This window comes from Mytilus californianus, unplaced genomic scaffold, assembly GCF_021869535.1.
Source record: "Mytilus californianus isolate M0D057914Y unplaced genomic scaffold, xbMytCali1.0.p SCAF_7, whole genome shotgun sequence".
Lineage (NCBI taxonomy): Eukaryota > Metazoa > Mollusca > Bivalvia > Mytilida > Mytilidae > Mytilus > Mytilus californianus.
Window position 1 is genome coordinate 113548518 of NW_026262723.1, and position 59370 is coordinate 113607887.

Here is a 59370-nt window from a genome sequence, read left to right on the forward strand (position 1 = left end):
ACAGAGAATATATTATTTGTCATTTATGTCTCTTACACAGAGAATGTATTATTTGTCATTTATGTCTCTTACACAGAGAATGCATCACTTGTCATTTATGTATCTTACACAGAGAATGTATTATTTGTCATTTATGTCTCTGACACAGAGAATGCATCATTAGTCATTTATGTATCTTACACAGAGAATGCATCACTTGTCATTTATGTCTCTTACACAGAGAATGTATTACTTGTCATTTATGTCTTTTACACAGAGAATGCATCACTTGTCATTTATGTCTCTTACACAGAGAATGCATCACTTGTCATTTATGTCTCTTACACAGAGAATGTATAACTTGTCATTTATGTCTCTTACACAGAGAATGCATCACTAGTCATTTATGTCTCTTACACAGAGAATGTATCACTTGTCATTTATGTCTCTTACCCAGAGAATGTATTACTTGTCATGTATGTCTCTTACACAGAGAATGTATTACTTGTCATTTATGTCTCTTACACAGAGAATGCATCACTTTTCATTTATGTCTCTTACACAGAGAATGCATCACTTGTCATTTATGTCTCTTACACAGAGAATGTATTATTTGTCATTTATGTCTCTTACACAGAGAATGCATCACTTGTCATTTATGTCTCTTACACAGAGAATGTATAATTTGTCATTTATGTCTCTTACACAGAGAATGCATCACTTGTCATTTATGTCTCTTACACAGAGAATGTATTACTTGTCATTTATGTCTCTTACACAGAGAATGTATTACTTGTCATTTATGTCTCTTACACAGAGAATGCATATAACGCGAACGCTCGTACTTAATCATGAAGAAAGGGATTATCATTATCTTACATACACTACAAAAGTCAAAAAGTCTGAAAAGACCAGTTTTTGTCTGAATTTGCATGAATTTTTACTCGACATTCTTAATTTGTCTGAATAATTTTTAAAAATTCTTGACATAGTATGAATTTGTCTAATAAGGTTCTTGATTTTTCTTGACAAGTGTCTTGACAGTATGAACATTGTCTTAAAATTTCTCGACAATTCCTGTATCATCTGATAAGAGTCTGGATTAGTCTCGACCAATTCTTGACTGTCTTAAATTTGTCTCGATCTGTCTTGACATATTCTTGACATTCTTAATAATGTCTGAATATGTCTCAACACATTCTTGACAGTCTTAAATATGTCTTGACACTATCTCAACAGTATAAAATTCGCCTGAAATATGAACAGACTTATTCTGCACTGTTTATGACATTCTATTGCTGTTGTATACTCCTTTTTATTATGGCTAAACTAAACTTTGAAGAATCAAGGATTAATTTGATATAGTAAGATACCCTTTTGGTTCAACTAAGTTGGAATACCCTGAATAATCCCCCATGTAGTTTAACTTTGATTTATTTTTATTTAACATTTAAGTAATTGTTTTCACTTGGAATATAAGTCGAAGGTATTGACAAACAGCATTTAGATTTTTGCCGTTCGCAAAACTGCCAGTCAAATTTGCTTTACTAAAATAGGTGCCTTGTATCTCTTTTGGACCCCACAATTCATCTTTTGGGTGTGTGTGGCTAAAAAAAGAGGATTTGTTCCCATCTTGATTCAAAAACCTTATTCATTTTTTAGAACAACCCAAAAACATTTTTTATTCAAATTTGAGTGTTGAATTTTATAATTTTTTATCAAAAATAAATATTTGTGATAACTCCTTCCTGAAAAAAAAAAGTTTAGATCTATATTATGCATGTCTGTTTGAGAACCATTTTATAAGACCGATGATTTCTATAGAAATCATTGATGGGACCCATTATAAATACATTTTTTTTATTATTCCTGGAGTAGATAATAATTTTCTTTTAATCTTTGGGAATTATTCAATTTGTTTTTATGTTGAAATAATTAACTTCATAATTTTGATGAAGAAAATCCATTTCAATTCAATTTTTTTCATCAAAATGATGATTTTCATTTTTATCTATAAACAAACTTTTTAAATTGTAGTGGCATGGTCGGTCAACTGATAAGTTGTATGGCTGATTACAGGTAAAGCAATAACTTCTATTTGGCAGTTGCGTGTACTCTGGGGTGTGGAATACCTTAATTTTATGGGGAACATCCTGTCCATGTGTAATACTTAATATATTCCAACAGATGACATTACACAAATTTTTCTTCTGTTAAATGAATGATTTGTATATCATCATAATTTGCTATTTATATAAACCACATTTTGGTATAATAATTAATTACCATATCAACATTGAATATTATGAATGTAGAATGAAATATGTCTACAGTATGATTGGTTTGAATCATTTAATTTATAAGATTTAGGAATCAAAATTTATAATTATTTAAAAACCCACATTGAAATTGTTTTATATCAACACACCCACATTTGAATTATTTTATACTTTAGATTTCATAGCCATATTTGCATTTGTAAAAATATGTATATACCCAAATTTTCAATTCTTTTACATGCCCAACTTTTATTTTTGTTGTAAAGAAGTGTAACTTGAAACAACAGTATATCATATAAAGAGAAATAAAGATTAAAGTTATGTCATGAATATTGGTCATGATTTGTAAAACTCAGAACTGTCAAGTAAATTTAAGACACGATTAAAAAAGTTCAGAATATGTCAAGCCATAATGAGAAAAAATAAGAATGTCGAGAATATGTCGAGAAATTTCAAGACAGTATTCAAATGTCAAGAATTTGTCAAGAAATTTTAAGACCATATTCAGAATGTCGAGTAAATTTCATACAAATTTAATATAAATGAGAATTTGTCAAGAAAAATTAAGACACAAGTCATACTTTTGGAGAATGTCGAGTAAAAGTTCATGCAAATTAAGACAAAAACTGGTCTTTTCAGACTTTTAGACTTTTATAGTGATATATATAGCACATGGATCTGTTGTTATATTGGGAACATATTTAAATTATTTTAGCATAACAATAAGTCAGCTTAACATAGTTAAGAGTTTAAAGTTTCTTTATATGATAGTACGGACTGGTCATTCGCGGTAAAAGTTTACATTGTAAATACATTTTCATATTTTGACCATTCGAAGCTCAGTCTTAGTGTAGTAAAGTTTCCCCTCCGTCCCACCCATGTGAAACTTTTTGTATTAATTTCTTAATTATTGTAAACGCATTTCGTTTTTTTCTGCAGATCTTGAAAGAACATTGTGTCACTAATGTTTTATAGATATGAACGAATTCTATTTCTTTATTTTTCTTTGTAGATATGTTTGTATGACATGTATGCTGCAGCGGTTTAGTGTGTTTGCAAAGTGATATGAGGACAGTTGTTTTTGTTAGAATAAATAAAACTTTGCTGCACTCGTCTAGGCGAGCTGTTTCCCATAGATATGGGTTTTAGTTTTTGTTCATAAATACTTTATTTGCGTTTGAGGCCACGAATAAGAAAATAACTACAATTAGTTTCAATAAAGAACGTATTACTTGAATGCCAACACATTTTCACCTGTAATTTGTCGGTAGATCAAAGAATGTAAGCATTCAAGGAATAAACTATTGTATGTTTGTACATATATGTATTAAATGTCCCTTTGGTATCTTTGGCATCTCTTTGTTATATATTTATTTCCTACTACGTCCTTTCTTATCTCGGAAGCGTATTTGGGACATAGTAAAGATAAAATTAACTTTTTTTTCAATGTCAAAATTTTCTAAAATCTTACAATTTAAACATTTACTCTTTACAATTTTAACTTTTCGAATCTCATAATTTTGACTTTAACTTGAAATTTGGACTTTTTAAAAGTCGAAATTTCATGTTTGAAAAAGTCAAAATTTAGATTTTTTTAAAAGTTAGAATTTCAAGTTGAGGTCGAAATTTTTGGTCGAAAGTCGAAATTTCGAGTTGAAAAAGGAATATTTTAATATTTTTTTAAATATTAAATTTTGAAATTTTAAAAGTCAAAACCTCAAAATTTAAAAAGTAAAAATTTCGAGTTTAAGTTGAAAATTAAAGATTTTAAATGTCAAAATTTTGATTTAAAAAAAATCAATGTCAAAATTATTCTACAATGTCCCTGATACGCTTCCGTATTCCTGTATAAAAGTAGTGGTGATTTTGCTTTTAAAATATATTTTTCTCTCATGCTCGTCCTTTAAAATAACCTTTCTCGTATGCCGCAATGTTTTGATATCTAATTTGCTAAGTATTTTTTATTCAATTACAGACCACCATTGTACTTTTATCCAAATTCGTTATTAAAGTATAAATTATTCAATCAATGTAAATGATAAAAAAAATACTTTTGCGCAAATGAGTACATGCGATGACCTAACACATATCATACAGTAATAAAAAAAGGTTCCGATTTAACATTTGAAATTCCTATATACATCATATAAAGGGAAAATTCGGTTATTTTATGCATTCGACTTAAAAGAATTTCAATTAACTAAGGAAATGCTTAGTGAAATCTAAGTTTCACGAACACTTAAGTTAATATATTTTATGCATACGGGCCCTGACTTTGAATAGCATATGAAGAATGTAGCGGGGTTAAACATATTTGTTTGCACTCAAGCTTCCCCTAATCTAGGACAGTTGTGTAACAGCACAAAATAAGAACAAACTGTTAAAATCAACTGTTCTCATCAGAATGGCACGAAACAAAAGACACAATGTACCAATCTAAGAGTATTTATTGTTTAAAGTTTGATTTTTTTTCATTATTTTTCAAACCTTAATTCATTCATTATAGATAACATTTTAATTATCCCATCGGAATTTTGATTATATACTCGAGAAAACCAGTCGATGAAAATTAATTTCTACCCAAAATGTACTTTTCATGCAATTACAAGTATTTTTTTAAAGTGTCAATAGATGTTGAGAAATGCCTTCGAATTTTGCGTTTGTATACTTATAAAAAGGCTTTATTTCATATTTTGGAAGGTAAGCATTTGTAGGGTAAAATTTATTTTCCAACTCAAATGATGTATGTTTAATAATATCTAACGTATCTTATATAGTTACTTTAAGATTCGGTTTAATGTTTTATTAGAAAAGATGCACGTTTATTTACATTTTACAAATATTCACTTGAAAAAAACCTGATCAAACACGAACCCAGTCAGACACTAAAGCTGTGCTATAAATCACTTTTAACATTAACGTCAATGGTAGGACAAACAAAATTGGTTTGATTTAATGATTTATTTATCTAAAGAGGATTGCCAACAGCAAAAACTGCGTGTGAGTCTCCGCAAAATAAATATAAAGATTGACAATTTAACAAAAACATGTTTTACCACAAGTTAAACTCAGTAATGTATAATAATAAGTAAGAAAAAAACGATTATGATTACATTCATGCCAAATGAAAACAAAATATAATATATAATGGGGTTGATTAATATTTACGAATGAGGTCTTTGTACCGATGATAAAATTTAGTAAATGTTTTAACAAGTTTGTGATATTGTAACTGGGAGACTGGCTACTTGATTGATGATGATAACGAGCAGCAACCCACGACCGGTTGCAGATATTGGCGATGCCAACGATAGACAATGACTAGGACCTAGTCACTTGCCTGAGACTAATCGTTTTAACTCCACTGGTAGAATTAGACACAAGTCCTATGCAGTAGTTAACAATTTAATGATTTCAGGATGGAATACATGTACTTTTACAAATTAGCGGATGTTGTCAGTATGAATGCCTGACTCTCACTGAAGTCAAAACTTCAGAAAGCATATTTAAATCAAGAATTTACAAGGTTACAATTTCATAATAGAAATGAGATTACCGAATGACAATGAAATAATACAATAAGCACTAAAAGGATTAACAAAAGAATATAACAAAATTCTGTCGCTTGAGTTTTAGGCTGAATAGCGCTAATTGAAATGAATAAAGGATTAACTATTCATTACGTAAGAAAACTTAAGAACTAGGTAAAGCTTTGACTTTATCTATTTACTATACTATATATAAAAATATTAATTTTCGCGAACCATTTAGGTCACGGAAATTCCATTTTTTGCCATTAGTAAGGAGAGTTGTACAAATAATGTGAATACACAGAACCCCGATCCAATTCATCTTTTGCTAAAAGTATTTATCATTTTCTGTTTTGTATCTCTTAACATCATTCCATTTTTCTCTAATTTCGATTAAAATATGCCAAAACCTGCAGTAAAAATAGATGTATGCCCTAAATAAACATTCCCCGATTGGTTGAACTACTATGGCGTCGATGTAAAGCAACGCAAGCCTCGATGTAAATTAACCCAAGCCTCGATGTAAAAGCACACGCTTCCCAAGAGTAAGGAGAGTTGTACAAATAATGTGAATACACAAACCCCCGATCCAATTTATCTTTTGCTAAAAGTGTTCATCATTTTCTGTTTTGTATCTACCAACAACATTCCATTTTTCTATAATCCCGATTTAAACATATCAAAACCTGCAGTAAAAATAGATGTATGCCCCAAGTAAACATTTCCCGATTGGTTGAAAAGCTGTGGCATCGATGTAAAGCAACGCAAGCACACGCAAAAATTTCCGTTCATATGTTGAACTTCGACCCCGGGATTCAGCCGATTCACAAGGAGATTTTCTTGCGCTCAAATGTAATTCTAAGTGAAGTATACTGGTAAAGTAAAATTATATTCTTTTACAGAAATATTTACACATTTTATCATTAATGTATTGTCATGCTTCTGCATATTTACGCTGAGCTTTAGGTAAATATAATTCTATACAAATTTTGTTACGTCAAGCATTAAGAGTAAGAATATTTCGCGCCAAAACAAGAAAATAACCTGTATCACCAAATAAGTTTATCAGCATCTTTCTGAAATTTTCCAATAGAAAATAGCGTTTAGCATAGAGAAATTTTGGTATGTATTACTTATTAATGTTAAGGTTCTCCAGAGGTGGTTCTCTAGACCTTCTTGGCGGTCAATTTAATCCCATTTATCAATTATCCACGATGACAGAATGGCAACCCAGTCGATTTGTGTCATGAGTGAAAATCTTATCTATTTGATGAAATAACTTCTTCATTAACTGTACATGCAATATTTTTGTAGTTTTTGATAACCGTGCACATTTCCATTGCATGTCCGCAAGATAAATGGGTTATGCATTTGTGAATTGTCATTATTGTGTAATAACAGTAATTGTGTAATAAGAATAATGGCGGACGATAAAAATTTGTGACGTCAGTGCGTGATCACGTGACATTATTATTTGTAAACAAACGGGCTCCACATGTAACACGTGTCGGAACTATCCATACAAGGTGCAATCAATCTTATATTTCACTATTTGATAAAATTTCTTCTGTGTCTGTTTGTAGGTTTTGCAGATCAGATGTCATAGTTTAGTTTCATAGACAAAGTATCCTCGTGTATTGTATTTTCGACCTACTTACACATTTCTCCTAATTCCCCTTTTATCTGTTTGAACCCAGACATGCCTAACTTTTGGTATTTATCAAAAATATTATCTTGAAACAAATATCTGACTTTGTGAAAATATACTGACACTTAATTGTTACTTATAACACAAAAAGCTTTATAAAGAAAATTCATAATAAAATTACTTTGACGGACAAATATTGCAAATAAAATGATTTCGATAAAATAATAATTAGTTTAACAATATAATGACATTTAATGACCGAACATTTTGTCAGTGAAAGTTAAAAAATATCAGATTTAAGAAAAATACTCTTCTCAAATAGTTCCAAATGAAGATGCACAATTTACACAAATTATCGCTATCACAATATCGAAAACCCTGGTGTTATAATTTTTCAGTAATACAGGGATTTCTTTCGTTAAAATCAAATACGTTGTTACATACACGAGCAAATCGAACAAGTTGAGATATATAAACACCATCAGATGGTGACAAGGGAACGTTGTCATTTAAAAATGGATAATTAACAATAGGAAATGAAAAATCATCTCTTTTATCGTAAATTTTGGTATTAAGCTTCCCGTTAAAGATATAGATATTAAGATCCAGGAAAGGCAGTGTTCATTGTTAGTATTAGCTTTATTTAAAGTCAGTTCAGCAGGATAAATCTCTTTAGTGTACATACTAAAGTCGTCATTATTGAGAGCCAATATATCATCCTTATATCCAAAAGTGTTATTAAATGTTTGTATCAGATGTTGTTTCGATTCGTCTTTGCTGATTTTAGTCATAAATTGTAACTCGTAACAATACAGAAACATGTCCGCAATAAGTGGTGCACAGTTAGTCCCCATTGGAATTTCGATAACTTGACGATATACGGAATCTCCATAGCGAACCAAAATGTTATCTAGTGAAAATTCATTGGAGTTATCGTATAAAAGTAGGTCCAATTGAAATAGTTCTTTTGTTTGTTGTTACTTAAAAATGACCTAAAAGAGTTTGAACATATATATTCGCATTCTGACATAATTATTATATTTAAACGTTTTGAGAGAAAATTTCATGAGACTCAAGGACACGTCACTATGTATACATTTTCTGTACAAATTATGTATTTGTAAGTGTTTTTTTTCTTTCAAAAGGATTTGTGGACAAATTTGTACGATTTGTCTGAAAATTTCGTGGCAGACTGATTTTAACATGCTTACCATTTTAACCCATGTCACTTTGGCTTTACTGCTTTAGTGTTTTGAGATATATATAAGCCATGTTCTTTTTTAGTCATGGCGGTCATGTTTCTTGGCCATAAAAGGACAATGTTTAGGGATTACTAGTGGAATAGTGTAAACAATTTTTATAAAGCTTAATATTTCAGAAGGTGGGTTCATCATACCTTGTATGCAGACGCCTTATGTTACGAAGTTTCCGTCCGTCTTATGTTCATTGTCCTTGACCTCATTTTCATTGTTCAGCGACTGCTTGAAAAAAAAAAGTTTTTTTTTTGTCATGAAAATTTCTATCTTATTCTGAGTTCTAGGAAAAACTGTATTTGTTATATGGGTTATTTACAAGGCCTACATGTCTGTCAGATAAGGTTCACCTGACCTTGACCTCATTTCATGGATCAGTGACCAAGGTTAAGTTTTCGTGGTCAAGTTCATATCTCAGATACTCTAAACAATAGGTCAACTATATTTTTGTATGAAATGATTGTAAGATGAACATGTCTGTCTGGCAGGTTTCGTTTGATATTGACCTCATTTTCATGGTTCATTGGTCAATGTTATTTTTCTTATTTAGTCTATTTGTCAGATACTATAAGGAATAAGTCAAATATATTTGGTGTATAGAATGATTGTAAGGTGTACATGTCCTTTTGGCAGGATTCATGTGACCTTGACCTTATTTTCATGGTTCATTGGTCAATGTTAAGTTTTCATTGCTTTGTCTGTTTATTATCAAATACTATAATCAATAGGTCAACTTTATTCCGTGTATGTAATGATTCCATGCATGCCAGATTCTCACCACTTAATTATATATTTTCTTGTTTGACATGTTAAGATGAATTGGATGATAGAAAGGTTAGGTTCTCATTGGTCATCCCTGTCATTTGGGAATGTTCAAATATTTCGTAAATGGTTGAGATCCCCACCCCTAACTGTACATTTTCTTGGTTGTAATATCAGGATGAATTGAATGATATATATTGGATGGGTCCCTAGGGTCATGTTACTCGGCACAAATATTTTTTATTGTTAAAAATGGTAAGATGTATAGGTGTCTGGGTAATAGAAATGAAAATTGTCAAGTTTCTTTTGTAAAATATTGAATCACTAGTATTATATTGGAAGACCTGTTATTGTGTCAGTAAAATATTTAAAAAAAAAATAGAATTTGTAAGAAAGAAAATTTTCAGGTGGCTTTAACATCTTTCTTTTTTTCCCATTTCTTGGACTAGGTGATATCGAATACACATATAATTTAATTGATAGATGGATTGATCTTAACCCAGTTACAACTAATTACAGAAGAGATCAAACAAAATGAGCGATGACCATTTAGATTATTATCAGAGTTGACTTTCTGGGTTAAATGATCTGTCGTTTGACTGCTATGATTGGACTTAACCAACAGCACACCTTGCGGACAAAGGGGGATGAGCAAGGGCCTGAAACAGTTAAAACAAACACAGTGAAATGATTTTTTCGATCTTTCTTTCTTCAAAAGCGTATGTGAAAGTCATATACAATTAATAACAATATAATAGTATATAATGCAAATAATAGAAACATATAATTCATATAATTTTCAATCATAAATGATCAATTAATATTTTAAGTATTGAACTAAACAAACTTTACGTAAATGCATGAGCATATGCATATTAAAAGACGAACACGTATGCTTATAATATTTCTAATAAATAAAAGCTTATTTAGCATTCAAATATATGAGCAAGATGCGGACTAAATATTAAACGTATGAGCATAATGCGTGACATGGTATTTGAACCTAAGAGAGCATAAAGCATGTGCTGAACAACATAAAGTGTTGAATACATAAATATCTTAACAATGAACATGTATAAACATGTTGAAATCTTTTATCTTTTGAATGATAAACATGGTAGAGCTAATATTGCGCTTGTAAAAACTTAAACTATATAAAACCTATTAACCCAAATTTAATCAATTCCGACAATGAGCATTGGTTGGAATAATCGAAATTGAGACAAACCTAGCATTACAAAACTAATCGTGAATATCCAAATTTTATGAATATGAAACAGTCATATGTGAAATGGGGAAACTAGCTTTAAAACATACATGCTTGCTTTTATCAAAAATTCATGACTCGTATTGACGATATAGGGATAAACGACAAGACTAGTTTACGATAAATAATTACTTATTAAATTAACCTACTCATGTGGAAATTACGCAAAAATCGTTTCTTAAATAATCAACATCTTACCCTTGCGGAACTGACCTTAATTCTTATTAAGTATGAACAAGCGATCAGTTAAAATTATCATTTCCAACATGCGAACGTAAAACATTGAATAAATAACGAAAGAAACACTTAAAGAAAAATGATTAAACGAAGTATATTTACTTTGAATAAATAAAATACTTGACTCACCTGAAACAGTTAAAACAAACACAGTGAAATGGTTTTTTTCGATCTTCTTTCTTCAAAAGCGCATGTGAAAGTGCCACTTTTGAGACCGAAATTCACTTATTCAATTTCACGTTACTGTTTCAGGTTCGCCCAATCAGATTCGTTAAACACCCAAACCACCTTAGTTACTCTGATATTTTGGGGTAAAAAGGGGCGTGGAAAGATCTTTGCTGGACAGAACAAAGAACCCTAATTGACCAGGTTACCTAGACATACGTGTATGTTGTTTACACAACAACTTGATGAACTTCTTATTCTAAATCTATCGGGAATATAAAAATGATTTCCGTCAACAATAATGAACGAATATAAATCAAAAACACTATTAATCATAATTGCAGCTTCGAAATAGACTTTATATAAAGACAATGAATTAAACTTATTCTTTTTTGCTGACAAAAAATATTAAACGAGGTATAAAATGACTCTATGACATTAGGTAGGGGTCACTTAGGTGTTTCAAACAACAAAAATGTGAGGAGAAAAGAAGGAAACTAGAGAAGAAATTATAATAATCTTTTAGTATAAATCATAAATGAGATACTTAAATGAACCTCAATTTATTGCTAACGAAACTACTATATAAACCTGTGCCGCCCAATGCCCAGCACTTCGGTGTTGAGGCAATAAAAATAACATCAGAAACTTCGATTCTGTTTTCAATAGATTAGTCAAATTATTTTATTTAAAGTTTTTTATTATTATTTATTCAAAAGCAAAGTTAATTCAAATCATAAAATTACTTGGTTTAAATGTTTACGCAAAGTTGTGGTAGTGTAATAAACAATAAATGCAATATTTGATTATATAGACAAGACAGAAATTGTCTTTCTATTATCAAGTTTAAATGGACAACTTATTTACATAATTAAGGATATTAACCTCATAAGGTCAACCGCGTATTTATCTTATATTATGAAAAGTTCTTCAGTTATTCTTTGACTATATTTTCTATGTTTGTATATATCATTATGTATTGTTAATTGTATTATATGACTTCGGTGTTGAAGCAAATAAAATAACATCAGAATTTTTTTTCTGTTTTTCAAGCCAAACCACGGCAAAGATTGCAGGTCCGTCTAAAGATAACGAGACAAATAAAGGTCCTGATAATTTTGGTGGAGGCCCGAAAGTCCCGAAGCAACTAATTTAACCATGACAACACCAACAAATTACAAAGGAAAGGAACCCATGAATGATTACCGGCTAAGAAGTAAGGGAACAACTTTTTCAGATATGTCAAAAATTTAAGTCATACCAGTAAGACCAGCAGTGCCACCGGTGTCAGTGGACACCACACCGGTCAATGCTGATAAAACACCGGATAACAAGTCCTTGATTGACAGGACACGACAATTGATGCAAAAGTTGACGCAACAGTTGACACAATCGCCAACACAATCATCGACACCCCTGTCAACACAACACCTACAATTTCCACCCAGACCGGAAGATTACGAAAAGCAACAACTTAAACTGCAGGTTCAAAATTTGGAACACCATCTGCAGCTTCAAAGGCAACTGCAACAGTCGCAACCCCAGATGACACAGGTGTCCAAGCCAGTACAAACTAATGGTCAACAGCAACCAGAACGTGGATCAAGACACATGGGAAACATCACTCTGAAGCCTTTTCAGGGAAGAGATGAGAATCCCATCAAATTCTGGTCTCTCTTTATCCAGAATTGCACCCTGTACAAATTTTCAGAAGCCGACATAGTCAACATCTTTTCAATGCATGCCATCAGTCAGGCATGAGGCGAATTACATTGCATTGTAATGCATTATATTACAATTACTTTGACAAAACCATGCATTAAATTACAATTACAATTACATGCATTTATCAAAGTAATGCATTAAATTACAATTACTTTTGCAAAGTAATGCATTGTAAATTTTATTATCAAGTGAAAAGAAAAATCAAACATTTTGAAAAACAACATGAAGTCACAAAAGATTCGACATGTCTCTTCAATATACGTTTGGTTTTAATGTTTCAAGGTTTACATCTCTATGTTTTCTCTAAAAAGAAATTACAGAGATAAAGTTTAATACTTATTTAACTTAATGTTAGCTTTACTTTTATATATATATATACATTTGTTTTTTTTACAGAAAAAGTCAAGGATATCATGCAAAGTGATTTGACAGATGAACAATTTCAAGAAGGAAAAGATATGATAAATTCATTTCAAGATATTTTCTCAAAAGGTGATGGTGATGTAGGACATACCGATAGGGTGCAACACCGAATAGATTTAACTGACGAAAATGAAAGACCATTCAAACAGAGATACCGCAGAATTCCAACCGCAATGTATGATGAAGTTCGTTCTCATTTACGCCAACTTCTCAACAATAGAATCATAAGACCATCTCATTCACCATATGCATCTAACGTGCTACTTGTTAAGAAAAAGGATGGATCTCTCAGACTATGCATTGATTTCCGCCAAATTAATTTAAAGACAAGAAAAGATAGTTATGCTTTGCCAAGGATAGAGGAATTATTAGATTGTTTAGCTGGCAGCAAGTTCTTTTCCGTTGTCGACATGAAGTCGGGATATTATCAAGTCGAGATCAAAGAAGAACATAAGGAAAGAACTGCGTTCACTGTAGGACCACTGGGTTTTTATGAGTATAACCGTCTTCCGTTTGGACTAACAAATTCACCAGCAACTTATCAAAGACTCATGGAGGAAATTTTAGGCGATTTGAATTTAAAGATATGTTGCATATTCATCGGCGATATCATCATTTTTGGAAAATCTTACGAAGAACATCTTCACAACATAAAATTAGTTTTTGACAAAATTAGAGAAGCAAATTTAAAATTAGCACCAGGAAAATGCGAATTCTTCAAGCGAAAGGTTAAATATGTTGGTCACATAGTATCTGAAGAAGGAATTCAAATAGATAAACAAAAGACAGAAGTAGTAACATCTTGGCCAAAACCATCTACACCAGAAGACATTCGTCGATTTTTAGGATTTGTTGGATATTACCGTCGTTTCATTCACCAGTTTAGTAAGATATCAAAACCATTAACAGAGTTAATGCCTACACCAACAAAGAAAGGACAGAAAAACAAGACTAAAACAAAGAAATTATGGAAATGGGGAAATGAACAAGAAAGAGCATTTGAACAACTGAAGGAAAAACTCATATCAGCACCTATACTTGGCTACGCAGATGGTTCTAAACCGTATGAACTTCATACAGACGCTTCTGGAGACGCTCTTGGTGCTGTTTTATATCAAGAACAGAATGGACTCAAAAGAGTGATTAGCTATGCCAGTCGCAGTTTATCTAAAGCTGAAAAGAACTATGCTACACATAAGAGGGAATTTCTGGCACTGAAATGGGCAGTATCAGATAAATTCAAGGATTACTTATACGGAACGAAATTTACCATCATGACTGACAACAATCCTCTTACTTATGTATTAACATCTGCAAAACTTGATGCAACAGGACATAGATGGTTAGCTGCATTATCAGCATTTGATTTTGATATACTCTATAGACCAGGGAAGGCTAATGCAGACGCAGATGCTCTAAGTCGTCTTCCTGCTGATACAGATTGCAACGACAGATGTAATATACCGCTTGAATCCATCAAAGCTATTTGTCGAAAAGCATTACCACCAGCTTATATTGAGAGTTTAGCTATTTCACCTGATGTAGTGATTGAGGATATAGACAACAGAGGAACCAATCTAGGAAATATTATTGACTGGGAAAAAGCACAAACTATGGATCCAGACATCAGACCATGGATTGAGTTTGTCCACCAGAATAGAAAACCTAGAATTAAAGAAATAGGACCTAGTCCATTTATGCGCCAATTTCAACATCTAAGATTGATTGATAACATCCTATACAGAGAAACAACTATAGATGGAGAAATAAGGAAACAATTAGTTCTGCCTATTACTCATGCATCAACTGTATTGGAAGCTATGCATAATGATATGGGACATCCTGGAAAAGAAAGAACACTCTCATTGTTAAAAGACAGATTCTATTGGCCAAGAATGGATAAAGATGTGGAACATTGGATTGAACAATGTGGTCGCTGTATAAGGAGAAAAACAACAACGAAACAAAGAGCGCCATTAGTAAGTATCACTACTTCAACGCCAATGGAACTTGTTGCTATAGACTATTTAACGTTGGAACCATCAAAAGGGGGATATCAGAACATACTTGTCATAACCGATCACTACACAAGATATGCACAAGATATGCACAAGCCATTCCAACTCGTAATCAGACTGCCAAAACCACCGCAGATGTTTTATTTAACAACTATATTGTACATTATGGAATTCCACAAAGACTTCATTCAGATCAAGGAGCAAATTTTGAAGGAAAAGTAATAAAAGAACTTTGTAAATTAACAGGAATGAAAAAGTCAAGAACAACAAGCTATCACCCTATCGGTAACGGTATGACAGAAAGATTCAGTAGAACTTTGTTAAACATGCTTGGATCTTTGGAAAATCACCAGAAAGTCAACTGGAAACAATACATTGGACCTTTGGTACATGCATACAACTGCACTAGACACGAGTCTACTGGTCAGTCACCTTATTTACTGATGTTTGGTCGTAATCCGAGACTTCCCATCGTCGTTGTTTTTTGGATTAAGGAAGGATGACTTTGAGCCTTCAACGAATTGCATTAAGGAATTGAAGGAGCGTTTATCAAAGGCATACCAACTTGCTGAAGAGGCTGCCAAAAAGGCCAGAGAAAAACAAAAACAGATGTATGATACCAAGGTCCGAGGAGCTAATATCAGCATTGGAGATAAAGTTTTGGTCCGAATCCTTGCATTTGATGGAAAACATAAATTGTCTGACAAATGGGAAGAAGAACCATACAAAGTCATGACTCAGCCAAACACAGATATACCAGTTTATACTGTAAGAAGGGAAAATGGAACAGGAAGAACACGAACATTACATAGAAACCTACTTTTACCCATTGGATTCATCTATGACAAGGAAAAATCACTTCATAAATCCACAAAAGATCATATTAAACACTCACTGAAGAAACAGGACAAACCAGAAGAAGGTTCAGATTCTGATACCACATCAGAAGACGAGTCTGATTCTGAAAACCATTTCATTGTCAACTCAGATGGATATTTGGACAGTGATAGAATCATCACTGAAGAGTCAATTGATCCAGATGTTGATGAAACACAGCTCGAAGATAACAACAGGGAAGCTGTAAAAACTACAGATCCGCATGGGGACGCCCATACTGCTACACAGGCTGAGCAGGAGGAATCTGTACACATAGAAAGCGCTCCAGTAGAGGAAAGTGATGGCCAACAGGATGATACACCTGAGGCAGATATTTCACTTGAGTCAGATGATTCAGATAATGTTCCTGTCAGACGCTCAACTAGATCTAGAAAACCACCCGCTTGGTATACATCAGGTGATTATGATATATCTAAGTCAGCAGTTAGCGTTCAGAGTGAGTGGAAACAGAAGATTGATTGCATTACTGATCTGGTACAGTCTGATCTTTTTGTGGATATGAAGAGTGAAGCAGCACGCACTATTTTAGATATTTTGAAGACATCTACACATACTGATAAATGACGGGACGTCATTTTTTTCCTGCAGCGGGGAGTATGTGGTAGTGTGTTAATTTGGATATTTTTACTTTTGTATTATACTTTGATATTGTGATACTATATATTTGATGAGTGTAATATTTTTAATTCTAAGTATTTAGTGAGTTAGTTTCTAGTCATGCTCCACTGGTTATGTTCATTGTATGATTTTTTACATGGCTCAGTGAGTTTTGATATATTGGTTATTTGTTTACTCTCTGGGTTTTACTAGTTTGTATTGTGAAACTTTTTCTTCTTTGTGATAATTGGCTAATTTAGTCATATGGTCATTTTGGAGGGAAATTCTATTGTTAGGTCAGAATTTACTCATACTTTGAATTGTATAGTTGTGTGTTGTTTGCTTTGATATATTTATATTTGTGGACATCTTTGATGCCATTATCAGGTCAGTTTTCTCTACTTAATATGTCACATTCATACTAAAATACTGATATGAATAGATTGTATAGATGATTTGGTATGAATGGTCAGAATGAATGATTTCAGAGTAAAAGGTGTATAAAATAGATTAAAACATATAAAAGTATATTAAATATTGTTTAAATCAGTTTAACCAAATTGACACAGTCAAACAAATCATTTTGTAAGTATTTAAGCCATAAACAGTAAAATTATATGAATTACTCAGTTTAGTGAAAAGAAGTAATAGTAAAGATATAAAATAGTAATTTGTTTGTTAAGACATATTTTAAACTATTAAATGATTTGATAATTTGATACGTAAACTATAAACACAAATAGTTATGATAATATTTTTATTACAGATATTTGAACCATACTGTTCGTATGTCATGTAGAAGATTCCATATTGTAAATACAGGACCTATGTACCTCATACATGGTAGGTTGTGTATTCTGTTTATATGTGTGTTTTTGTGTTTAACATTTGTCTTGAGCATGGCTATAATATTTGTTTTAATAAGCTTATTGTGGTATGTTACTGTACGCTTTGCTTTATGTGTACTAATTCAATGTTGTTAGTTATTTGAATGGAATGACCCATAAATGACTATCAGAAGAATATTTGGTAGAATACAATATGTTAAATGTTAAGATGTGTAATTTATGATGAGAACAATATTTCTCATGATTAACATTCTATGTAAATAGATTTGTAAGTAAATAACATGGAAAACCATAGTTGTCCAGTAGGAAGTATTTGAGTATTGTATTTTAGGTATTGTCACCTAGAATGAATAGAGTTATCTTTCTTTGTATTTATTATTTGTATTTGTATTGCAGGGTCATTTCTTATATTACACAATAAAACGAATCCATTGATCCTGAGGTGTTTATTTTATTATACGACCAAAACAACCTGGTTACAGATGGCGCCCAACGTGGGCAGAAGGAGGAAAGTCTTTGGAGGAAGTCGTCGTTACTCCATCCAAGGATAAGACATTTGGAGATTTATATCTGGACATTGAGGATTTGAAGAAGAATCCACAGAAAGGAATTGAACCACAATTAGCTGGCATGATGATTGATGTGTTGAAGGCTTCTGGACAATTAGATGAAACAACACCTGTTAAAGATGTCAAAACACCTAGTTTTAAGAAGGGGATTATATTTGGTCTACCAAAACCAATGCCACCACCTCCACCTTTGATGTCAAAGAATATATCTACATTACAACATCCATCTACTGTACAAAAGGCATCATCTATGTCTCAGCCACCAAAACTTACATGGTTTTCTGGAGAAAATGCAAAAGGAGAACTTACATTTGATTTATGGAGGTACAACATTAGATGTTTATTGAAACAACAACTTTACTCGGAAAATATGATTAAGGAAGCGATGAGAACATCATTGAGAGGAGAAGCTGGAAGAGTTGTTATGCGACTTGGTACAGACATTTCTGTCAACCAGATACTGAACAAGCTAGATAGTATCTATGGGAACATTGCTCAAAGAGAGGCATTATTGGCAGAATTTTATGGGGCTAGACAGAAAGAGGATGAGGATATAACAAGTTGGAGTTGCAGACTTGAGAATGTCATTGGTAGAGCACAGGATTTAGGAATGGTACAGGTTAATGATGTTGACAAGATGCTTCATTCCATGCTTTGGACGGGATTGCGTCAGGACTTGAAGGATATCAGCAGTCATAAGTATGACACCATTAAGGATTTTGACAGTTTACGCGTAGCCCTTCGTCAGATTGAAAGAGATCATGCAGTGTCAAAAGAGACCGATACACTAAAAACTAAGAGTAAGCAAGGAACATCTAAATCAGCGATCACTACAGAGGAACCGAAGTATGATAAATTGGTAGGAATGATAAACCAACTTACACAAAAGGTTACTTCATTGGAACAACAGAATACACCACAAAGATACTTACCTCAATTCAACAGAGGATATAGAGGTAATAATAGAGGATTTGGACGAGGTAGAAGTCAACCGTCAAGAGGTACTGGCAACTGGCAATCACCAAGAGGTACTGGCAACTGGCAATCATCAAGAGGTACTAGTAACTGGCAATCATCAAGAGGTACTGGTAACTGGCAACCACCTAATGCAGGTAATTGGAATCAGCAATCATCAGATACACCAACCTATGAAGATACCCAACATCAACCTACACAACAACCGGGATATCAACAGGAACCTAAGTGCCATAGATGTGGACTTTACGGTCACTTACAGATTGGATGCCGGGTAATTTTAGATCACCAGAGGAATTCTTTAAACTTCAGGCAGCCTATGACCAGGGGCCGGTGGTAGGCTTGAGGAAAAATGCAACACATGGTCCTAAGATTAGAAATAATTTAGTTAAAGAAATACCGCCAGGATTATTAGGAAAACCTGCAGAATCAACAGTAGAATTAGAGGGAAACAAGGTAACTACACTTTTAGATACTGGTTCAACAGTGTCAACTTTGGCATACTCTTATTACAAAGATCATCTTTCTAGCTCATTAGAACTTCAGGAATTACATAAACTTTTGGATATTGAATGTGCAGGAGGAACTCAATTACCATATTTAGTATTTATCGAAGCAAGAATAACAACTAAAAACAACATTAACAGAACTTATCCGATACTTGTTATACCAGATAGTCAATATAACCAGCATGTACCTTTACTACTTGGAACTAATATACTTGAAACCTTGATGTCAGAACTTAAACAACAGCATGGAGATAGATTTTTACAGAATGCACAGTTAACTACACCTTGGTATCTTACATTCAGGACTATATCACTACAAGAAAAACAACTTACAAAGAACAAAAACAGATTAGCTTTAGTAAGATCTGCAGAAATACAAAAGATTATAATACCTCCAAATACCGAGAAAATTATTGAAGGATATTGCGTCAAGGAAATACCGTTTAAGCCTACAGCTTGTTTACTACAAACAAAATTAGTATCTGATCATCATATACAAGATTTAGATATAGAGCCAGCAATACATCAATACAGATATAACAACAACAATATATTGAAAATTAAGATAGCAAATGTAACAACTAGTACAATAGCCATTCCACCTAAAGCTATAGTTTGCGAACTTCAACCAGTCACTATTGAAGATATACCAAAGGACGAAAACACTGATGATATACCTACATGCATTTATCAAAGTAATGCATTAAATTACAATTACTTTTGCAAAGTAATGCATTGTAAATTTTATTATCAAGTGAAAAGAAAAATCAAACATTTTGAAAAACAACATGAAGTCTCAAAAGATTCGACATGTCTCTTCAATATACGTTTGGTTTTAATGTTTCAAGGTTTACATCTCTATGTTTTCTCTAAAAAGAAATTACAGAGATAAAGTTTAATACTTATTTAACTTAATGTTAACTTTACTTTTATATATATATACATTTGTTTTTTTTTAATTTCAATCAAAATATTTACTGAGAATTTCTTTCCTAATTAAATAATAAACATAGAGCTTAATTTATGACCAAATGTCAAAATGGTGAAAAGGTTGATTGTAAAACAAACTAATTAGTGTTTTATGACAATGTTCAATTATCTGTTATTTAATCATGACAAGTTATTCATTGATCTATTGACAACAATGGAACACTTTTACAGTAATGCTTTTCAAATATCAATCTTTTTATGGAGGAAAATGTATGAAATATGGAATAAATTCAAATGATTATGTTCTAAGTTAATAAAGAAATCTTAAATTCTGCTTTAGTTAAATCTCCAATAATCTGTTAAAGATATATATTACAGAATTCCAATTTTAACTCGAACTGTACTTACTAAAATGATAAACGAACGTATTTTTACAAACCTTGGTCACAAAAACTCTTAAATGCTTAAAAAATGCAATCAATTTATTACTTTAAATAACAACTGATATATGTGCAGGTTTGTGAGCGTATCTTCCTCCAGAATATATCCCACATACGTAGTTCATTGTAGATATTATGATTTTCTGAAATAGTCATCAGTTTATGAAATTGTTTATACTGTACCGTTTGTTGCGCGTTTTCGTAACAGTACTGTGTCCTTCGTTGCTAAAGATATCGAGCAGAACATATGGAGTCGCCTTTGAAATACCAATCTTTTATTTAAAACTATTTGACATTTCTAACATTTCATATTGAACATTAAAACCCTTGAATTGTGTGTATGTGTATGTGAGATCAAGAGGCCCCCATTCATCGGGAGCACCTGCATGATTGCAATTCAGTTTCTGAGATTTCGCGAAAATATCTAGTATGTGGATCTTGAGGTCAAGGTCACACGATTGTCATGATGATATGCGACACATCTTCCTGAGTTTGCAATTCGTGTGTCAGGGATTCGAAAATATTCGGGAATCGAAAATCCATGATTGCAGCGTATTTTTATGGCGAATTTTCCTTGAAAAGTTTTAGTACTTGATTAAATAATCTTTGAAAAGTTGTCAAGCAGTATTATTATATTATATACAATTTTTTACCATTCTTATCGGCTTTGGGTTGTCAAAATGCACAACGAACAGTACAAGAATTTGCAATGAACGGTACTAAACAAAAACACTATAAAGACAACGAAACATGACGAAATTCGGAGTTTGGTCTATAAACATGTATAAATGAAATAGAACAACGAGTTTCTCATTAGTTGTGACTATTTCAAATAGAAGTGTGTATGAATTACTTGCAAGCATAGCGAAACAAAGATTCTGTGAAACACAAACCTGAGTAAATTATAAATAAAGGCATGGTATGTTTACTCGAAAACTAAATGTGCCGTGCGTTTAATGATTTTTATTGTTGTTCAAATTAATAATGGATGTTCATGTATTATAAGCAATAAACAATGCTGCCCGGAAGCAGTAAACTTTGTTTTCCTAAACATGTTATACTAACTGCTACAGCCACAAGTCTCTGAAGAAAAAATATTTGGACTTTCTATTTACCAACTTCGCTTCGCTACACAGCAACGTTCGAAATCAACTGTACGGTGGATATAGCAGTGATATAGAACCGTCAAAACTTGTAACAATAAACTGTTCTCAATATGTCATTGTAATTTCAAAATTGTGTATTTTTTTATGTCCACGATATAATACGCACTGGTGAAGTTGCATCGATACATGATGTATAGCACCTAAGATTTAAACACAAACTGAAAAACGTAACCAGTCACCCAAGCGTAAAATGTAGGTCGTTTAGTAAACGCTCTTTATTATCCAAGAACCCTAGATATAGACCAAAACCCAAAACCCAAAACTTAGCATAGTTTTCGGTGTCCGTTAATATGCTTAACTGTGCATTCAATGATAAAATGTCATGGAAATGGATAAATTTAACCCTACATATATATCCTGACGAGTTATTAGAAAAATAGAATTGAATATTTTAACTATTTTATCTAGCGTCGTAACACAGTACATGATATATAAGGCATGAAGATGGAATTGTTACAGATCAGCTGAATTATCTATTGTAAAGGATCCTACAAATTAATGTAAGATGCAGTTTCAGAAATAATTATATATATATATATATAAACAAGTCTAAATTAAAAACAACGTTCAAACCTATGGTTGCGTTGGATAAAAACCGCAATTTTTATACGTGTGCATGCAAAACAAATTTCTTGGTAAAGGGGTCTAAATACAGCATATAATATATATACACTGAAATCACTGTCACAAATTGAACAAATTTCCAAAATATAAAACGTAGTTAATGAACTTCGTTTTAAAAACACCTGCGAAACATGTAGTCAGCCAAAATAAACTATTAGTAGACTAATTAAAAGATTACTCGAGTTGTAAATATGTGCTAAATTGGAAGGTCAATGGAAAGGTACATACTATGAAATTAAGTGCTCGCGGCAAGCCCATAGTATAAATACCTTCCAACTTCTCGTCCAATCAAATTGCTAGAAATTGCCTTCTAATTTTCATAGTACATACTTTTTTCGTGTACTAAGTAACTACGCATGAATGACCACAAGGGTAAGGTTTCATTGTATCGTAATCAAGATATTAAAACAAAAATTGCCACTGGCTATTTTGAAATAAAATGCTGTGTTCCAAATTAAATTAAATAGTTGGTAATATAGTTTTCACATTGATTTTTAAATATCCTGCTATTAAAATCTTTGGATCTAAAAAATGTTTTTGACGATTGCAAGTTTCTTTCATTTGCGACGGGATTGCTTCCCTTCATTAGTAGATACTTAGTCAGCCGTAAGCGGTTGATCTAAGGAAGTACATCTTTAGCTCAGTCGGTATACGCGCTGCCTTGTAACACAGAGGTCCCAGGTTCGATTCCCGGAGGAGACAAAGGTGATTTTGTAAGAAGAATCATGCTCTCCGGTTACACATTTAAATAAAGAGTAACACATATGGTTTTTTATACCTTGATTAGAGTACATCGCCATCTTAAAATTGTGACAATTTATCATCCATGCAATTACTTTGTACACAAAAAAGTGTGTACTATGAAACCTTGTGAGGGGGAAATTAAGGCAACTTGATCTATTTCGTCATGAATTGATTGATTGATTGATTGATTGATTATTGGTTGCTTAATGTCCAGTGGCAAATATTTCATGCATGTTCAGTACGATGTCATGAATTGAAAAACCGTAATAATGTCTGAAGAGAATGTGCCACCTATATATATATATGTATATACATGTTCTGATACATCTTTTAGTTTTTACTTTGAAATAAAAAAAAACATAAACCCTAGTATCTTTGATCTATTGGTAGTTGCATGGGGACATACCAGGGGCGGATCCAGCCATTTTTAAAAGGGGTTCCAACCCAGGATAAAAAGGGGGGGTCCAACCATATGTCCCATTCAAAAGCATTGATCGTCCAAAAATGGGGGTTTTCTAACCCCCGGACCCCCTCTCCCCCCTGGATCCGCCACTGCATTCTATCACATATTTTACAATGATACTAGTGAGTAGATTTACAAATCTTCGTTAATGAGCTCCGTTTTACAAACACCTGTGATACAAGTAGTCAGCCAAAATAAACTATCAATAGATCAATTAAAAGGTTACTCGAGTTGTAAATATGTGCTAAATTGGATAGTCTATGAAAAGGTATATACTATGAAATTAAGAGCTCGGGGCAAGCTCCTCGCTCTAAATTTCATAGTATATACCTTTTCATAGACTAACCTAGACTTCCATAGACTAACCGATACATATAGTTTAGGTGTTTATTTCAAAATACAGCTCAGCCGCAGTTAGTGCGTAACAGGAGCGAAAATACATACATGTTTATAAATAGCAAACGAATCGAGTAGATCATGATTAACATATAAACATAAAACATATGCATATGAATAGATTATATTTGACATGATACTTTGACAGCGAACAGAGTGAACCCGTGCAGATCTTTGTAAACAATTCCAATAAGAATATGATCTACTTTCATTCCTCACAATTAAAACACACCAAATCCTACAATTTCATTGGTGGAGAGTGTAAACACGTGTAGATTTTCAGATGAGGAAATTTATACTAGTCTTCCCGTAAATAGTGTGAAACAGAACAAACACACAGGTATTTTTTGTTTATCTTGATTATCAATTATAAAGTTCTCAATTCGCCGTTTCAGAATCTAATGCATCATGGGTAATATTCTTTGGTGTACGCTGCGACGCCATTTTGTTTCTAAGGACGCCATACACAAGGTTCCTGACTTTACTCAAAGATGTTTGTTTTTTTCCATTATACACAATGCATCTGGAGAAAAGCACAAGGAGCGGGGATTCGGGTTCCATACAAGAAAGACAACAACATTCATCAAATAGAACGCCGTGCCGCTGTCCTTCCACTTTTACCTACTGCTGAGGTCGAAGATGTGTGGTTCAATGCCCTAATCGACATAGATCAGATTGATACTAACAGCAACTACACGCCCTTTACAGACTATGTAACAAAATACTGATGAGACCATTACACAACACAGGGACTGAGGACTACACATCATCTAGAGGGATGGCAAAGCAAGCTGATAAAACATGTCCAGCACCCACATCCAAACATCTTTAAACTCATAAAAGTACTGAAACATGAGGAAGCTAATCCCTGACCATGATCCAGTATGCAGCCGATGGGAAGAGAGTGGCCCAAAAACGAAAGTATGTCGAAATCAACAACAGATTAGAAGAGCTTATGGATAGATATTGCAACTAGGAAGTTACAACAGTACAGTTTGGTGATGCAGCCTCCCACCTTATTCGCGTTGAATAGATTATTAAACATTAATAGACTTATATACAGTGAATTTCTAATGTGTGTGCTACAATGTGTGGTTTGTTTTAGTGCTGTTAACTTGTATTGTGTGTTTCATATTATAATGCTTGCTTGAATCTACTGTTGAATTTGTGTTATAAAAGAAATAAAATAAATTTACTTATATTTGTTTCCATTTCTTTCATATTAATTTGAATTAAAAACACAGAATTTAACACATACAAAAATAACTTTTAACCTATCAAAAAAACACTTGTCAATTGAAAGTTGATTTAACAATGTGTATACAGTATAATCCTTTGTTTGCACAAGTTTTCCCCCTATTCCCACATGAAATTTTAACTTTTCTTACCAGATTTATAAAAAGTGGGAATAGGAGGAATGAACCAATACTATAAAGTATATAATCAGGAAAACAAAAATAGTCAGTTAACATTTTAAGATGTTAAGAAAAGAAGGGGGGTCCGGGAGATGGACACCTTTTTTTGACGATCATTCAATACTTATGAATGGGGACATATGGTTGGAACCCCCTTTTAAAAATGACTGGATCCGCCCCTGGATTCGGTCTTCAAATCACATGGAAATAAGGAAAACATTACGACGAAACTGCATTATTGGTTGGGTCTTCTTATATTAAGAATAATGAAAAATGGGGCTGAACACTTGTTGATGTTGCACTGGTGTGAATTTCACATCGTTATTCTATCTCAATTATTCCATGTATTTATATCTGTTTTAATTTAATTATAATGTTTCATTTTTGATTGACATAGAATTAAAGGATCATTTATGGAACCTTTCCATGAATTTCCTGAATGAACGTACATTATTAGTGTTGTCGAAATCACTTGTTGCTGCCATGAAATATTGAATATGAATCTGAATCTGTCATTATTTGTTTTTTTTTTTTTTTCGCTTTGTTTTTTTTTAAGACTTAATATCACCGACTCTGGTTAAAAACAGTTTGTACATGTATCATAAGTATAGTAAAATGCTCTGCTGAACTGTAGAATTTTAATTTTTTGTTTCATAGACTACCGGAGTACTGCAACATTCTTATCTTTACTCTTTACTATCGGGAAGTGAAACTCGAGTTTGAAATTAGAAAGATTTGAAATTGTGCACAAGTTTTATTTGATCTTTTGTGGGTTTATGTTGATCAACTTAAGGTTATTTTCGGTGCAGTGCTATGTGGGCTTTTATTTTCTTTTCATTTGTTATTTTTTCCCTCTGTTACACGACCTTGTACTTTTTGTTTTGTCCCTGGACAACTCCTGCTTCTGTTTAAACCTTTACCACTAATATCTCATCTAGTTTTAATAAGATAGTGTCTCATTCCCGGGATTTGTTATACAGGAATTCATTTTAAGATCAGTTTTTTATAAGCAAATAAACTGCTTGGGCTCTTCACACAATTTATTTTTAGGACGGAATGCATCAATAGGTACATACATGTACATAAAAGGAATTGTCGTAAAGCTGAACGCCGCATGCGGAAAACAAATTTGACCGTTCATCAGCAGATACATCGGGATGCTTGTGTACATGCGAACAAACTCCTTATCCGATGTAAAAAAGAACACTATTCGACCAAAGTTGAAGAAGCTGAACACGATCAGAAACAACTCTTTCGACTAAGTAAACGCATTATGGGAGAAAAGCAAGAAACAATTTTACCATCGCATAAAGATGAAAAAGACCTTGCTAACAAGTTCTGTCAGTTTTTCATGAACAAGATTGAAACGATTCGGGCAAATTTAAGCGCATCTAATAAAAGCTCCATCACTATGTGCGACATTATGAAATCAGACGAAAAGTTTAACGGTGAACATTTATCATCATTCAAACCAACAACCATTACGGAACTCACGAAGATCATACAATCTGCACCATCAAAACACTGTGAACTAGATCCAATGCCTACCTATTTACTAAAATCTTGTTCAAACGAACTTCTACCGGCAATGACAAACATTGTTAATTGCTCGTTGTCAGAATCACTGGTGCCATCTTCATTTAAGCAAGCTATCGTTCGACCATTGCTGAAGAAACCTAGTCTAGATCGTGATGTGTTTAAAAATTACCGTCCGGTGTCAAACCTTCCGTTTTTGTCGAAGGTCTTGGAAAAAGTTGTTTCATCTCGGCTTGAACACCACATAGAATCGAATAATCTGCACGAAAATCTGCAATCTGCATACCGAGCTCGTCATTCTACAGAAACAGCTCTTCTACGTGTTCACCACGATATAGTTTCTGCACTGGACAAAAACAGTTGTGTTGTACTCTTGATGCTCGATCTTTCGGCCGCATTTGATGTTATTGACCACAAGATTTTACTAGAACGTCTGAACTATTCTTTCGGAGTCTCTGATAGCGCCTTATCGTGGATCGAGTCTTACTTGAAAGATAAAACTCAGCGAGTTGCCATTGGCACCAAACAATCTGACGATCTACGTCTTCAATATGGTGTGCCTCAAGGCTCTGTTCTAGGACCAAAGTTATACTGCATGTACTCGAAACCTGTTGGTGAAATATGCAGGCGACATAAAATGCTATACCACTCGTATGCCGACGACACTCAGGCATATCAAGTGATTAAACCGGAAGGTGATTGGGACGATCTATCCGACCGTTTGAGAGCGTGTTTGTCAGAGATATGCGACTGGATGACTTCAAATATGCTGAAACTGAATCAGGACAAAACAGAGCTCATCGTCTTTGCTCCGAAACATCGAGTTAAACAGTTATCAAAGTATGAGCTACCCTTCGATGGCACTATTTTAAGTGATGCGAATTGTGTTAGGAATCTGGGAGTGTTCTTTGATAAGACCTTGAGTATGGAACAGCAGGTAACAGCCGTCTCAAAATCATGTTACCCCCAGATTCGAACCATCGGAAACATTAGATCATATATCACTGAAAATGCGTGTAAGACACTAGTCTGCTCTCTTGTCACCTCCAGATTAGACTATGGGAACGCTTTGTTATATAATGTAAACTCTTCCACTATAGCAAGACTGCAACGTGTTCAAAACACAGCAGCTAGACTTATCACAAGAAAAAGGAAGTTTGACTCCATAACACCTGTTCTGATGCAGCTGCATTGGCTCCCCGTGCAATACCGATCACATTTTAAACTTTTACTTTACGTTTTTAAGGCATTACACGATAAAGCACCTAAATATTTGGAAGAACTGATTGTACCATACGCTCCTATTAGAACACTTCGGTCAGAAAATGAAGGACTCATAACGAAACCAAGAGATGTCCGCACTAAAACGTACGGTGAAAGGCGATTCGACCGAGCTGGAGCTACATTGTGGAATGACCTACCAATTCATTTACGGAAAGAACAATCGCTTCCTCGTTTTAAAAAAGGTTTAAAGACACATATTTTTAGACTGGCGTACTGTGATGTGTAAGACCTGTGATATTTATTTATTATTCTAACAGTTTAAGTGATAGGGCCTTTTTATTTTTATTTTATTTAAATTTTTAATTTTTAGTTTTAAAGTTTTTATTTAAGAGACTGTTTTATTTATTTTTTCTCTGTGTTTTACTGGTTAAATTTCTAACTTATATTTTCTCTTAGCTAAGTGAATAAATCCTTTAATGCAAATTTGTATAGGTTTTACTTGTGTATATTAAATACTTATAATTTTCATCATTATTTTAGTTAATTTTGGTTGTCTGTTATATTCTAATATGTTTTTATGGTATTCATTGTGATATATAATTCCCCTTTCAATGCTTTTAATTTACATCATTATTCTATTTAATTTCTGTTTCATTCTTATGTTCATATATATATATATATTTGCTATTATTGTATGCATTGTGATAATATTTTCCTTCAGTTTTATATGTTAAGCGCTTAGAGTATTATGTTTATTAGATAGGCGCTATATAAAAGCTATGTAATAAATAAAATAAATAAATAAATAAGTCACTGATGTATAAATACACATTATGTGCTTTTGAACTCCACAAGAATTCTTAAACATACATAGATATGTAAAGAATGTTTTTGTTGTTGCGTTGTTGTCTCATTGACATATACACCACATTTCTTTTTAGTCATAGCATCTGTACCTTTTCAATGTATTGCAGAAAATATTTGCATACACATTTTTCAAAACACGAGAGGTGATTTAGTGATCACAGAATGAGGACATGTAAAACTGAAACAACACAACAGATAAATACAAACAAGCACCATTGTAAAAGGACTGAAACAAACATAGATGATGACCAATATGAACCCATAAAGACTAGCGCACAAGTAGAGTGAACATTTCTTGCTTCTTATTCAACATCTTTTGTCATTTCATGTAAACAATTAAATATGTTACTTTCCATATACATGTAGAGGAAGGAATTTGTAAAACGAAATATTTTGCTTTTTAGTACTGTCAAGTTATATATTGAAAGGGGTGTTGTGGCATAAATGAACATTTTCTTTTTTTACATTATGCTAGAAAGGTAGCATTTTCCATTTTCATGATGTACAAAGATATTATAGAGTGGCGTTCCAATGATAGTCATACATGTACATCATTGTCTCATTGGCAATCATACTACATCATCATATTGTTATACATATATGTATACTTTGCAAACTTTTTGTAAAGAAGACAAATGAAGTTGAACATAAGATATTTATTTGCATTTTTTTCCATATAGTCTCTGCACAACTGTAACTGTATCACTTCTGCTTCAAATACTGTGAAACAATAGATTGAATGCAGTCTTGTATTTGTTTTAGTTCAATGATGTCACCATCACTTGCACAAAAAGCGCATACACATGTACATCAAGTTTGGCATATGAACTACAACAATATGGTGTGTTCACAGTCAGTATAAGCACATGTAAGTTTCTCTCTCACAAAATCATGTTTACATATCATATTGATAGGAGTAGCAGCAATCGGTCCACTAAATGACTGTGTTGTCACATTCTGAAAAAAGTAATCACTAATAGTTGTTCTTGTCTGTAAGGGAGTCTTATTTTCAAACAGAAAGAATTGGGAGTCCTGCATTCAGCACATGCTATTACATCTCTTGTATGTTGCACTGTTAGGGAAATTTGATAAACATCTTTGTTCTTTTTATAACAGGATCCTGTTCAAAAAGAAAAAAAAATGCTGTCAGACACTGAATGTAAATATATATAAAATTGCATCAAAGTTGGTGAAATAATAAAAAATCAACTTATATAAACAAAACTGGTATGTCTTGGGAAAGTAATTCATGTGATAGGTACAATTATTCTCTGAAGATGGACAAGTTTATAAACCAAAACCAGGGACATGGGTCTGTCATATAAATAAACAAAATCAACTTGGCAGACAGCTACATGTATAGTACTGATTTTTAATTGTAAATTGCATCAAAGTGGGGAAATAATGAAAAATTCAACTGATATAAACAAACCGACATGCACGTCTTGGGAAAGTAATTCATGTGATAGGTACAATTATTCTCTGAAGATGGACAAGTTTATTAACCAAAACCAGGGACAGGGGTCTGTCTTTATATATAAACAAATCAACATGGCCGACAGCTAAAATACTGATTTTTTATTGTAAATTGCATCAAAGTGGGTGAAATAATGGAAAATTAAACTTGTATACACAAAACCGGTATGTCTTGGGAAAGTAATTCATGTGATAGGTACAATTATTCTCTGATTATGGACAAGTTTATAAACCAAAACCAGGGACAGGGGTCTGTCTATATAAATTAACAAAATCAACATGGCCGACAGCTATAATACTGATTTTTAATTGTAAATTGCATCAAAGTGGGCGAAATAATGGAAAATTCAACTTATATACACGAAACCGGTATCATTACTTAGGAAGCTATTTCATCTCACAAATAGTTTTATTCCTTTTAGAATGAACAGGTTTTGAGAAAAAAATATGACCGTGTTCCAAATTTTCATAACGTCCATGTTGACCAAGCCTTCCCCTTATTATTGACTGCAATAAAACGTTAATCGTCACAAAATTTTGACCTAATAATTACTACAAACTGAATAAGAGAAAGTAATTAATATAAGAAATTGAAATATATACTTACATTGTGCTGTTTTGAAATGCTTGATGTAAAATTACAATCGAAAGGCAGTTGCGAACTTGTCGTTGGTAGTTACAAAATGGCGCTCTCGTTAAAGTCTCGTCGGATGCGTGTTTTCAATTGGATTTCGCTGACCACTGTCACATTTGCCAATCTCTGTGTATATATGTCTCTGCATACACTTATATTATTTTATTTATTTTTATTTATTTTTTTTTTCTCTCATTTGACCTGATTGTACTCAAAATCGTCTTTCCATAATTATTATTTTATATTACTGAATTCAGCATGATTGTAAAGTCGTGTGCATGTGAGTAAGAATGAGCGAGTGATTGGATGGGTGTGTAGTCAAAATACATTCGTATGTCTTGTCCTGTACATATTGTCTTGTCTTGTGTTAAACATGTTTTTAAACTAAAAAAATCTTTATTAATTGTGAATCTATATATATCTATGTTGAGGAGACCCACACGTAGCCTCTGGTTCTTTTTTTTAACAACAATAGGCGTATAGTATTTTGAAGCATTCAAATGAAATCAAATTTAAGATCATTTTTACATAAAAAAACTTATTAAGCAAGTCTGCCCAAAAATGATTGATATTTCAAAGAAAGATTTTTAGTGTGTTTATAGCAAGCTTCAACCAGAATGTACATATATGTCTCTGCTTATACGTATGTGTGTATAACAGTCACAAATCACTTCTAAGCATTAAAAATCAACGATGTAACATTAATGCATTACTGTTTTATCGAAAGTGATCAAGATGCGCTAATTGCGTAATTCAAATTTTATGACACTTAATTTTTTTCAAAACACATAATAGTTATGCATCCTTTTAGCAAAGTTTTGTTTTTCTTCAACACTTTAAGACCGTATCTCGGAGGCACTGCTGAAAATAATCTATAAAAAATCTAAATTTCCATCAAATTTATTGCAATTATTTCATGATATCTTTAAAACTTGTATATTAGATAAATTTGACCAACATGACCAGAAATATTTCAATAAACATTGGTCACGCACGACATATCCCGAAGTATGACACGTGCCGATAAAAACATGTATAACGTTGTAAATATTGCTTTGATAATCCTAAAACAAACATTTCAATTAAAGAAAGAATTTTTTCAATCGAATGATATACTTTTATTCAATTATAAGTTGCTATACATTGTCAAAAAACTGTTACAATACAATGTCATTGCTAGTTTCCACACATCATCGCATACTGGTTTGTTACAGTTAGCCACGCCTACCTTAAACTAATGCCCAATCAATCGCCTTCAGAAACATAAATTAAATAAATCAAACATGGATAAGGCAGAGACATATGTATGTATTATATGTCTCTGGATAAGGTTACAGAGATTTTATTCAATATTTGAAAAAGTTTAGACTTTTTATTCAAACTTAGAAATACAATACATGACCGTAATGCAAGTTTAGCGATTTCACAATAAATTTTATACATCGACGTGTAATTCCCGGGATCGCCACATTTAAAGATTTGGCAGAGCCGAGATAATAATAACATTTTCACGGACCTAGTGCAAAAAAAACCCCAAATTTAATAAAATTTGCAAATTGGAACAATTTCGAATTGTTCTCTATTCGTACAAAAAATCACCAGCAATTATTTTAAAATTAAAAAATCAAATAGTTCTTTTACCTGTATGCAATCGCAAAAAAAAACATTTAAGTCTTTGATCTAGTTGCAAAAGACGACAATGCTCCTTTAAACTGTAACTTACCCGAAGACAGCCTAAGGGTAAAATACAAGTGTATATACTACCATAAAGTATTTAATCCTCATCCGTCCTTGTAAATGCAAAACTCTAAATTCTTTTTGATATTTACCTGGGAGATCATAAAAGACAAATCTAACAAGACTTTCAAATGTGTTTGCGAAAAATGAAATAAAATAAAAGATTTTTTGTAGACGAGTAACAAATTGAAGTAGGAAATTTCACCGACTGGATGAAATAAACTTTAAAAAAAAATCAGTGCACATCTTTCTAGGCGAAAAACACGCATATCGAGTTACGTAGATGAAAAAGAATAAGTATATTCATAATAATTATGATGTCAATTTCATAAATTCAAGGACAATAGCTAGAAAACAACCTCAAACACGATTCGTGATTTCCTATGTATATAAATTCAAACAGATTTATTAATTTTTATCTATAAATTAAATTCCGAAATACACAAGGATGGCTCTGGTCTTTGGCAGTTCAGCGAACAATATTGCATGAAATGCACGATGATATTAATCGAAAACAAAGGTGAAAGATTCAAATTGTAAAATCAGCCGCTGGACGTTAAATAGAAACCAATCAATAAACGACGTTAACGAATTTATCCCCGGTCTTAGTCTAATTTAAAATCTGGCGATTTTTAGAGAAATTCGACCACAAAGTTAAACGTGAAAGCAACGTTTTTTTCATTTTTTAAATATCTTTTATTGAAATATGGGAATTTGACATATTTTTAACGGGGTGTAGGGTACTACCTTTGGTAGAACCCTACAGGTAGACAAATAATATGAGGAAGGCGCTACCTTGAATGACAGCTTACCAAGAATATGTCCTACATATTGATTGATTGTTGGTTTGCTTAGATTGTTGGTTTGCTTAACTCCAGTGGCAAATATTTCATGCATGTTCAGGAGGAATGTCCTACATATAGTTTTTGTCTAAAATAAAATAATAAGTTCAGATGGAAAATGTTAAGGGAATGATCATTGAACTTCAAAAGGCAGGATGGAGTATGTTTTTTTTTCTTCAAAAATATTCTGATTCCCAAATTGATGAAAAAAAAATATTCTTATCAAGCAAAATAAATTTATTGGTGATTTATGTAAATGACAATGCTTAAATTCATAATCTTGTGCCATTTTCAAATCCATTTTCTTTCTTTGCAAATTTTACAAAATTTAAAACAATAAGACATTTGTTTAATTTCAAAACTATGAATACTGTTATACAATCCATAACTTTATTAAATTAATTTTTTTGTTGATTTTCATGAAAAGGTGGAGGATTTGGAATATCTTTTTCATCAATATCTAAAAGTTGTAGCTGTTTTTTTTATTTAGTATTGCAAACAACGCTTTCTGTTTGTTGAATTACTTTTACTTTCTAAATTAGCTGGATGTCCATATTGTATTCCCAGTTTCCTGCATCTCATATATATGTGATTAGCAAGAGGATCATTCTGATTGTTAAAAGAAGAGTTTGAATTTACAGTGAGCCTGTTTAGAATAATGTTTTGATCAGGTTTTTCATTTTGATCTAAGCATAAGGAACCATAAATAGGATTGTTAAGTTGATAATCTAAAGGTTTTGCCATTTTCTAGGATGCTATTAAAAATTTGAGGGGAGAACACTGCTCAGCAGTATAAATGTATTCCTGATCATCTTCTGTTTGTGGGTTTCTACATCAATTTGAATTTTCATGTACTAATTCAGAGTCAGTTTTATGTCATTTTTGCATTTTGTTTTAATAGCTTACATTTCAAGTTTTTATACGCATGATACAACGGCAAAATAGAATTCAGAATGGAAATGGGGGAATATGTCAAAAATTTGCTTTCGAGTAAATAAATGCAATCATGTCAATGTTGTTGTACGAAGACACATTTGGTTTCGGGACAATAACTTTAGTTTAAGTAAATGGATCTCTATGACAATGTATGAAATTGTACCAGAAGGTTCAACTTCAAAACACAAAAGGAAGGTTAGAATTGATTTTGGGGGTTATCATATGGTACCAACAGTTTAGGAGTCAGTGGTCAAAAACAACATTTTTGGGTTGTTTTTTTCCATAATTTTTTAGTTTTTTCTCCAAAAATTTTCCATTTTTACATTGATTATTTCTCATTTATATATAAATGCAACAAATACTGATATGGCAGGAGATACACACAAAACAGGGTGTGTAAATTATTTTATCGGTAATTTGGGCATTTTTTCTTTGATGTGTACTTCTTGATAATGTCGAAGTCAGTGTCAGTGAACTGGTCATGATAAAGAAAATATATTGGGTCAGTTCGCAATTGACATGCGCGAGTGCACCGCAAAAGGATCTTCTTTCCCTTTAATTCACAAAATTGCACATGATTTATTTCGTTGAAACGCATGAGTTATTTCATGAATGAAACACTTGTCATTATTTCAAACTTTCAGTAATAAAAAGTTAGTTTAGCCTTTTTGAACGATTAACTGATTGTGTGAAAATTTGAACAGAAAATGTACGATAAACCTGATAAAATTGCGTTATCTGCAGAAATATTGATAGCTTTCCTTACTATTCACCAGGAAATATAACTAAGCTATCGTCCATGCTATTCCTATCTGAGTTTTTATCCATACATAGTCTGGCATGGCTGGTGCTGTTCCAAGTTGTCTTCCAAGTTTCTCTGCATGTTTCTTGAGAAGTATTTGTTTGACCTGGTCAGTCACTATAAAGTGTTACAATTCATATTTAGACACAACACATAAATATTGACCAAAAAGGTACCGCTTTCACATGTATGACATGAGAGAATCTAGAAAAAATATTAAATGTACACATAATTTTTCAACATTTTTGTGGGACTATCATATAAAATTAAGGAGATATGTAGTTGGAGACTGCTGCTGAATAGAAATGTTCAGGCTCATCTAATACCTGTTTTCAAATTAGTCCATATTAAAGTTTGAAGGGTCCAAAATTAAAATATGTTTGATTTCAACTGACATAAAATTTTTGGTGTTTTTTATATGCTAAATCTACATCTGGTGTTGTATTAGGCTGTGCTTGGCGAAGCATTTTATTGCTTTTTTGTTTGTACTTTATTTTATTTTGGTCATGAAAATTAACTTGTAGTTGTGAAGTTGCTTACATTTTTAAAAGATGATAATTAGATAACTTCGCATGGTGACAACACTAACATTTTTTGTAGATTTACTTTTTCCCGGGAATGCTTCATCTGTTGATATATTCTCATTATGAACGATTTGTGTATATATATTAACCGATGTTGAAAGACATGTATAATGTCAAATCATAACAATACAAATTGTTTAGCTTAAAGAAAACTTGTAAGATTTCCGCAGTTATTTTTGTTGAATAGGTGCAAATTGGGTACTCGATGCAATTTGGGAACTGTGACGTTATAGCCATAAGTGTTTATTGCTTTAATAGGTTGAAATGTGCACCTGATAAAAGTATTCAGTAGAGGGAAAATGTTTTGATCAGGTTTAAACTGACGCATAAAATATACAGGCGACTGCGGGAGGCAATTATTTATATTGCATCCGATTAATGTGTCGGCAGCTTGAATTTCAAAGGATGTAGCCCACATACTTCCAAGTAACATGCTCTATACCTATTAAAAGTCATGGTATTATCATGGGTTATCACAACAGTGAACTCCATCTTCCCATTGTGGCAGCGATTTATAGTATTTTTTTTTATATTTTACTTTGTATTTTTATAACTTAACCAATTTTCCATTTCAGCGAATTATTTCAATAAACTATAAAAATATTTAATTTGATCTAAAGTTGTTAAAATATTTTGAAGACATTTTCTGAACTCATTACGCTATAACTTTCCGTTTTCCAAATTTAGTCCCCGCTATGGTGTAATCAATAAATGACCATTGAAGCATATGATTATCCTGTATTGAACCCCATACAGTTATTACTGCAGTGCAGGTATGACGTTTTCATGTACTATTGGTTAGTACAGTGACTACATTTAAGTTCTGCCGCATTGGACTTTTCAATGGTATTCATTGGGTAATTTGTACATTATTTTCTATTGGCTATGTCTTGCTATTTCACTTACGGTTTTCATTGTGAGGTTTATATTATTTGGAACTTTCTTTGAAGTTAGATGTTATTTGTACCTGAGTATTATTCTGGACCTTTTTGGACATGTTTGACAAACATACCATATAGTGTCCTGGAATAATTGTATTAGTGTTTATGGCAGTGGATTTTGATAACTCAATCCCACATATTGAGTTACATTTTCCTGGTATATAATAAAGTATTTGAACCAGTTGGAGTCTATAATTAAAAGCCCTTATAAGACCCTATCACACCATAAAATCCTATTTTGGACAATATGGGTGCATACAATATATATATGTACCTATAAATGTATCACTCAGACTCAAGTCTCCTTTTACAGCTGTTTTATGATTAAACTTAGAGAGTGAAAAAAAAACAGTCTCCATCTCCTGGGACTGTTTAAGGTAGATATGTGTCATAATTAATGACAAGATTTGTTGAGAGTTTGTCAAAGGAAGTACAGTCTGCATATAGTGAATTTGAATATATTTTTTTTGTTTAACAATGTTTAAAACTTTTGTTTAGTTTTGAATTTCACCTGCATTTGTCTGTGAGCTACAGGAATAACCGTGATCACATTCAACAGTATAACCAACTTCATTATCACTGTAACTTGATATGGGAAATTCTGTAGCAGATGTCGAATAATAGTAGTCATGGTCAACCAGAGACAAAGCACCGGATTTTACCACCTCCGGCTACGTTTCTCCCGAAATTTATTGCTTGCAGAGGGTTTTTCTGTGTTTCCATGGCTAAACGGAACTTTTACACTACAAATGTTATCATAAATTATGATATTGTAACTTTTAAATGAAGTACCTGAAGTGTGGTTATTTAGGAAATTTGTCACTGATAATGGAAAGATGAAGCAGACGAAACATGTCAAGACGTCATAATTATTTGGACTATGCAGGCGTAAGATGTTGTTGTCCAAACTTCGGTTATTTCCGTGGTACAATAAAATTTAAATAAACTACACAAGTTACTAAAATTTCTAAATTCTTGTTTTTGTAAACAAATAAAAATTCATGTTGAGTTAACATCGAATTTATTCCGTTTTGTCCCGTTTTTTCAAGATCTCGATTAACGAGAATCTGGCAGCCATTAAAACTATAAGGGTTAAACTAATGTCCTGACAATGTCCTGACGGATATTCCAATGCTAATTTCGTTTTCATTATTTGAAGAATTGACTTTATATTTGGAGCCAAGCAAGAATACAATATTTATTTAATAAATATTAGGAAAAAAATGAAAAAAAATATTTTTAAGAGTTAGATAACTTGACTTGATCAACTTCGAAATTAAAAAAAAAAAAATCGTACGAGATTTAACGAGAGTGACGAAACTTTTTAGATTGATCATGTAGAGAGAGTTATCGTTCTTTATTCCAATTCGATGCTTCTACCATAAGTGCCAGCTAAAGCTGGCATATAAGACGTTTTTAAACAGAGACAGAGAAACTGAAATGGTTCGAATTTGGCGCGCAATGTTGTGAGAGTTACATCATAAACGGTGTGACGTCAACTTGGGTCATTTGCATAGCTAGGTCAGTAGTACCATTCATTGACAATGTGGCTGCATAGTGATGCATTTACTAAAATGAGTGCAAATAATCGATATAATAAGATAAAATCGTTAGTGGATTAATATTTAATTATACATACATCATGGAAAATCTACAGAATTCTATATTTCATAAGGAACAACCATGGAACTAAGGAAAACGCGCGTGAAATTCCCCGATGTAATGGGTAGCAACGTCCGGGTATATGGGTTAGCAACACCCAGGGGCTATGGGTTTCGTAACGACGTGCGTTATCCAATCAAACTCCTAGAAATATACTAAGCCGGGGATAATTTTCTATATCTACATATCCACATCCAGATAACATGTACATACAATACAATCAATGTGTATCTTTTAATCATTTAATGACAATAAAAGACTTTTGAATGTAAAGTTTGATAGAAATACCTTTAATTTATTGTAATTACATATTTTTTTTATCAAATGAAATCTTTATAAACTGCTCCTAGTTATTAGTACCCGTCAGTTCGTTGCGATATTTAATAGCTCTTTTACAAATTCCGAAAAAATAATAAAGGAAAAATATATGTTACCATGGGAATAATAAATGTTCCCAAGGGAAAAAGATGTTCCCATGGGAAGAAAAATTAGTTCCCTTGGAAAATTTAGAATTTCCCATGGGAAAAAACTATTTACTAATGTTTCCATGGGAAATTGTAGTTCCGATGGGAACTGTCGTAATTTCTGCTTCTTGCTATGTTTTTGTATAGTTTTAAAGCCAGCAAATACGAATAAACTCACAAAACTTGTGACTAAACTAAGGGATAAATAAATACGGCCGTCAAATCTGTTGTCTGTTCTCTCTCATCATTGGTAGCGTGAATAAATAATCAATGGTAGAAAATGATACTTTTATTAAACTTCTAGAACAGCCGATATATTTCCTAAATGCGCTGCTTCTCACCTGTAGGAACCCCCGGGCTGAGCCTTGCTGCAAGCCAAATGTAAACACAGCAAAGACTGACGAACGTGACGTTGCACAGGTATTTATTTGAAATTCCCGGAAGTAAATATTCTAAGCAGGAAGAAAAACATAACGTCAAACGCTGACATAAAATATACGATTCCTCGACTCAAAATGCTTATAATAATACACTTTTGATACTAAAACAATCAAGACATATTATTTCTTCCAGTTGAGAGCTCACAAATGAACACTTTTGGGTTCACGATTACAATATTTACCCAACGGTAACGTTCTGAATAATACATGACAAATTTGCGCCATATATGACGTTATCGATACATCTAATAACATAAAGTAAAACGTACGTTAATTACTCATTCAATATACTAGAAATACTAGAAATAACTTCTGACAACTCATATAAACTCTCTTAATACAATAATAACAATATTTCTTTACTTGAAATAACCAATACACACATTTACAACAGGAACTTTTAAATTCCCATTGGAAAAGTACTGTTTCCGATGGGAACTTTAAATTTTCCCATGGGAACTTCTAATATTTCATGGGAAATGTACTTTTAATCAGCTTTAGTGACAACAGTGACAACAGTGACATGTTGGGACATATGGGGAAATTTATTTTTTTTAATGATCTATCACTTGGCCAAAAAATATTTTTGTTATCTTGTAAAACAACAAAGTAAGATTTGCCAATTCTGGAATGGCAAATTTGTCCCGCACAGTGTTCTACGTTTGTATGTTTACATGAAATATTATAGTATTCACGTCATGACATAAAAGCTGTATGTCATATAAGTCAAGCGGTAAGAAAATTAAACTCAGCGATTTACATATTTTCCTTACTAATGTATTTACCACAGAAGCAAACTGAACATTTAGAAATAAGTTAAATCTATCTTAAAAAGCGATAAAACAATTGTACGAATGACGTTAGAAAAACTTTGGACAGTATTGTATCTAAAATTGGACTGGCCCATTAGACCTTAATATCTGACTGACATGTACGTCGGTAATTCGATTCTGACCATATTTTTTTTCCGATTATCACTATTTTTTTTATTTCCCATGTAAAATTTACATATGTTTAAAATTAGTAAATCGATTTGTATGTTTGAACAACCTAGTAGAACGTTTAACCACAACAGATGCATTCAGACTGAAGTTTGCTTTTCAAAATTCTAATTATTGACCAATTGACATTTTTCAAACCACAAATTGCTGACCGTGAAACTTCCTAAACCAAATACGGGACGGACTAACGGACAGACGAACCGAACAGAAAACATAAGGCCCTTCTATCGCAGGCGTGCATAAAAAGGAATGTTACAACCATAATAACCTCCTCTTCATTATTTCAGATACCAATATAAGCTTTTGTTCTGCTTTGTTAAAAGTTTAAGTTAATACATATGTACTCAATACTTTTATGCATTATTATTGAATTCTATTTTTGTCATTAATTTAACATTTCCGTCTATAGGTACTATTTCGTGATTTCGATTGTTTTTCTGTCATGTGGTTTTTGTTTTTTTTCAATCAAACAAATGTCAAAGTTTAAGTATTTCCTACAATTGTTGTGAAATTGTGGAAATATATTATATGAAGAAAAATATGTAAAGAATTATTTCCGCACCAGTTGAAATTTCTGTTATCAGTTTCACATTGTTTGACTCGGTGCAATGTAGTCTAAGAACTTAACATATTGCAAACTTGCACTCTTCTTGTAATTTGTGTCGTTTGGTTGCTGTCTCGTTGTTATATACTCACATCTTTTATTCATTCAATAGTTTATCATTCAAATAATCAGTCTCAGACTAACAAGTCTGTAATATCGTATTATACTATAGAGATCCCTTGTAGATATCGGTTGTCGTTCGTTACAAGTAATCAGTCTCAGACTAACAAGTCTGTTATATTGTATCATACTATAGAGTTCCCTTGTAGATATCGGTTGTCGTTCGTTACAAGTAATCAGTCTCAGACTAACAAGTCTGTTATATTGCATTATACTATAGAGATCTCTGGTAGATATCGTTTGTCGTTCGTTACAAGTAATCAGTCTCAGACTAACAAGTCTGTTATATTGTATCATACTATAGAGTTCCCTTGTAGATATCGGTTGTCGTTCGTTACAAGTAATCAGTCTCAGACTAACAAGTCTGTTATATTGCATTATACTATAGAGATCTCTGGTAGATATCGTTTGTCGTTCGTTACAAGTAATCAGTCTCAGACTAACAAGTCTGTTATATTGTATTATACTATAGAGTTCCCTTGAAGATATCGGTTGTCGTTCGTTACAAGTAATCAGTCTCAGACTAACACGTCTGTTATATCGTATTATACTATAGAGATCCCTTGTAGATATCGGTTGCGTTCGTTACAAGTAGTCAGTCTCAGACTAACAAGTCCGTTATATTGTATTATACTATAAAGTTCCCTTGTAGATATCGGTTGTCGTTCGTTACAAGTAATCAGTCTCAGACTAACAAGTCTGTTATATTGTATCATACTATAGAGTTCCCTTGTAGATATCGGTTGATGTTCGATACAAGGAATCAGTCTCAGACTAACAAGTCTGTTATATTGTATCATACTATAGAGTTCCCTTGTAGATATTGGTTGTCGTTCGTTACAAATAATCAGTCTCAGACTAACAAGTCTGTTATATTGTATCATACTATAGAGATCTCTGGCAGATATCGTTTGTCGTTCGTTACAAGTAATCAGTCTCAGACTAATACGTCCGTTATATTGTATTATACTATAGAGTTCCCTTGAAGATATCGGTTGTCGTTCGTTACAAGTAATCAGTCTCAGTCTGACAAGTCTGTTATATTGTATTATACTATAGAAACCCCTTGTGAATATCCGTTGTCGTTCGTTACAAGTAATCAGTCTCAGACTAACAAGTCTGTTATATTGTATTATACTATAGAGTTCCCTTGTAGATATTGGTTGTCGTTCGTTACAAGTAATCAGTCTCAGACTAACAAGTCTGTTATATTGTATCATACTATAGAGTTCCCCTGTAGTTTTCGGTTGTCGTTCGGTACACGTAATCAGTCTCAGACTAACAAGTCTTTTATATTGTATAATACTATAGAGATCCCTGGTAGATATCGGTTGTCGTTCGGTACAAGTAATCAGTCTCAAAGTAACAAGTCTGTTATAGTGTATTATACTATAGAGTTCCCTTGTAGATATCGGTTGTCGTTCTCTACAAGTAATCAGTCTCAGACTAACACGTCTGTTATATCGTATTATACTATAGAGATCCCTTGTAGATATTGGTAGTCGTTCGTTACAAGTAATCAGTCTCAGTCTAACAAGTATGTCATATTGTATTATCCTATAGAGTTCCCTTGTGAATATTGGTTGTTGTTCGTGACAAGTAATCAGTCTCAGACTAACAAGTCTGTTATATTGTATTATACTATAGAGTTCCCTTGTAGATATTGGTTGTCGTTCGTTACAAGTAATCAGTCTCAGACTAACAAGTCTGTTATATTGTATTATTACATTGGTTGCAATGAATTACATTGATTTCCCAGTGAAATAAAAACCGATAATTTCACATGTGAAATAAACGTGGTTATTTCACTCTCTGACGTCATACAACAATAGGCGTTGTCAAGACGTCGATAACGTCGGATCAAAACAAATTGTGAATGCGTAGAAAAAAGATATAGTTCCTTACATTTTCTACATTAATTTCATTAAAAAAGCCATTTGCCAATGTAATAAAAAGAATAACTAATCAAAGAATTCAAATATCGAAAAATATTCAACTCGTGACCGAACAACACTGATAATTAACTCATGCGCTACGCGCATTCGTGAATTAATGTGTTGTTCGGTCACTCGTTGAATATTTTTCGATATTTGAATTCTTCGATTAGTTATTCTATAATCATACTATAGAGTTCCCTTGTAGATATCGGTTGTCGTTCGTTACAAATAATCAGTCTCTGACTAACAAGTCTGTTATATTGTATTATACTATAGAGATCTCTGGTAGATATCGTTTGTCGTTCGTTACAAGTAATCAGTCTCAGACTAACAAGTCCGTTATATTGTATAATACTATAGAGTTCCCTTGAAGATATCGGTTGTCGTTCGTTACAAGTAATCAGTCTCAGTCTGACAAGTCTGTTATATTGTATTATACTATAGAAACCCCTTGTGAATATCCGTTGTCGTTCGTTACAAGTAATCAGTCTCAGACTAACAAGTCTGTTATATTGTATTATACTATAGAGTTCCCTTGTAGATATTGGTTGTCGTTCGTTACAAGTAATCAGTCTCAGACTAACAAGTCTGTTATATTGTATCAAACTATAGAGTTCCCCTGTAGTTTTCGGTTGTCGTTCGGTACACGTAATCAGTCTCAGACTAACAAGTCTTTTATATTGTATAATACTATAGAGATCCCTGGTAGATATCGGTTGTCGTTCGGTACAAGTAATCAGTCTCAGAGTAACAAGTCTGTTATAGTGTATTATACTATAGAGTTCCCTTGTAGATATCGGTTGTCGTTCGTTACAAGTAATCAGTCTCAGACTAACACGTCTGTTATATCGTATTATACTATAGAGATCCCTTGTAGATATTGGTAGTCGTTCGTTACAAGTAATCAGTCTCAGTCTAACAAGTATGTCATATTGTATTATCCTATAGAGTTCCCTTGTGAATATTGGTTGTTGTTCGTGACAAGTAACCAGTCTCAGACTAACAAGTCTGTTATATTGTATTATACTATAGAGTTCCCTTGTAGATATTGGTTGTCGTTCGTTACAAGTAATCAGTCTCAGACTTACAAGTCTGTTATATTGTATCATACTATAGAGTTCCCTTGTAGATATCGGTTGTCGTTCGGTACATCTAAGGCAATTTGTAGATAAATATGATTGTCAAAATATTAAACATTCTTCAAAATAAAGAAATATATTTTGAATTTGCACAAGATTATGCCCCACATTAAACAGCAGTTTACATTAAGAATCTTTGTCCGTTTTTTACATCTTGTATAAAAAATGAGGTTAAATTATGCATCTTTATATTTTAATTCTCTGATCTTTCACACTAAACTGTTTATTATTTACTGCTATTATCCTCATGCATAAACAGTCATAAAGTGTTTATTGTAAAGAAAAACAGAATTCAAATACCCCATCTGCCCTCGAGCAATAGCTATTACATGTACCATAATAACCAGTCAATAATTGTATAATATTACTCCGTGTTTTTGTCTCAATTTTTTAAGGTTCTTTGCTTTCAAATGAAAGTTGAGGAAAAGTAAAAAAATAGCTTATCATATAGTCTTTTTTATCGACAGGTTGTAGGTATTCCTATGGGCACCAATTTAGCCCCTTTAATAGCAGACTTGTTCTTGTACTGTTATGAATGACAGTTTATGACCAAACTCAGTAAAGACCCGTCTAAATTGCATTCAACAACACTTACCGTTATCTTGATGATATTTTTTCGTTAAATAATCAAAACTTTTCTATATATACTACCGAAATTTACCCAAAGGAACATACTCTAAATAAATCAAATATACGTGGTAATAACTGTTCTTTCCTAGGTTTAGATATTTCAGTTTCACACTGGAAACTCCACACTAAAATTTACGACAAAAGGGACGATTTTTCGTTCCGTAGTTTTCTTTTTTGGACGGTGATGTTCCTTTGGCACCATCTTACGGTGTTTATATATCACAACTCGTTCGCTATGCCCGTGTCTGCTGTTACGTTTTGGATTTCAATTATTAAGTCAGGGATTTCGTTACCACAAATAACTTAAAACCTTTACTAAATTCTTCCATAGATATAAGGATTTGGTTTTGAAGTTTGGTTGTACCTGTAGAAAACTTCTTTCAAGCGGGAAAGCACATCCTAATTTTTACGGAGATGTTGTTTACCGAGCCCGGAAATTTAGAAAGTGTCCGGGAAAACTTATCGATCCTTTGAATAAATTTATTCTAAAAGGTTACCAATTCAACACTGTAATAAGATCTTTGAATATTGTTTTCATCGGTAATAATATTGATTTTGTTATCAGTAAATTAAAAGCAAACTAAATATTTTTTTATAAACATATGCATATTCATGGCTCTACAATCTGTCGATACCTGTATCTTGGCATTGCAGAAGGTTATGTTTTATCTGACTGTTTATGACGTCTTTACACTAAATCCTTTGAATGTTGGTATGTACTAATTGATATTTTAGTCTTAGATGCAAAATTTTTTTTATTAGTTGTTATTGGCTTTGAACTAGCTGTCAGTGACTGCGAGTACTCTCATATCTGTACTTAGTGTCTTTTTGTTGTGGGATGTATAAGTACCCTGTCACGTCCACTCTGTGTTTTTGTTATTTGTTTTTGCTTTATCTATCTGATGAGTTCAGCCCTTTTCAACTGATTTTTATAGTTTGTTCATATGTTGTACTGTTACACCACTGTCCCAGGTTAGGGGAGGGTTGGTCGCCCGCTAACATGTTTAACCCCGCCACATTCTGAATGTGCCTGTCCCAAGTCAGGAACCTGTAATTCAGTGGTTGGTTTTTCGTTTCTGTATATTGTATTTATGATTCGTTTATTGTTTTGTACAGTTTGTTCTTGTGTTGTGCTGTTGCACCACTGTTCCAGGTTAGGGGGAGGGTTGTGCGCCCGCCTAACATGTTTAACCCTGCCACATTCTGTATGTGCCTGTCCCAAGTGAGGAGCCTGTAATTCAGTGATTGTCGTTTGTTGCTGTATATCATATTTGTTTTTCGTTCATTATTTTGTACATAAATCAGGCCGTTAGTTTTCTCGTTTGAATAGTTTTACATTTGTCATTTCGGTGCCTTTTATAGCTGACTATGCGGTATGGGCTCTGCTCGTTGTTGAAGGCCGTACGGTGACCTATAATTGTTAATTTCTGTGTCATATAGTCTCTTGTGGAGAGTTGTCTCATCGGCAATCTTACCATATCTTCTTGTTTTTATATTTGTTGTTCATATGAAGAAAAAAAAAAGACAGAAACAATGCCAATATTACTATTTCTTAAACAGTTTTTCTTCACTTCATAGTATGGTGATCACAAACGTATGTATATGTTTTGGTAAAAAAAAACTAAATACAAATGCATTCAAAACATGTTATATTAAGCCAGGGCTGGTCATTTCTCATGAATTATACGTTATCATCTATGTTAGCATTATGTTTCCAGATATGCTCGAAATTGACATGATTAATACTAGTTTCTTTTTTATTTTTTAAGATAAAAATAGACGACGCAATCGTGATAAGAAAGACGACTTAAGGTAGCTGGGTGTCTTCCTCCATCTTGGATTTTGAAATAGCAGATAGCAATCGGTCTAGATCTTTAATGAAATCTGCAAATTTCGAGAGTAGTATGTAATTCATGTGTAAGACTTGTCATGTTTATATAGAAAATTATGTGCTTTATCATATTTACGGCTGTATTTTACAAAAACAAAATATTTTTGTTTGATTCACTTTTTTCCAACTTTGCCACATAAGGGTAGATAACTCAGACATAAGGGGACATAACTCAGATAAAGTAACTTTTATAATAGAATTTGTTGTGAATTTACCTATTTTATTATGTAGCAAGAAAACGAGTCAGGTGACCCCATTTTTTCTTTTTCTTATCTGAAAGCATATTATTAGAGCTATTTTCTCATATTTTATCTTAAAATTCTATATTGTAGTTTTCTTTTTATCACACAAAATTGGGTTTTCCATGCATAATCTATACAAAATCTGACAATTTTGCACAAACTGTAGCGTGATAAAAAGCCCGGTGACCCATACTTTTTATTATATTTTTGAAAAAGGCATGTCATAAACTACAGTTTGACAAATTATTAAACATTCTATGATTTTAATTTAGACCCCCCATCTACCTTAATACTACTTTTTTTAGTGATATATCAATCTTAAATTGGAAGCGCTTTTGGTATAAGAATAATTTCTGTAAACGGCAGTCCTAACTTAAATTATTTTATCTGTAGAATTGAATGGGACTGGTATAAACGGCGAAATTTTCCACCAAAGCCTAGATTTTTCAATAAATCTTAAATAAATGCACTTGTTTGCTGCTTAACACCATTATTTTGATTTTATAACTATCTTAAACGGATTAAGGTATACAATGCCTTATAACTATGTTTTCTGCATAGAAAATAGCGAAATGGTCCTAGGTGCGATGAGTTTGTTAGACTACGACCGCAAATTCAGAACGTTAACAATACAAACGTTACAATGGATCATCAAAATAAGACTTTGTGTGCCGTTTTGTCGTAAAAACATAGTCGACGATTACTCTGTAGAATACTGGTTTTCGCTATATGAAATGGGTTGGTTTGGAGGAAAAGCTATTTGTTTTTAGTATAAGGAAGAAATGATTTGCCAAAATTGCACCGTGGCAGATATAACGACCCACAAAGTCTCTATTTATAGAGAGAACGTCGTGACGTACGCGTTACTTGTTAGTAGAGAGAACGTCGTGATGTACGCGGTATTTATTTATTGAGAGAACGTCGTGACGTACGCGGTATTTATTTATAGAGAGAACGTCGTGACGTATGTGATACTCATTTATGGAGAGAACGTCGTGATGTACGCGGTATTTATTTATAGAGAGAACGTCTTGATGTACGCGGTATTTATTTGTAGAAAGAACGTCGTGACGTATGCGGAATTATTTATAGAGAGAACGTCGTGATGTACGCGGTATTTATTTATAGAGAGAACGTCGTGACGTATGCGGTATTTATTTATAAGGAGAACGTCGTGACGTATGCGGTACTTATTTATAAGGAGAACGTCGTGACGTATGGGGTACTTATTTATAGAGAGAACGTCGTGACGTTTGCGGTACTTATTCATAGAGAGAACGCCGTGATGTATGCGATACTTATGTAGAGAGAGAAAGTCGTGACGTATGCGGTATGTATTTACAGAGAGAACGTCGTGACGTATGCGGTACTTATTTATAGAGAGAACGTCGTGATGTATGCGATATTTATTTATAGAGAGAACGTCGTGACGTATGCGGTATTTATTTATAGAGAGAACGTCGTGCCGTATGCGGTACTTATTTATAGAGAGAACGTCGTGATATACGCGGTATTTATTTATAGAGAGAACGTCGTGATGTACGCGGTACTTATTCATAGAGAGAACGTCGTGACGTACAGGTATTTATTTATAGAGAGAACGTCGTGACGTATGCTGTACTTATTTATAGAGAGAACGTCGTGACGTATGCGGCACTTGTTTATAGAGAGAAGGTTGTTACGTATGCGGTATTTATTTATAAGGAGAACGTCGTGACGTTTGCGGTATTTATTTATAGCGAGAACACCGTTATGTATGCGATACTTATTTATAGAGAGAATATCGTGACGTATGTGGTATTTATCTATAGAGAGAACGTCTTGACGTATTTGGTACTTATTTATAGAGAGAACGTCGTGATGTATGCGGTATTTATTTATAGATAGAACGTCGTGACGTATGCGGTATTTATTTATAGAGAGAATGTCGTGACGTATGCGGTATTTATCTATGATAGAACGTCTTGACGTATTTGGTATTTATCTATAGAGAGAACGTCGTGTAGTATTTGGTACTTATTTATAGAGAGAACGTCGTGATGTATGCGGTACTTATTCATAAAGAGAACGTCGTGACGTATGCGGTACTTATTTATAGAGAGAACGTCGTGACGTATGCGGTACTTGTTTATAGAAAGAACGTCGTGATGTACGCGGTATTTATTTATAGAGAGAACGTCGTGATGTATGCGGTATTTATTTATAGAGAGAACGTCGTGACGTATGCGGTACTTGTTTATAGAAAGAACGTCGTGATGTACGCGGTATTTATTTATAGAGAGAACGTCGTGATGTATGCGGTACTTATTTATAGAGAGAACGTCGTGATGTACGCGGTATTTATTTATAGAGAGAACGTCATGACGTACGCGATATTTATTTATAGAAAGAACGTCGTGACGTATGCGATACTTATTTATAGAGAGAACGTCGTGACGTATGTGGTAATATGAGAAAGGCGCTACCTTGAATGCCAGCTTACCAAGACTATGTCCTACATATTGATTGATTGTTGGTTTGCTTAACGTCCAGTGGTAAATATTTCATGCATGTTCAGGACGAATGTCCTACATATAGTTTTTGTCTAAAATAAAATAATAAGTTCAGATGGAAAATGTTAAGGGAACGATCATTGAACTTCAAAAGGCAGGATGGAGTATGTTTTTTTCTTCTTCAAAAATATTCGGATTCCCAAATTGATGAAAAAAAAATATTCTAATCAAGCAGAGGACAAAAAAATATTCTGAATCCAGATTAACCCCATACCTTCTAGTGTTAATTTTTGACCAAATAATTTTGATTGATAGCGTTGAAGCCCTTTGCGTGAAAAAAAATCTAACTCAAACAAAAAACCATATCCCCCTTTACCCTTTTGAAGCTAAATGGTTGCACCCTTATTGTCCATATTGTTTTCTGCTGAAAATAAATTTATTGGTGATTTATCTAAATGACAATGCTTAAATTCATAATCTTGTGCCATTTTCAAATCCATTTTCTTTCTTTGCAAATTTTACAAAGTTTAAAACAATAAGACATTTGTTTAATTTCAAAACTATGAATACTGTTATACAATCCATAACTTTATTAAATTATTTTTTTGTTGATTTTCATGAAAAGGTGGAGGATTTGGAATATCTTTTTCATCAATATCTAAAAGTTGTAGCTGTTTTTTTTTAATTTAATAATTGCAAACAACGCTTTGTTTGTTGAATTATTTTTTTACTTTCTAAATTAGCTGGATGTTCATATTGTATTCCCAATTTCCTGCATCTCATATATATGTGATCAGCAAGAGGATCATTCTGATTGTTAAAAGAAGAGTTTGAATTTACAGTGAGCCTGTTTAGAATAATGTTTTGATCAGGTTTTTCATTTTGATCTAAGCATAAGGAACCATAAATAGGATTGTGAAGTTGATAATCTAAAGATTTTGCAATTTTCTAGGATGCTATTTAAAATTTGAGGAGATAACACTGCTCAGCAGTATAAATGTATTCCTGATCATCTTCTGTTTGTGGGTTTCTACTAGGGATGTCAACGAGTACTCGAGTACTCGAGTATCGCTCGGTGGTACAGAGTATCGATTACCAAAATGATACTCGACTAATCGGTTTCATATTTGAATGTTGTTGCTTTCTTAAGCTTAAACAAAAAATATTTTTATTGAGAGCCTTTCCGAGAAATTAAACATTAATCACAATGAATAAAAATTAAAATAGGATTCGAATGTTTGCGTTTAACTGTCATTTAAAATCTCTCCAAACATAGGTAGGCTATGAACAAGAGCACATTTCCAAAGCTTACACTTTAGGCTAATCGTGTCTTAGTTATCCCACCACCTCTGTACCGTCAAAACATATATTTTCATCAGCAGAACTGTTAGTTACCTAACAAAGTTGAGAAATCGCCTCGTCCAAGAAAAAGTTGACAAAATAATATTTTTAAATAAGAACAAATTCGTTGCACCCTGTGTCGACCCTCTGAAAATCATCACCTCTTTGTTGATAATTAAATGTGTTTTTTTAAGGTTCCCAAATACTGTTGTCTGAGTAATCATTTTTCTATTGATATTAATTAATTACTTGATTAGACTATTGCTAGTTTACATAATTAGTAATAGTAAAAGTTCAATGATAAGTTAATATTGATATTAAAAGACCTCCGAACAAAAAGGGATGTTCAGATCCCCGAGCCCGAAGAGCGAGGGGATTTGAACAGCCCTTTTTGTGAGGAGGTCTTTTAATGTCAATATTAACTTAATCATTGAACTTTTACTGACTTACAAACCGTCAAAAACATAAAAAAAGTACACAAAAAGCACTCGCAGAAACCTAATTCCCCTGAATTGGACGAGTCTAAATATGTTTACCTCAAATGATAGTTAAACAGTACTCAGACTGATATATACAATTAACAGTTACCAAATTGCAACGGAAACGGACCGATTAAATGGCAGTACATCATTCAATTATTCATTTATTATATTTTGTTTAGCATTAAAATAACACCAAATGATAGTTTTACAAAATTAGGGGGTAAATTTATATTTTTGATACAATTTTTCAAAATAACGATTTCTTATTTAATAAATGAGGCATTCAAAACCCTATACATACCTCATTTATAACTGACCAATGAATATTCTGCACAACAACTTCTTGTTATATATATATATATATGATGTTTTTAATCTGTCAGTAATCATGAAACAGACCAGACCTAAGAAAACTGTAAGTAAATTCTTCCATCAATTAGCTTTTTAAACAGCTTGTTTCAGAACTTTTAATCGAACAGACCTAGATGCATAAGGTCCTTCACAATATTCATCCGGTAAATGTTCATTCCTTTTTGATTCTGTAATTTTCCTACACTACGTTACATGCGAATGCAAAATAATTAGTGTTGACAATGTCTGTTCAGTCCAATTAATTAATAGATCTTGCTTTGGTTTTTTTTAAGGTTCATGTGGACCCTTTGGCTAAAATGGCTGCATTTTCACCTCAAAATTTACTTTGAGTACAGACAAACCTGCGCATCTGGAAAAGTTTTAAGGCATAGCATGCCCTAGATAAATAAACTTCTGATGCATTTTATGTTTTAGAAAATTTAAAACTGAACTGGATTTAGCAGTGCACTTTTTTTCGTCCCTGCAGAAGATGATAAAATTAACAAACAATTGAGTTTCACTTGATATGGTCCACTCAGGTACACAGTTTAAATCACCAATTATTGTCAGGTATCTATTGTCCATCTATTGTCCATGTCAAACAAAACAGTTCACTTCAATTATTACCTGTGGGGAAGTTCTCAAACCTCTTTCCCAACTTAGTTTATTTTGGCACCTTCTGGAGGAATGAAAAAAAGTGCACTGCAAAATCCGGTTAAGTTTTTAATTTTCTAAAACATAAAATATATTTGAATTTTATTTATCTAGGGCATGCTATGCCTTAAAACTTTTCCAGATGCACAGGTTTGTCTGTACTCAGAGTAAATTTTGAGGTGAAAATGCAGCCATTTTAGACGAAGGGTCCACATGAACCTTAAATAAAAACTATGCATGCAAACTTCAATGAATAAAACCGTATTGAAAAGCATAAATATGACATCTAGAGCATCAGCTAGGTTTCACTGACCCGATCAAAACGTGTTTAGGTGACATATATTCGTAGGTTCGATGTTTTATATGAAAACAAACTCTTTTATTTTAGTCGTCCGTTATTCCCATTTTATGTCCAACTGAAGCAAAACACCTGAAAAAAAACTTTTACCTTTCTTAGTTTTATCCTTTCCTGACAAAACATCATGTTATAAATCGTATTAAAACAGTAGATAAGAACCATAGTAAAAAAATATTAAAACTTTTTTATAAGCAGTCACTTATGTAATAAATTGAAAAAAAACAAAACACAAAAAAAACCATAAAAATTTAAAAGAAATAGTACCTCATAACAATTTACAAGATCTTGTCTTTGAGTGCTAAGTACATGGAACAATTTATGAAGTTGATTGATTGGTGTTTGCGTTACGTCCAGTGGCAAATATTTCAAGAAAGGTCAGCTAAATTTTTTCAAATAAGTCGCATGGCTGATTTTAACACATTTTTTTCGAATTTTGCTAGGACAATTGTAGATGAAAAAAAAAATATAACGAAACCGATAAGCAAAACAATATCTAAAAAATAAATAAATGAAACGCCTAAAATAAGTTGAATCCTTGAAAAATTGTTGTCAACATTTTTTTTATCCATTTTTGCTTTTATGGCAACTATTATACCAGTCTGAGATATAAGTAAACTTGAAACAGCAAATGGTGATACGTAGACGAGACAGCTAGTTATTTTTGTAAGCACCATCTTTTTATCTAAGGGAACACATTACCCAACTATAAAAATACAGTCTCTGAAATTATTTTCGAAGTACAATTTAAGAACAAAGGGCCAGTGTGAGCTTTCCCCATCAATTGGCGTCAGTCGTCCGTTGTGGTCGTCCGTTAACTTTTAATTTACAAAAATCTTCTCCTCTGAAACTATTGGGCTAGATTTAATCAAAATTGGCCACAATCACCATTGGGGTATCAAGTTTTAGAAATTGTGTGCGATGACCACCCCCCCCCCCCCTTTTTTTTCCAACCAACATGGCCGACACGGCTAAAATTAGAACTTACGGGGTAAAATGCAAGTTTTGTCTATTATCTTGAAAACTGCTATAGATAGAGTAAATCTGACAGGGGCAGGAATTTTCAAAATGTTGAGATTCCCTACCATCTATTTACGTCAAAACTGTGTTGGAGTTTTTGCCCTTAAATAACATAATTTTTGCCTATTATTTACATTACACTTTTACACGGACAGCAGCATCGCAGGCGAAACACAGGGTTCCGCGGAACCCCCTTATGATTTTTTTGTATAACATGTATTCCTTTTAGGTTCTTGACATTATCAAATATTTTTTCTGTGTTTATATTTATAAAGGGAGAGGATGACACTTATGTTGTGTCCAATCCCTTTTGCCACTTTTGCAGATTAGATATGTTTAAACTAAATGAATTAAACTATGGATTTCTTTAAAGTATTATATTGGTTTTGCTCATTGTTTAAGGCACTACTATCAAGGGGTTATGTTCGGCTATTGTCCCATTGGCTATGGTACCACATCTTTCTCATATTAATAATTACAAAAGCTATTTTTTTTTATTATATATAATTATTAACCAACTTACTACAAAATGTATAGAAATGCCCATGCTTTATAAATGGAAAATTTCGACAACTGGTCGTTATGAACGGAGAAATTGCTACAGCCAGTCATTACGAAATTTCAGTCATGCATTAGAAAATCACACCCGTGCATTACGAAATCACACCCGTGCATTACGAAATCACGGCCATGCATTATGAACAGATGAAACGGGACATCAATTAAATCAAAATGTCGTTTATTTCTTTAAATAAGTGTCATTTAAAAAAAAGTTTAGATGATGTTCAGTGTTTTGTAACACATATATGGACTTTTTCTTATTGGCCCTGTAACATGCCCTTGGTATAAATAATAGCCTCGGACAGTTAAAATGGCCCTCGGCGTTGCCTCGGGGCCATTACAACTATCCTTGACCATTATTTATACTTCGGGCATGTTACAGGGCCAATATGAAAACGTCCATACATTAGTACTATATTATTGTTACCATTCTAAGGGGAATTAGTTCTGACAAGTTTTTTTTTTATAAATATACCCTTATACCCTTTCCATATCTTTTTGATAGGGTGCTGCTTCTATGTTTACTTACAGCTACAGATTTCGATAGTTTTAAATGCCCTCGATGATAAAAACACAAAAAAATTTTTTATTTATATTTAAACCGGAGTTATTATGATTGGACAAACAAGCACTACCTGTCAAAACGCGGACGTGACAGAAGACACCTTTAAGTAGCGTCAACAGTAAACATTTGGTATAAAATTTAATTTGTTCATGTTTTTGTTCATATATCATAAACAAATGGTTTGGATCCAGATATTTCTGATTGTTATGCTGAAATAACTGGTTATACATATAAATTGTAAGTACATAGCACGCTAAGTGTCTTTACCCGAAAAGAGAAAACAAGTTTTTTGTAGAGTTACAGAAGTCAGTAAATTTAGGATGGTAGATCATAAATGACACGTGTACATAACTATACACATTTCTGTATGGTCTTAATTTAGGCGATATCTATGTATTGTTTGGTACAATAATGAAAAGTTCACTCAAATAGCATACATTTGACTTATACCATCTTCATGTTTGCATCACATGTATGCCGTGATCATTTAAGGCATGAAAGTTTATCCTACAGACAAAAGTCTGTTCGTCTTCTACATGTCTTATAATAGAGATCAAGGTGCAGTCAACGCAAACAATTACATTCAGCATAACGTAGATACTGTAAAAATCTTGTTTAATTCCTCTCAATGCTGCTTGTTCATTGCCATTGGAAAAATTTATTTCGTTCAGAAGAGAGATGCAAATTAACTCTACTACTGAGGATATTGAACGACTGACCGATGGCTAGCTTATCCCATGAATATCTCCTATCTCTAACACGAAGCCCCCCTTTTGCATAATACATAAGGTAACTTGTCAATACTTGGCAGAAAGGAGGTTTTGCGAAATTTCTCAAAGTTGCCCTTTCAAGGCGTGGTAAAAGTTTATCTGCAAAACTCAAATATGCCCCGTCTATCAAGACGGTATAGCGAGATATAATATCTGTGTCGTTTAAATTGTCCAAATCAAAAATGATTTCAATCCTTTCCCTGAAAACCCTTTGTCGGCTAAAGTCTCGGCGTCGGTTGTGCCTCAAAATGTGCGAGGCGACGGCCATTTTTGATGTAACGATCGCTTTGCGACAGGTTTAACTACACGCAAATAGCGTTCGCGATTCACACGCAATGTACGACCATCGCAAAGTACGATTGTTTTATGAAACGGAATTTTAGCGTTACGTTTGGTTAACGATCAAACGTACGCTAACGATTGTTTTATGAAACTGCAGCCTTGTGATTTTTAGGGAAATTCGAGCACAAATTGAAACGTGAAAGCAACGTTTTCTTTATTTTTTTAAAACGTTTTATTGAAATTTGAGAATTTGACATATTTTTACGGGGTAGAACCCTACAGGTTGTCAAATATAAGACGTTTTTAATCCAGAGACAGTCAAATTCGGCGCTCAATGCTACGAGCGTTACGTCCTAGATGATGTGACGTCAACGTGGGTCATTTGCATAGCTAGACCAGTAGTCCAATAGACCACTTTCGAGTTATGTCCTTCACCGGAAAAGTTCTTCAATTATGCGCGCCTTTATGACGTCATTTACCAGATAGAGGGGATCACCTGTATCCCTGCACTATTATAGTTCATCAAGCGTCTTCGTGATCTTCATTATGCAGGATAAACTAGAAAAAATGTTTGTTCCGTAGGTACTTAATAACAATTCCCTAATGACAGCAGTGCTGATTATCAATTATTAGAATTTAATTCGCCGAATAATTCGTGAAATACAGCATTATATTTTTTCAACCGCTCGCTCAACATGGGAAGGAAGTGACGATGCCCCTAAACGCACGAATGAAGTTCACTAAAACCAACGTGTTTGACGGAAATGCAACGAACTCGAAAGTTGTCTATTCAGTGACAATGTGGCAGTCAAGTGATGCAGTGGCAGCCAAGTGATGCATTTACTAAAATGAATGCAAATGATCGGCATGATATGATTGAATTTTTAGTGGAATACATATTTAATTACAGACATCATGTATATTCTACAGAATTAAATTTTTCACTAGGAACAACCATGGAACTAAGGAAAACGCGCGTGAAGTTCCCTGGGGGTAATGGGTAGCAACGTCCGGGTATATGGGTTAGCAACACCCGGGGGCTATGGTTTTTTAACTAGTTCTCAGCCTACTGCTACACTTTGTTCATAGAGTTTATTGTTTGAGTGTAGCGTAATACAAGCGGATTCCAGTTTGCGACGTGCGTTAACCAATCAAAATCCTAGAATATACTAAGTCGGGTATAAGTCATATTATATATTAATTTTTTTATTATTTGCTTTATTTCATTTAACCTGCGTCGGATAGAAATCGACCTTATGCAAGTGCATATATACATGTACATCATGTGTAGAAAACTTTGATTGATTTTTGTCTCACCTTGACGGAGTCAAAAAGCTAGACCTAGGTATGCTGTTTCCGGCGGCAGCGGCGGCGGCGTCAACAATGTATTAGTTTGTGATTAGGTCTAGTTTGTGGTAAACCACTAGTGGTAGGTCAATGATATTTGGTATGCAGTTGTATTAGCATTGGCACATCTCATTTCCATGGAGCTTATTTTGCCCTGCCCCCTCAGTCATGGTCTATTGACTTTGAAACTTTTGCTTAGTTTACGTGTATTTGTTTATGATTAGGTCAGTTTATGGGGAACCACTAGTAGTAGGTCAATGATATTTGGTATGCAGTTGTATAAGCATTGGCATATCTCATTTCCATGGAGATTATTTGGCTCCGCCCCTCAGTCATGGTCTATTGACTTTGAAACCGAAGTTTTGCTTAGTTTACATGTATTAGTTTGTGATTAGGACAGTTCAAGGGGAACCATTAGTGGTAGGCCAATGGTAATTGGTATGCAGCTGTATAAGCATTAGCACATCTCATTTCCATGGAGAATATTTTTCCGCCCCCTCAGTCATGGTATATTGACTTTGAAACTTTTGCTTAGTTTATATGTATTAGTTTGTGATTATATCAGTTTTAGATGAATCGCTAATGTTAATTCAATGATATTTGGTATGCAAAGTATTTGGCATTTGCATGTCTCGTTTCCATGGAGATAACATAGCCCCACCCCTCATCATGGTTCATTGACTTTGAAACTTTCACATAGTTTACAAGTTAATGTTTATGTTTAGGTTTGTTTAAAGGGAACGACTTATGATAAGTCAATAGTATTTGGTATGCAGTTGTATTAGCATTTGCACATCTCATTGCCATGGAGATTGTTTAGCCCTGTACCTTCAGTCATGGTTCATTGACTTTGAATATTTGCATAACTTGCATGTTAAAGTATTTCTATTTTAATTTGCATTACCAAAATAACGTCTGTTTTTTAACTTATGTACATTCTTGATAATGGTATCCAAAATATATTTTAATGGGGTCTTTATTCCAGTTTATTTTTCAAATGTATCTTTTGGATGTTAAGTTTCCCAAGCCACACATTTTCTGTTTCAATTCTATTCAACTCAAGTCCAGAAAGGCTTCCAAAATGATCAATAATAGTAAGGGCAATTAAACTTACATCTTTGAGTGTCTTTAAACTATTTCGTATCATCTTTTAATTGGCATCTGTTTACGTAAAAGGCAGGCTTTTTTGTCTAATTTGATTTCAAATCCTTTTAGTTGTGTATTTTGCCGGAATTAAATTTCCAGTATTTCAACGGAAATCAATGAGGATAACGAACATCCTGTCTTATTACAATTCAATGTTTTATTAAAGTCCCATCTCTCAACAAGTACAATCGGTATTTAAAATCATTTGTGTCTGTTTTTGATTTGGATTTTTTGATCCGAATGAACGATTTTCGGAAGTACTAATTGTAATTTTTGTGTCTGTTTTTGATTTGCCCTTTTTGGTCAGAATGAACGATTTTCGGAAGTACTAATTGTAATCTTTGTGTCTGTTTTGATTTGGCCTTTTTGATCCGAATGAACGATTTTCGGAAGTACTAATTGTAATCGTTGTGCTAACTTTTGATCAGAATGAAAA

The 59370-nt window shown here is 33.0% G+C and overlaps 1 protein-coding gene and 1 long non-coding RNA gene across 2 annotated transcripts; both read left to right on the forward strand.

Annotated features, from left to right (window-relative positions):
- Window positions 1-12278: 12278 nt before the first annotated feature.
- Window positions 12279-16747, forward strand: LOC127709639 (protein starmaker-like). Its single transcript, XM_052215245.1, has 4 exons — window positions 12279-12336; window positions 12606-12686; window positions 13242-13348; window positions 16187-16747. The coding sequence occupies exons 1-4, from the start codon at window positions 12279-12281 to the stop codon at window positions 16745-16747; spliced, it is 807 nt and encodes a 268-aa protein (XP_052071205.1).
- Window positions 16748-17488: 741 nt separating this feature from the next.
- On the forward strand, window positions 17489-18069 carry LOC127709076 (uncharacterized). The gene is made up of 2 exons (XR_007985490.1): window positions 17489-17623; window positions 18025-18069. It is a non-coding gene; the product is annotated as an uncharacterized LOC127709076 (long non-coding RNA).
- The last annotated feature ends 41301 nt before the right edge of the window (window positions 18070-59370 follow it).

Coding starts and splice junctions, on each gene's coding strand:
- LOC127709639 (XM_052215245.1), top strand. CDS start 12,279: ATGACAACACCAACAAATTACAAAGGAAAGGAACCCATGAATGATTAC. Junction 12,337..12,605: donor GAATGATTACCGGCTAAGAA/GTAAGGGAACAA, acceptor CTTAAACTGCAG/GTTCAAAATTTGGAACACCA. Junction 13,349..16,186: donor TCTCAAAAGGTGATGGTGAT/GTAGGACATACC, acceptor CACTCACTGAAG/AAACAGGACAAACCAGAAGA.